This window comes from Squalius cephalus, assembly GCF_949319135.1.
Source record: "Squalius cephalus genome assembly, chromosome: 23".
Lineage (NCBI taxonomy): Eukaryota > Metazoa > Chordata > Actinopteri > Cypriniformes > Leuciscidae > Squalius > Squalius cephalus.
In genome coordinates this window covers 28842087-28914175 of record NC_137144.1, presented here as the reverse complement: position 1 = coordinate 28914175, position 72089 = coordinate 28842087, and the positions used below count along the sequence as shown (strand labels likewise).

The window sequence follows — 72089 nt, the reverse complement described above, 5'->3', positions numbered from 1 at the left end:
ACATTATAACATCACCTCGGGGAGCGTTCGAGCCCTTAGAGGTGATGAGCCACACAGACTCAGTCCAAACTCTAAGTGTACACGCATGCGCAGTACAGACCACAAACTCGTTCATGACTCAGCCACACGATGGCGCCAGAACGCTACAAATAGATTACTGGCGAGAGTGCACACAGTCCCGCTGGGTATTAAAGACAATACAATTCGGGTACAGGCTGCAGTTTGCAAAGTCCCCCCCGCACTTCAAAGGGATAATTCATTCTCAGGTGCGGGGAGAATTAAAGCCCGTTCTTCAGGACGAGATAAACTCCCTGTTGAAGAAAAGGGCGATACGAGTGGTCCCACCCGAGGAAAGCCACAGTGGGTTTTACTCGAGATACTTTCTAGTCCCAAAGAAAGGAACTCGTGCTCTTCGTCCCATATTAGATCTACGTGCGCTGAACAAATACCTAAGGAAGTACAAGTTCAGAATGCTCACTCATGCCACACTCCTAAATCTGGTGCGCCCGGGCGATTGGTTCACATCAATCGACCTGAAAGACGCATACTTTCACATAAACATATACCCACCCCACAGGAAATTCCTGAGGTTTGCTTTCCTGGGAGTAACATACGAGTACCTGGTTCTACCATTTGGTATGTCTCTCAGCCCGAGAGTATTTATAAAATGTACAGAAGCGGCCCTGACCCCGCTCAGGGAAAGGGGCATTCGTCTCGCTACCTACATAGACGATTGGTTGGTGACAGCTCAGTCAAAGCAAGAAGCGAAAAATCACACAACTATGCTTCTGGAACACATTCAGAAACTGGGTTTAAAGTTAAACACCGAAAAGAGTGTCTTGACTCCCGCACAGTCTATAACATATCTGGGGCTGTTACTGGACTCTGTGACATTCAGAGCGCGACTGTCAGAGGACAGGGTGGGAAAATTCACCCTATGCCTGGCCGAGTTTCAGAGGGGGAAAATTGTTTCCTTCCGCACATGCCTCAGATTATTGGGTCTGATGGCCTCAGCCCTAATGGTTATTCCCTTAGGCAAACTATTTATGAGGGAATTTCAGCGCTGGGTAGCATCTCTGAGACTGGACCCACTAAGACACTCCCGAAGGAGAGTGAGAGTGACGTCAGAGGCAGTCTTTGCACTGCGCCAGTGGAGATTCCCAACCTTCTTGGTTCAGGGGGTTCCTATGGGTGTGGTTCGAACCAGAAAAGTCATAACGACGGACGCGTCGTTGTCCGGTTGGGGGGGCATTCACGAGGGCAGGATAGTGAATGGAAGATGGGGTCATCATCTGACCGATCTTCACATAAACTATCTGGAAATGCTGGCCGTGTTTCTAACGTTGAAGCATTTTCTTCCTTTTCTGAAAGGACATCATGTTCTTGTGAGAACGGACAACACCACAGTTGTGGCATATATAAATCGGCAGGGGGGCCTAAGATCACTTCCCTTACACACGCTGGCACGCAAACTGATTTTGTGGAGCCATGCCAATCTTTTATCCCTGAGAGCGACGCACGTACAGGGCGTTATGAACCAGGGTGCGGATCTGCTATCCAGGGGAAATCCACTCTACGGAGAGTGGAAATTGAACAAGGAAGTGGTCGAACAGATTTGGGAATTATACGGCAGAGCGACAGTGGACCTGTTTGCGTCCCACGACAATGCTCAGTGTCCTCTGTTTTTCTCCCTGAAAGATCAGAGCGCGCCTCTGGGGATAGATGCGCTGGCACACGACTGGCCCCGCACTCTTCTGTATGCGTTCCCACCGATAGCATTAATATCCCCAACACTCTACAGAGTGAGGGAGGAGGGACTAAAGCTGATTTTAATAGCTCCGAGGTGGCCAGGGAAATACTGGCTGGCGGAGATCATACGTATGCTATACAAAGACCCGTGGTCTCTCCCGTTACGCAGAGATCTACTGTCACAGGCGGGGGGGGGAATCCTTCATCCCCATCCAGAACGCTTGGCACTATGGGCCTGGCCTGTGAGTGGTTAAATTTGAACACAACCGGTCTGTCTGACAATGTCATCAGAACTATACAGAATGCTAGAGCTTCGTCGACTAGGTCTCTCTACGACTGCAAATGGGGCGTGTTTGAGCGCTGGTGCGCGGCTAAGAATGAGATTCCTTTTCAATGCTCAGTGGCAATAGTTCTATCATTTCTACAGGATTTGATAGACCAGGGAAAAGCGTTTTCAACCGTTAAGGTGTATCTGGCCGCTATTTCTGCTTGTCACATAGGTTTTGATAGTAAAACCATTGGGCAGCATCCTTTAGTGTGCAGGTTCATGAAGGGCGCGCGTCGCGTTTTGCCAGTTTCAAAACCGCTTTCCCCTTCATGGGATTTAGCACTGGTACTTGATGCGCTCTCAATGTCCCCGTTTGAGCCACTGGACAAGATTGATTTTAAAATAATGTCGTTTAAGACGGCGCTGCTGTTAGCTTTGGCTTCAGCGAAACGCGTAAGTGAGATTCATGCGCTTTCGGTGCATTCAGCATGTATGCAGTTCATGCCCGGGGATGCAGGGATAGTTTTGAAGCCTAATCCTGCATTTATGCCCAAGGTAGTTAATTCTGTCACTCCTTTTGAGCTAAAAGCTTTCTATCCACCACCTTTTGCTTCACTGAGACAGCAAAAGCTAAATGAGTTATGCCCTGTGCGTGCTTTACGCATCTACATAGAAAGAACCAGAGGGTTCAGGGAGAGTGATCAGCTGTTCGTATCTTGGATGAAGCCAAGAATGGGGAAGCCGATTACTAAGCAGCGCTTGTCGCACTGGATAGTGGAGGCGATTTCATTGGCGTATTCCAGTAAGGGCCATGCGCCCCCAACTGGTTTACGTGCGCACTCAACACGGGGAATGTCAACTTCGTGGGCTTTCTTTAAAGGAGTCACGATACAGGATATTTGTAAAGCGGCGAGTTGGTCCTCACCGCATACGTTTGCAAGGTTTTATAAACTGGATGTTACAGCTCAAACTTTGGCGCATGGAGTTTTGAGCGTTGGAGTTGAGTCATGAAACTTTCAGCCCTAGAGGTGGTGCTGTGGTTGGCAGGAGACTTCGAGGCAGGCTATCTGGCATTACGGGAGTTAGTATATCCCATAGTGAGACACCGAAACGTATGCTTGAAAGAGAACAATAGGTTACTTGTGTAACCCCGGTTCTCTGATAGCATTAAGTGAGGTGTCTCACCAGATCACCCTCCTTGCTGTGTGAAGCGAGGAAGAGGTGTGCTTGTTTTGAATGTCGTAATGACGCAGTGCTGCTCCTCTTATACTGAGGGGTGGGGTAGCCACGCCCAGACACTGCGTCATGTCTGCCAGCCAATTGGGGCTGGCGTAATGTAATAGGACTTCTGTGGAATCCGCGGAAGGGGCGTATCCCATAGTGAGACACCTCACTTAATGCTATCAGAGAACCGGGGTTACACAAGTAACCTATTGTTAATTTGTGTCGATTGCAAGTGACGTCACAGGCAGAGGAAGTGCTGGTGTCTGAGCGTGCAGGTCTGAGAGTGCAAGTCTGAGAGTGCAAGTGCAAGTCTGCAGCCAGACTCTATTGGAAAGAGCAGCTGGAATAAAGACCAGTTTTTTTTTTTCGTTTTTTTTTCTGTTATTGTTGATGTCTATAGATGTTGTGTCATCATGAATAGTATTTTGGCGCGTCTTCTTTTTTTTCTTTTTTTGATGATGATGAAATTAAAACATTCCAGCATATCAGCAAACAGCAATGCTTCACAAGACAAATATCACACCTTTAGACAACAAGTCATAGAAAATACAAATAATAATAATACAATATATATATATATATATATATATATATATATATATATATATTTATTTTTTTATTGTCTTCGATCCTCTACAGTTGGCGGCCGATGACGTCACCGCTCGCGCGCGCCTCTTCAGTCAGTGAGTTTCAGCGTCGAGTCTCTTCTGAGGTGAGGAGAGAAGTTCACGGTATTTATCACACTTACACAACCATCAAACACACTTTATACAGTTTGATTAAGTGACAGGCTCATTTCTGTATTGTTTTCATCGATCACAGCGATAGTTGTGCGTCTTTTCTGGCGTCTTCCTACTGAAACATTTACGTGCAGGGGTGGGTGGGTTAGTGGGGGGGGGGGGGGGGGGGGGGTTGGGGGTTGGGTGCCCCTTCACTTTAATAAAACAAAATGAATTTGATTATAATTAACATGACAATATGTACAAAATGAAAGTTGCCTAACGTTTATTTTCACGTTTCTGTCAGTCTGAGGTGTCGTTGCCATAACGCGTTGCTATGGGTTACGTCACTTGTGTGTGACTGTCTTGCTTCGGACTTGACTGAAGAGTCACTCCGGATTAGTGTGTGTGTGTTAGGCCTAAATGGCTCGACGTCAATTTTTAAACTTTTTTTTCCAATAATAAAAGGTAGTGTGTCGACATATCACATATTTTAAAATATTACACAATTCATTGAAGCCTGTTTGTTATGAATAGTACACCGACCGATCAAGTAGTATTTCAAGTCACTTGTCACAAGTCTTAACTGTCACTTTTCTTTTAATCAATTTGGCACTTACTTGCTGAATATAATTATTAATTTCTTTAAAAAGAAAGAAAGAAAGAAAATTACTGAACTTTTGAAAGGTATATATTAGTACAACATTTCTATTTTAAGATGCTGTTCTTTAACTAAGAATCATGAAAAAAGTATTAAATGTTATAAAAATCAAATATAATTATTTGTATTTGGAAGAATTATTTATATTATTTTCTTTATTTCTAGATACTTGTATTTTAATGAAGAAGCAGAATAATGTTAGGATTAGCAATGAAAATAATTAACGAATTGGCATCAGATACTGTACGATGAATAGATAGACAGACATAAATGCTTAGAAGTGTTATTTATTATAAAAACAAACTCAGTAATTGAAATTTTTGATTTTGGCAGATCAGCTCCTCCCATTGTAATCACATCATCAGTGAAACCCCTCCCATTGTAATCACATCATCAGTGAAGCTCCTCCCATTGTAAGCACATCATCAGTGAAGCTCCTCCCACTGTAATCACATCATCAGTGAAGCTCCTCCCACTTCAAGTACAAAGAGAACAAAGAAAGGTTGGTGTTTATTCTTCATTCATTCATGAAGCGGAAGAACATTCTTGTTAGAAACATTCGAGCACTTCATCAGATTTAGATAAACAGTTAAACAATGAAATGCAGGACTCCAGACTGAGACCAATTGGCGAGGATCTCCCTCCAGGACACTGGTCACTTCACCACGTGACAGCAGCAAGCAGGCTCCTGATTGGTTAACGCGGCTTGAACAGACACCAAAGTTCAGATTTTTCAACTCTGGCGTCAGACGCGAATTCGCTAAAATAAATTTGTGAAATAAAATCACTTGACGCTCAATTCGCCTCTTTCGCGCAATGAAAAATTGCGTCCATCGCGCCACACTAAATGTGTCTATCGCGGCGCAGGACCTCCAGACGCGCGTCAATGTGTCTTTACATTGCCTTAACATGGAAATCACTCGCTCCAGACGCTCAATTCACATTCGGTGTGAACGCAGCATAAGAAATGCTCTGTTTCTGAAAGGAGGAAAATCATGTCAGAAGTAACAGGGTTGAGTAAAACATGTAGGACACAGTTAAAGCTAATAAAATGTGTTAATTTAAAACTAGTTAAAGCCACGGCCACTCTACACTTTGAGCATGTGAAGTTTCTACAGACACTGCAATGGTCGTGATATGACGTCACACTCTGCGCAGAGCTGGGAAGAGGATCCAAGAACTACTCAAGTAAAAGTACAAGTACTTACAGAAATATTTACTCAAAGTAAAAATAAATGTAAAAACATAATAGTTACTTGAGTAAGAGTAAAAAGTATACTATGAAAAAACTACTCAAATAGCTAGTTACTTCGGATCATATATAGGCCTATGCATGTTCCTATACGTACAACTACTGTATGTTCCAGTAGTTGTGTTCACTAGGGGTGTAACTATACATCGATATAACGATGCATCGATGCCACACCTAAAATATGGATATAAGGCAGCTTTATTTGGGCACTCTCCACATTCTCACGTAACATCACATTTTCGTTTACTCACCATACTGTCTGTCGGTGTGTCTTTATAACGTTAATCTCCTCAGCTGAAATGGACGCCTGACAAGACTGACTGAACCCTAAACACGTTTTGTCACAAAAGCCGGTATTGTCCACTGTCAAGGCATCGCGAGTTCATGTTTTACAGCAGAAACAGACGAGCAGTCGCACCCGTTTTAAAGGAAAACGTAAAAGGAAAATAAAAGCTGAAACCTCACGGACCCTTGCTAAAGCAGCACGTTCAGTGGTGAGGGAAAAGCTCACTGTACTGCGTGAACGTTAATCACAACAATAACGTTTGTCAGGCGTCTATGTCATCTGAGGAGATTAACGTTACAAAGATTAACCAGGTGTTGTATTATTTATCATAGCAATTACTTGATTTTGTTTAACTCTGAAACATGAAATGTGAAGTATCTGCTCTGCTTAAAAACAAACTTTTAATGGATAAAAAAACATACAGGGTGGGCCATTTATATGGATACACCGTAATAACATGGGAATGGTTGGTGATATAATGCCTCGTTTCCACTGAGCAGTACGGTACGGTACGGGACAGTACGGTTCGGGTCTGTTAACCATGATCTGGCTAGCGTTTCCACTGCCAACAGTACCCTTACTTGATAGGCGTGGTGTTTCGATCAACGTCATTTTCGCGCGAATAAGAACATAGTAAACTACAATGGATGACATACAGCAGATCTTGTTCTTGCTTCTCGACATGTTTGTCACAAGAAGACAAGCGCCGACATTAGGCTTTTCTCAGTATCAAGTACACAAAGTTTGTACTTGCCATGTGCGACTCCTACATGGTACAGCGCGTTCTTAAAAGCGTCACTCAGCTCGCTCTGCTACTCCGGTTATATCTGTTAACTTACTCTGTATGTACATTTTAAGCAACAATAAAACGAAATATGTTATAAAACACCACTCTGCCTCTTTTCGTTTTCATTTAAATAAATTAAACATTATAGGGACACAAATGTGGTTCATGCGCAACGCATATTGATTATTCACTGCACGTTATACGTTATTCTATTTATAACAAAACGAAATTTAAAACACAACCCTAACGTTACCTCTTTTCGTTTAAAAAAATAAAATAAAATAAACATATTCCAGGCAATATATGCATTTGTACAAATGTTGCAATAAACATCAGTGATAATCTTGTAATAAAAATGACAAGAAACCATATTTATTGTTGTAAAATTTCAGTTTTATCAATAATAGCCTATATAAAAGTTTAAGTAAAGTACAAGAAGCTATACAATAAGAAATAAAGCAAACAATTCAGTCAAATATCCAAATGCAGCGCGCTAGATAGTCTAACATTACAAGTAAAGTTAAACACAAATAACGTTAACTAAACTTAGCCCTCAGCCAAAACGATTGACAGGGAACTCATTATATATTCACGGGAACAAGGATCGCCCGTTAGGTCTACACAAAACGAATTATATCTTATGTTTAACCACTACCGTCGGAGTCAGCGACGAACGCCGAGGACTAGCCGAGGAAAGGCTCATCCAGCCGGGAAACGTGAGCGCCGAGCGCCCGCTGAACGCATGGATCTCACAACCGGGGAAAAAAATAATCATCTTTATAAATAAACCACAGATTTGAGCTTTAAACAACTACATTCTCGCCTGAAAAACTCTTAAAATTACATTTTGTGATACAGTAACAGTAGTATTATATTAAACTTTATATAAAAAAATGGCGCTTCTTATGTTGTCATTCCTCTTGTAGCACGCGCAAGTGACGATTCTCTGTCAACCAATCAACGTCCTGCAGTGAGTCTAGCTCCACCTTTTAGTACCGTTCCACTGTGCTAGGTACCCCAATATAAAGGGTACCTAAAAAGTGGTACGGTACGGTTCGGCATTTTGGTACCATTCACAACTTTTGATAGTGGAAACGCAAATAAATGCGTACCGTTCCGTACCGTACCGTACTGTACCGCTCAGTGGAAACGAGCCATTAAAGTCCTGTTTGTGGCACATTAGTATGGCCACCATGGTCACCACCCATCTTGAGGAGTTTGCCCCCTCACATATACTAATGTGCCACAAACAGGACTTTAATATCACCAACCATTCCCATGTTATTACGGTGTATCCATATAAATGGCCCACCCTGTACTTTCAATTAACTTTTAATTTTGTAATTTACCTGTATTTTTTAAGTTATTATTATTAATAATCAAAACAACCCAGCTGCAGTTTGATTGATATTACTGAAAATGAACAAGAACGGAGTACTTGCAAATGACCTCTTCTGTTGTAAATGTCCCAATTGGGAGAGAGTGTGCAATTTTCAAAGAGTTGAATTAAACGTTCATGTTATAGGCATTAAAGCACATACAAATTATGCAATTTTGTGAACTGCAGTGTCCCGTTCCGCTGCGTTAACATTTGATGTGAATATACGTCGCGTTGTACAGTATGTTGAGACGGAGGCACCAGAACTGCAACTGATATAACGTTAATGCACTGTTAATCTGTAAAGCAGATCGTGGAGACATTTTGATCGTCCACGATCAAAAATCGTCATATCGCACACCCCTAATGGGATAAAAACCCCACTCATCTCTTGTCTCCTATCCTTCTGCTGTGGATTATAGCCATGTGGTAGGCGCGAGAGAGTTGGGGTATGGCGGCAGGTCGGGCTGGTTCATGTCTGCACACTATGGCCATCTTGCAGACATACCAGGCCAACCTATTGAAGGATTTAGATGAGGGCGAGGGACCCACACCTGAAGATATTGCTGAACTTCGAAGAGCCACAGATTTGTCTCTCCGGGCTACTAAGGAGACGGCCCGTGCTATCGGCCGCTCCATGTCAGTTCTGGTAGCCACGGAGAGGCATCTGTGGCTGAGTTTTCTCCTGGATGCACCACTCTCACCTTCTGGCCTGTTCGGTGACACAGTTACAACTGTCGTTGACAGGTTTCAGGAGGCGAGGAAGCAATCTGCGGCATTTCAGCAGTATCTCCCTCGCCGCTCAAAATCTACCGGTAAATCCTGGAAGGCTGGTCAACGAGCTCCTCATATCGGCAAGAACAGAAGGAGAGCGTTACCTCTAGAGCCCCTCCCTCGGGAGCCTGGCAAAAGAGGAAACGCCCTCACCCGAAGTCCTCTAGCTAGAAGGGCGACCTGAGGGACCTGAGGGCTTCGGGCCACATCAATTTCCAGCGAATGCACACGGTGTCGTTCGTCCCAAAAAATTTGTAAACGAGCATCAATTATGGTCACAAAGTCAGTCTCAGCTAATTCCTGCCGGTCTTCCACTTCAGGTGGTCGAGAACAGTGCTCGAAAAATACCCGAGGCCAGCCTCGATAGGCTGGTTCCCTTAGTAGATTTTGTAGAAGCATGGCAACGTCTTCCCAATATATCTGCATGGGTCCTGTGTATAATAAAAAAAAGGGTACAGATCCAAGTTCGCTGGGGTGGTACAGACTGCAGTGGTTCCAGAGCAGGCTCGGGTAATGGAACAAGAAGTACACTCTCTGCTGATCAAAGAGGCCATAGAACGTGTTCCTCCTCCAGACAGGGAGTCCGGGTTTTACAGCCGGTACAGCCGGTTATGACCGATTTTAGATCTGAGGCACTTGAATCGTTCTCTGAGGTGGTTCAGGTTCAAGATGCTCACTATTCTCATCATTGTGAATCAAATCAGATCCGAGGACTGGTTTGTCACAAAAGATCTAAAAGATGCTTATTTCCATGTCTCCATCCTTCCATGTTACAGGAGATTCCAGAGGTTCACTTTCGGGGGCGAAGCCTACCAATATCGGGTTCTTCCGTTCGACCTAGCACTCTCTCCCCGCACGTTCACCAAGTGTATGGACGCAGCTCTGGCTCCACTGAGGCTTCAGGGTATCCATATACTGAATTATATTGACGACTGGCTCATATTGGTCCAGTCTCGAGAAATAGCAGTTTGGCATCGAGATGTCGTCCTTGGCCACATTCAGAACCTGGGGTTGAGGCTCAACACGAGAAAAAGCGAAGAAAACCACGTTTCTGGGCGTGGTATGGAATTCGGTTACGATGCGGGCACATATATCTCCCGCATGTATCGAGTCCATCCTGGCCATGGTGTCCGGGATAAAGCTAGGCCAGGCCATCACTGTAAAGCAATTTCAAAGACTGCTGGGCCTCATGGCAGCGGCATCCAACATCCAATACCTTTGGGCCTTCTACACATGAGGCCCCTTCAGTGGTAGCTGAAAGCCAAGGGCTTTTCCCTGAGGGGAAATCCGTTCCGTACAATCAGGGTCACATGCAGATGCCTTCGTTCCCTATTAATATGGAAGAAACCTTGGTTCCTGTCCCAAGGGCCAGTGTTAGGAGCGTCATGTCGCCGGAAAACCGTTTCGACAGACGCCTCCCTCACTGGCTGGGGCGCGGTCATGGACGGCCGCTTTGCCAGGGGTCTGTGGCAGGACCATCATCACTCTTGGCATATAAATTGCCTAGAGATGTTGGCTGTGTTCAGGGCTCTGAGGAGCTTCCTCCCAGACATCAAAGGTTATCACGTCCTGATACGTTCAGACAATACATCAGTGGTAGCTTATCTGAACCGACAAGGGGGACTCAGATCACGCCCTCTATCCAGACTGGCGCATCAGATTATTCTATGGTCCCAGGGGAAAATATTATCTATCAGAGCAATATATGTCCCGGGGTTCAGAATCAGGGAGCAGACATCATGTCGAGGCAGGGGCTGAGGCCCGGGGAATGGAGACTTCACCCAGATGTGGTGGAGTTGATTTGGCAGAGGTTTGGACCAATGGAAGTGGATCTATTTGCGTCTCGAGAGACGTCCCACTGTCCACTTTGGTTCTCCACTGGGGTTGGATGCCATGGTACAGGTCTGGCTGAGGCTTCGCCTGTATGCTTTTCCCCCGATCGCTCTGCTCCCGGGGGTCCTGGAGAGGGTCCGTCAGGAGGGCATCAGTCTTCTTCTGGTAGCCCCGTTGTGGCCGGCCAGAGTATGGTTTTCAGACATCATTTCACTCCTGATAGCTCCGCCGTGGCAGATTTCTCTGAGGAGGGATCTGTTGTCTCAGGCGGAGGGCACAATATTCCACCCTCGCCCGGAGCTGTGGAATCTGTGGGTATGGCCCCTGAGGGGGTCCAGTACTTAAATGCTGGTCTATCAGCCGGGGTGGTTGAAACCATACTTAGCTCTAAAAAACCATGCTCTAGGGCTCCGTCCACTAGGAGATTATATGGCCTCAAGTGGAATGTCTTTTCCACTTGGTGTAGAGAACATGTTTCGCCAGCTTGCTTGGAGTTTGCCCCAGGAGGAGTTAAGGCCATCTTGCATCCGAGACCTGGCTATGTGCCCAAGGTGCCTTCTAACGTGGCAAGGTCTATCATCCTGCAGGCATTTCATCCTCCACCACATGTGTCGGCAGAAGAAGAGAGACTTCACATGCATTGTCCTGTCAGAGTATTTACCTTGAGAGGTCCTCTTCTTGGAGGAGGTCGGACCAACTGTTAGTGTGTTTTGGGTCACCTAAGAAGGGGATCCCTGCATCCAAGCAAACAATCAGTAACTGGATTGTACAGGCTATTGTCTCGGCTTACCAGGTGCACAATCTGCCTTCACCTTTGGCCATAAGGGCTCATTCCACTAGAGGCATGGCTTCCTCTAGGGCCCTCTACTCGGGGGTGCCCCTCCAGGAGATTGTGAGGCAGCCGTTTGGGCTACCCCACACACTTTTATCAGATTTTATAGTCTGCACCTTCCTAATACTCTCGCCCTAGCATGTGCCTACCAGTTTCACACAGGGGCAGGCATTTTGATGCGTGGCACAGTGGGTATTCGTTCTCCAAAGAGTCGTTTTTAACGACGCAGTGCGAGTTCCCTCATAAGGGAACGTCTCGGGTTACGTCTGTAACCCTTGCTCCCTGAGAAGGGAACGAGACACTGCGTTGCCTTGCCACACCCCTCCATGCCTAGGAGCTGCTTGCTTCATCACGAGGCTAACGCGTGTGTGTGCCGGTGTCTACTTATACTTCCGGGTATGCCGTCACATGTTACGTCATGACGCAACACCAATCAGGATTGGAATAGTTTCATTCATACTTCAAAGGCGCACGCTCAGGGAGCGTCCCCAAAGAGTCGTTTTTAACGATGCAGACGGTTTAACGGTTACAGACGGAACCCGAGACGTTCTTAAAACTTCCTGTTACAACTCCGAGTGTGAAACCGCTTCAGACAATTCAGTGTGTGAAGGAAACTGAACAAATCATTCGAACTGATTTAGATAGATCTGCCAACTTGTTTGATGAAGTCTTTGAACAGAGAATCAACTCAAAAGAGTGATTCATTTGTGAATTGAGCATCGCTCATGCCCAGAAAAAAGATACAGCTCGCTTGGAATAAACTACGCATTTAACAACATGTATTGCATTAAAATAAAGTAATGAGAGGAACGTCACCCAACGTAACAAAGTGAAAGTAGTTTTTTCATTAGAAATGTGCTCGAGTTAAAGTAAAAGTACCCACATTTAAATCTACTCTACTTACTTTTTTTCAGAAAAATACTCAAGTAAATTTAATGAAGTAAATGTACTTCGTTACTACCCACCACTGACTCTGCGGCAGCTTTACAAACATACATTTAACATATAACAAATAATAATAATTCAAATATAAAAAATAAACAATCCACTCCACTTGAATACTAAACGTGTGTGTTATTTCTCACAGGGTAATTCACTTGAGCTTGTGTTTCTGGTGTCCCACATTCACATGCGCATGAATGGAAGTCTAGTGTGAACGGCCATTAATAATTATAACGTTTTTAGTAAAATAAATATAAATCTCAAAGTTGGTGTCAAAATATGGCAGTATTGTATATTTTAATGTTAATATCATGTTAGATAATTGTGTCATTGATCAAATATATTTAATAGGCCTTGCTAAATAAACATGGGATTTGTGCCTATAATGTTTTAAAAATAATAATTGGAAGATAAATTTACCTCATTCATGGAAAGTTTCAAGAACATATAATCAATTTATAAAAAGGCATCAAATTATCATAATATTTTATAACAGTTGACTACTTTCTACTATTACATCAGGGCTCACTTTCATGTCCTTTCACTTTATATTTCTCTCTTTTAATTATTTTGATCTACTGAAATTTTAATTTCATAATTTTTTTTTCTTTCATGTCAGACCTGATGGAAGAGAGCGAGGAGAGAGAAGAACTGAGTGAAGTGGAGGAGGAACGTCATGTCAAACGCTCAAAGATTAAAAATATATTTTTAAAGAAAAGAGCCAAGAAATCTTTCATCTGCTCTCAGTGTGGAAACAGTTTAACAACCAAACAAAGTCTTGAGGTTCACATGAGGATCCACACCGGAGAGAAGCCGTTCACATGTGATCAGTGTGGAAACAGTTTAACAACCAAACAAAATCTTGAGAATCACATGAGGATCCACACCGGAGAGAAGCCGTTCACATGTGATCAGTGTGGAAACAGTTTCACAACCAAACAAAGTCTTGAGCGTCACATGAGGATCCACACCGGAGAGAAGCCGTTCACATGTGATCAATGCAGCAAAACATTTCTCTGTGCATCAGACCTGAAGAAACACCTGAGAGTTCATACAAAGGAGAAGCCGCATTCATGTTCTGTGTGTGGAAAGAGTTTTTCACTGCTGCCATATTTACATACACATGAGAAAATTCACACTGGTGTAAGAGAGTACATGTGCTTTGAGTGTGAGAAGACTTTCATTTCAGCGAACAAGTTAAAACGGCACCAGAGGATCCACACTGGAGAAAAACCTTACAAGTGTCCACACTGTGACCAGAGATTCAATCGATCATCAACTCTGAAAAGACATGAGAGGATCCACACTGGAGAAAAACCTTACAAGTGTTCACACTGTGACCAGAGATTCAGTCAGTCATCAAATCTGAAAACACATGAGAGGATCCACACTGGAGAAAAACCTTACAAGTGTCCACACTGTGACCAGAGATTCAATCAGTCAGAAAGTCTGAAAAGACATGAGAGGATCCACAGCAAAAGCATTCCCGGTTTGTTAATAATAGTCTCTACTTTATTTACCTTTAATAATAGACTGCACATACGTTTCTAAATCAGCCATTGCAATAATCAAATGTGGACAATGGAAGATTTATGCAAATATTCAATTACAAGCTACCATAAAAAATTAGTTTTAAGGTAAGATTTAAAAATGCTAAGAGATTTGTGACAAGTGCTGAATATATAGACATTCAATAGGCCTAATATTCAATATTCTGTAAAATACTATACTTGCAGTGCATACAGAATACAATGGGCCCTATCTTGCACCCAGCGCAATTGACTTTGTACACGATGCATGTATCATTCCTATTTTGCACCCACGCACAGCGGACTTTTTCCCTCCACAGACGCACGTCGGTAAACTAGGAAATACACTTGCGCTCCTCAGGGCGGTTCAGCGAAAAGAGGAGGCGTGTTCTGGCGCAAACGTTCCCTGGTGCTATTTTGCAGTTTCAGAAAACAATTCCGTCACTGACCAGGAGAAACCTCGTCTAAAGTCAGTGGTGCGTTGCGCATGTTATTCATATGCTATTTTAAGGGCGCATGCTTGGCCATAATCAATGTAGCGTGTGCACAACACACACACACTTTGATTCTCTCATCTACACAGAAGCAGCAGTTTTCATTTTTGCAAATCATACATTATTACAATAGATAGATAGATAGATAGATAGACAATTTATTATAAAAGCATACATCTAGCTTACACATTTACCCAAATTATCATACGCCTGTTTAACCGAAGCTTATCTGGGTGTGTTTCTCCATCCCCAATGTCACTTCTCTCTCTTTTACGGCCGTGACGAGAGCTTTGCTCTCCTCGGCTGTGAACCGCTCCTGGCAAATCCGCCGTAACAATAGCAATCCGCCATGGAAAATCGCGTCTGCTCTTAAAGGGAATGTGAGATGTCGCTCTGATTGGTTTATTTCACGTTACGCCCAAACCACACCTATGAGTAATGAAACTACTTCAGACCAACCCCTTTTAGATTTGCGTCGGGCGCAAGAGTCATTTATCCCGCCGGTATAATAGCAATAGCGCCCAAGATCCGCCCACAAAGTTACTTGCGTTTTGTGCTTGATACTTGCGTTTCAGATCGTTAAAAAAGAGCCCATTGACTGAAACTAGGCTGTAGGGCCTAATAGGGCCCAATATGTTCACCTTATCAGTTGCAATTACTAGGCTTTTTATGTAATTGCAAAAAGAGTTTACTGCATACAATTGTTTGATTTTGAGAAGAGTCAATGGTTTTGTGAGTTTAGTTGAAAATTTTGATTTGTGTTTACAGTTTTTCTGAATTGCTAAAACACTAACTCCCATTCTCTGAACCAGGAATCTGTTTCCACAATCTCTGATCAGTTTCTTCAGTTCTGCACAGTTACTTTCACTGACATATTTTTCTATTGACTTATTTGTCAGGCCATCTCCTCCAGTGAACAGAACGATGCTGAACTGAGCAGCTCTTGGACTACAGATGCTAGGCTGTTCTATTTCTTGTCGTTTGTCGCTGCTATATGCTAGGCTGTTCTGTTTCTTGTCTGTCGTCGCTGTAATATGCTAGGCTGTTCTGTTTCTTGTTGGTTGTCGCTGCTATATGCTAGGCTGTCCTGTTTCTTGCCTGTCGTCGCTGCTATATGCTAGGCTGTTCTGTTTCTTGTCTGTCGTCGCTGCTATATGCTAGGCTGTTCTGTTTCTTGTCGTTTGTCGCTGCTATATGCTAGGCTGTCCTGTTTCTTGTCTGTCGTCGCTGCTATATGCTAGGCTGTCCTGTTTCTTGTCTAGAGTGTTTTGTTTCTTTTATGTTCTTATATAAGTTAAGTTAAGCTAAATAAAGTTAAGCTGCTGCAAGTAGATCCTGCATCCTTCCCTGCTTCAACCTGCTTTGTGACACATATTTTTGGTCATCAAATTCAAAATAACAATAATATTTAGAGATTTGAAGAGATGGAAAAAGTGTGAATGGCTTGAAAGTCCGTGAACGTATGCTCACCATTGGCCGGCGCTGGTCATGTGTGTGATGCGTGTGATGCTGGCCAATAGTGAGCCTACGTTCTGACGTACAACCCAGACGCGCTGCGCTTTTACACTACGTGAACTCACTCAGAAGCCCACACAGAAGAACACGAAGAGTTGAATAAAGTCGGTATTTTTGTGCACAAGAAGTATTCTCGTCACTTGATAAACTTAAAGGGACACTTCACCCATTTGCTTTGCATCGTTAGAAACCCAGTCATATTTTTGAATGCTCGTGCATTTTCCCCTGAGACGGGAGAAATACGGATTTCAGTGTTGCAGCTCCTGCTTATAATGATGTAAAAATACCATTTCTTTGTAGAGGCGTTGAGACTACAAACACTCGGCCCTCATTTTTCCAGGGGCTGGGACCCACTCACGCTACAGACCTATTACAGATCAGTGGGGGGGACTTCACTTGCAGAAACTAAAGGCAATATCCGCCATCTTGTTTGGAAGCTAAGCTAACAGGCACTGTGGAGTCAGATGTGAAGTTACGACGATGGCGGAAGAAGAGGATTTTGAAAGATGAATGCTCTTCTGTCGAATGCGATTCTGATGCTCGACTCAGATGTTCGTGGTTACCATTACGAGCCGCAATATAGCGAAGAGCAGCGGAGGCTGATGGAGGAACACTCTTCAACTGTGAGTGATGGAATTTAAAACTAAAATCCAGAAAATCACATTGTATGATTTTAATTTGCATTTTATTGCATGACATAAGTATTTGATACATCAGAAAAGCAGAACTTAATATTTGGTACAGAAACCCAGATCATACGTTTCTTGTAGTTCTTGACCAGGTTTGCACACACTGCAGGGATTTTGGCCCACTCCTCCATACAGACTTTCTCCAGATCCTTCAGGTTTCGGGGCTGTCGCTGGGCAATACGGACTTTCAGCTCCCTCCAAAGATTTTCTATTGGGTTCAGGTCTGGAGAATGGCTAGGCCACTCCAGGACCTTGAGATGCTTCTTACGGAGCCACTCCTTAGTTGCCCTGGCTGTGTGTTTCGGGTCGTTGTCATGCTGGAAGACCCAGCCACGACCCATCTTCAAAATTCTTACTGAGGGAAGGAGGTTGTTGGCCAAGATCTCGCAATACATGGCCCCATCCATCCTCCCCTCAATACGGTGCAGTCGTCCTGTCCCCTTTGTAGAAAAGCATCCCCAAATAATGATGTTTCCACCTCCATGTGTAACGGGTGTTTGAGACGGTTAACCGATATTAATATGTCTTAGGCTAGTAAAATAACAGAAGTCTAAATTCGTCTACAGGAGCTGGTGGTCAGTAACAACACAGAAACATAAGTTTAAATTTGGTGCAGGTACCATGTATTGCAAAATAATCAAACAAAATATTTACAAATAGAAATAATGAAAGAAAAGAAAAAGAAAAGAATCCCAAAATATTTACAGACTGCAGTTGAACCGGTTTATAGTTAAGTGCACTTGGTAGTTGTTGTTCAAGTATATACTAATATAAATTAGAGCAAATACACACACACAAAAACCAAAAAGAAAAAAAACTGTCCCAGCAATAGATGGTATACAAGACCAGCACGACAACCCACAAGGGTTTTATGGAAGTTCGTAGTGATAAGTCCGTAAGTTATTGTTCATCATGTGAAGGATGTGTATGTGGGGTTGAAGCACTAGTCTATGGAGAAGTGTGTGGGGGACAGGCTGTGGACAACCTTCCTACCAGACCAGTAGGATGGCTATTCAGTGGATGCTACACGGATGGTAGGCTCCCAGCAATAGAAATTCGGCTCGCCATCATTCGTCTCCAGACAGAGAGAAAAAACCTGGCCAGTTCCTCTAAGTAAACATATGGCAATCTGGTGACGGTGACAATCCCCTGCAGCCACTAAGTTATTCTAAAAGTTACAATGATGTGTTTAACTTAAAAGAATAAATCAAGCAAAAGAGTGAATTGTTTGTTGAACACAAACCTGTCCACAGCTGCCGATCAGCTTCCCCACACCTCTGAATGAGGAAGAAGCTGCAGCCTAATTAAACTTGTGCTCTACTGCGCGATTGGCCAAGCACAGTCACATGACTGGGGTGGCATGAGATCACTTCTTAAAGGGGCAGCAGAACTAATAATATATTACCAGATTTCAACCTGGGTTACACATGCTTCACGGTTGGGATGGTGTTCTTGGGGTTGTACTCATCCTTCTTCTTCCTCCAAATACGGCGGGTGGAGTTTAGACCAAAAAGCTCTATTTTTGTCTCATCAGACCACATGACCTTCTCCCATTCCTCCTCTGGATCATCCAGATGGTCATTGGCAAACTTCAGACGGGCCTGGACATACACTGGCTTGAGCAGGGGGACCTTGCGTGTGCTGCAGGATTTTAATCCATGACGGCGTAGTGTGTTACTAATGGTTTTCTTTGAGACTGTGGTCCCAGCTCTTTTCAGGTCATTGACCAGGTCCTGCCGTGTAGTTCTGGGCTGATCCCTCACCTTCCTCATGATCATTGATGCCCCACGAGGTGAGATCTTGCATGGTGCCCCAGACCGAGGGAGATTAATAATAATAATTCATTTTATTTGTGGGCGCCTTTCAGGACACTTAAGGACACCTTAAAATAATAAAATACATGATTAAACAGAGGAAAATAAAACAACACAATAAACTGTAAATACATAAAATCAATACCCACTGACATTACTCAAATCAATCAGGATAGGCTAATCTAAAAAAATGAGTTTTAAGACGTGATTTAAAAGTTGAGAGACTAGACTATTACGTATATCTTGTGGTAAAGTATTCCAAATTGTCGGAGCTATACAACAAAAAGCTCGACTTCCCATCATAGTCAAACGCACAGATGGTACTACAAGAGTCACAGAAGCAGAAGACCTGAGGGATCGAGTAGGTAAATACACATGCAGGAGTTCACTCAGGTATGAAGGTGCTAGATCATGAAGAGCCTTATAAGTAAAAAGTAAAATCTTGAAATGGATACAGTATTTGATCGGAAGCAAGTGAAGATTCTTTAATACCGGAGTTATATGCTCATTCAAAGGTGTTCGTGTAATGATCCGAGCTGCTGAGTTCTGAACCATCTGAAGTTTGTGAATGAGTTTCTGTGAGACACCACTGAGCATAGAGTTGCAATAGTCAATTCGAGAAGTAACTAATGCATGCACCAGAACAAAAGTACTATTAACAGAAAGGGATGGTCGGAGATGCTGGGATGCTGACCGTGTAATATTATTAACATGTGCCTCATAGGACAGAGTACTATCGAGACGACACCCAGACTCTTGAGTGTGTGGACAGGTGTCTTTAAAGGGGACATCATGCTAAATCCACTTTTTTAGCCCTTAAATGCATTTTGTTGTATATTTGGAGTGTTTAGAAGTACAGAAAAGATGAAATTATTCTCTTCAGGTGCTTCGTTGATATCTTTATTTTCTGTTTTGGCCTTATTTTTCAACCTGTTCCGATTTTTCTGTTATCTATGACGTTTTGTGAACTATTATGTCACAGTATTTGCAGCGGAACTGGCAAATAAGGACATTGACTTCCAGCCCAACACTTCGAGCAATCCGCCATTTGTATTTCTCGCTGCAATTTTGTAGTCCAAGCTAAAAGATGCAGAAGTTACGAGAGGGTAAGTTAAAATGTTCGGTTGTTGGATGTAGTAACCCACACGCTTCATTACACCGTCTAATGTAGATGAACTGCTGCGCTTGTGACAGGGCGCATGTTTAACTGAAAGAACGAGCAGAGAGAGAGAGACCCGGTCGCGCGCACGCACTCTCTCTCTCTTCGGAGCCAGGCGAAAATGTAAACAAGACACCGTCTCCAAACTAGACGCTGTCTTGCTCTCTCTCCCTCGCACATATTAATCAAAATAAATCGACACGGTGGTAAAAGGTCGGAAGACCAAAGTTTCATGTGTAAATACAGTAACACACCATTGCGATACATCCATATGAAGACGTTGTTCTGCAGGTTCGTCGTCTTCATTTTCATCTCGCTCCGGCTCCGACTCTGGCTCGAACATGTAAGGCTGGCTGGACAAGTCTTCCGTTGTTGACATTTTGTTAATAACGTGTGAATAAAAAGTTTATGTGCCGCTAGATAATCGTATCTCTGCTATAAAACTACAAAAATGGCCGAACGGGGTGGAGTTGAACCTCTGCCAGACCCAAGCATTGCAGTTCCGCTTTATATAGACTACAAATGTATGATTTATATGTAAAAAGGAACGATTTAAAAGCATGATATGTCTCCTTTAATACAGGTAATGAGTGGAGAACAGGAGGGCTGCTTAAAGGAAAACTAACAGGTATGTGAGAGCTGGAATTCTTACTGGTTGGTAGGTGATCAAATACTTGTCATGCAATAAAATGCAAATTAATTATTTAAAAATCATGCAATGTGATTTTCTGGATTTTTGTTTTAGATTCCGTCTCTCACAGTTCAAGTGTACCTATAATAAAAATTACAGACCTCTACATGCTTTGTAAGTGGGAAAACCTGCAAAATCGGCAGTGTATCAAATACTTGTTCTCCCCACTGTAATTTTGGCCTTCATGCCCTAATCCTAAATCTCTGTTATTTTGCAACAAATCGAATACGAACTGAACCTTTATTTGTTGCAAAGAAACTCTGTTTGTTGCAAAGTTTCCATCATCCAAACCGAGATCCGCGTGTCTAGAGTTCGCTATGGCCATCTTTTTTATTTGTATTTTTATTATAATGATATCGGCCAATACCTCATCTTATTTCATACCATTAACGGCTGGGATTCAGCTTGACTCAAATGTTTATTTTTCCATGAAAAATTATTCAACATTAGGCTTCACTTCATGTAATTCTAGTGAGAAACTTAGCAGACGGTATCTGTACTCTGTTATGTTTTGGCCTAGCCAGTCTGTGATTGTGTGTGTGTGTGTGTGTGTGTGTGTGTATGCTGCTCTCTTTCCCATCTTTTTAAACTAAGAGATAAGGCATGGGGAAAGTACCGCCTGTCAAAGGACTCAGCATACGGGCTGTATATAAACAATTAAGAAATACGTGTACGACTAAAACAAGAAATGCTAAATCGAATTATTATTAATTATTAACTCTCTGTCTAATAACTTCAATAATCCTAAGTCTTAATTCTTTATTCAACAATTCTACTAAAAGCATTGCTACCAAAATCAAAGTTAATAATGATGTTATCAGTGATCCTTCTGCGGTTGCCAATGCTTTCAACCAACACTTTTCCTCTATTTGTAGTTCACAATTTTCCAATTTCTCCTATAGTCTGGCAGATGAGCTTAACAGCTCCTTTTCATTTGCTACAATAAATCCTACTGACGTTCAGCTGGCGATCTCTGACCTAAAGTCAGGTAATGGGACTGATCCTGATGGCCTGGAGATTAAGTTTATTAAGCTCACGTCTCATGTACTGGCATTTCCTTTAGCGGATTTATTTAATTAATCGTTATCCACCTGTGTGGTTCCATTAATGTGGAAGTCTGCCAGAGTTACACCAATACATAAGGGTGGCGATGCACTTGATCTCAACAACTACAGACCTTATTTCTGTCATCAGTAGTATCCACCTTATTCTGCTCAGTCTAAACAATGCGCTGCCATGACGACGACTCCGGTTGCCTACTTCCGGTTCGTAGCGCTTGACCTGTACTAGCAGCGAGAGAATGAGTTCAAGCTCCTCATGTGCTGTTGTTGGTTGTTTTAACAATTCAAAGAAGATTTCAAACTTTTTAGAAACTGAGTGTTTCGAGCATAAGATAAGAAGGAGATAAGAATTTATTTTTTAAAGAGCCGTGAGTCAAAAGAACCTTTCAGTGAGCTGAGTCAAACGAGCCTAAATGTTTACTTTTCACAACACATCGTTTTAAAAATAAAAACAGTACAGTATAATTCTAAGTCTAAGTATAATTCTAAGTCATAACTTAGAATTTTATTATAATTGTATTTCATATAATATACAATAATGTAATTTTTACTTGTCCATAACAACCCGAAAACTTGCCTGCTTGCCTTGCACATCTAATTAATGGGCAAAGTTTTCCGACTTTTTTTCTTATGCTTCAGTTTTAACGCACTCTAAACGTTTACTTTATTGAATGTATCTGATACGGAACCAGACATTATCTCCTTCTTATCTTATGCTCGAAACACTCAAAGTTTGAAATCTTCTTTGAATTGTTAAAACAACCAACAACAGCACATGAGGAGCTTGAACTCATTCTCTCGCTGCTAGTACAGGTCAAGCGCTACGAACCGGAAGTAGGCAACCGGAGTCGTCGTTATGGCAGTGCGCATTGTTTAGAGCAGAATAAGGTGGATAGCAAAAGTGTTTGAAAAACTAATATTTAAACAATTATTCAAATCTATTAATGATTTCTCTTTTTTGTCACCAAATCAATCTGGTTTCAGACCAAACTTCTCTACAACTGCTCTTCTAAAATTTACAAATGATGTTTCATCTTCCCTAGACAATAACATGTCGACTGGTGCAATATTTATAGATCTCACTAAGGCCTTTGATATGGTCGATCACTAATATGCTTCTTGACAAATTATTTGCGATAGGCCTTTCTAAACACATGTGACAGATTGGCACTGCACATTTTGCACTTAACTGTATTTCATGATCAAACTGATTCCAGGCCTCTGTGCCTTTCAAATCCAATTTCACCTTATTTCGCCGGTCTGGAAGGCGTGCAGTCTAACGCTGACCAATCAGATCTCAGGTACCGCCCCAAATGCTGCAATAACCAATCAGAAAAATAGACAAATATTTTTTTAAAGTCAGTGCGATCATCGTTTTCATGATCGATCGTCGCTGTCATGAACGAGTACTCGTGGCCATCCCTAGTTATTTTATTGTTGCAAAAAAAAAAAAAAAAGAGCATTCCTAGAACATTATTATTTATTTCCCAAAACAATAACCAAACAGGAACCAAATACTAACGTTAGTGGAACGTTCTGTGTTTGCTGGGAAGCCCCTGAAGCAAACGTAATGCTTGGCTTTCAGAACTGAAAATTATTAAATTATTCCTGATGCAAATAAAATTGGACAATAACAATAAGCTGTTGATAAAATGACAATTAGTTTAATTAAGACTGAAAACGAACAGAGACAGATCTCAAACAATAAACAAGTTAAAATTAATTTCAGTTTTATGTCTCTGTTGAAAGTGTTACGGCCTCTTCTTCAGCTCCCTGAACATGGAAGCTTTTTTCCGGTGTAATTTTTCCGGGGCGCTTCTTCAGAATGAGCGATTTCAGAACGGAGGCTCCAGTGAAACTCTTCCCGCATTGATCACATTTCAAAGTTTCTTTCCGGTGTGAACTCTCATGTGAACCTTGAGACTTTTCTTGAGGGCAGGGTGTTTTTCCTTTCTTGTTCACATCTATCAGGTCTAAAAGAAACATTAAATCAAGTGAGATTTCAAATGAGAGACAAACATAAAATGAAAAGTGAAGCTCAAAGTCAAGATCACTGATGAGTTCAATAGACATTTTAATCCCATCAAATCTGGTGGACAAAGTTGCTGTGCACAATTATGATCTATTTTAATGTCATGAAGATGATGTGTGTTATAAATCACTAGTTTGGTCATGAAACAATGTAAATCAGGTGAGCATCAGCATGTTCTTCATCATGATGAATGAATGAGGAATCAAGAATAAACACCAACCTCTTTGTTCTTCAGTATGTTCTTCATGATGTTTCATTCTGCAGGATCACTGGCAGGTTCTCTCTGTCCTCTCCTTCCTGATGCTTTCTGGCAGTTCTGCTAAAAACAAACAAGTTTCATTTCTAACAGACATGATGCAAGAGGAATAATCAATATTTCAGACTCTGAACTAGGCTAATCACATGTTAAAAACATAGTGACATTGATCATGTGACTTAAAGGGAACCTGTTATGCAAAATTCACTTTTACATGGTGTTTGATGGACACTGCAGTTTTAGCGTAGACCCGCGGCCTGAGTGAGCTAAACACAGTCCGCCAGTGTTTCGACGCCGGAGCAGCTGTAGACACCAATGTCTCCTAAGCGATTGAGGTGTTGTGTTGTTGGATGTGAGAATGAACATGGCAGTCTTCATTTACTCTCGTTATTACTTGAGGATGGATCTGTACCAACTGTCTGTGATCCAGCTTACAGTCTCCAGAGTTACAGGCCTAACGTTACTGATCACGACAGTAATGGAAGGGAGAGCGTGCACTTTATTACAGTCAGAGACAGAGTTGTTTTACGGATAACCAGTTTATTAAGCACCCCCTGAAAAGGTGTAAGGGTCAAATGGAATTAATAATTCATTCATAGGGAGTTCGCAATATAGTTTCAAGCAATATATGCACTTATAAGTCATGACCTGAACGAACCATCACTCATTCATTTAACCCGTCTATAGCTTCTTAGGCGGGTTATTCAATTTTATATCAAGGCACCAGTTCAGCTAAGAGTCTGGAGGCTACTTGCGTTTGTTGTGTTCCTTTGCTTGAAAGGGGTTTTCCTTTGTCTGTGTTCGGGTTCATTGATTGGCTGGCGGTCTCGTCTGGATTGATGTCTTGATGACGAAGACATCTGGATTGATGTCTTGAGCGGTCAATCACGTGGTGTGTTGGCGGATGGATGGAAAGTCTTTGAATGAATGAATGAATGAATGAATGAGGCATTTATATAGTGATTTCATATATACTACTGTACACCCAAAGCGCTTCACAATCATATCAGGGGATCTCTCCTCAATACCACCAGTGTGAGCATTCAGTGGGATGACCACACCAGCTATAGTGGAGAGAGAGAGTGATAGAGCCAATTCAGTGGATTGGGATTATTAGGAGGCCATGATTGGCAGGGGCCAATGGGTGGAATTAGGCCAGGACACGGGGGTTACAGTGGGATTCAGTGGGCAACCAGTCTTGGGCTACAGGGTGATATGGCAGCTAGCGTTGAAGTTGGAAGAGGGATTTGCATTCAAATCATTGACCGAAACCTTACAGCTAAACGTACTAAGAACCGAGACTCTCAATGGAAAAGAAAAGAAAACTAAGTAAGAGAAAGAAAATTGAGACGAGTAGTTAGATTGAATGAAGCGGTTTAACCCATGTTCTTCTGATCTTGAGTTGAGTTCTTTCGTCTGCTCGTCTACATGGTTACTCGTCTGTCTGGTTACTCCGTCATGGCTACTCCATGACAGTGTATCTTCTAATGCATTCTGGAATCTTCTCTAGCGAAACTCTAAGGCTTTGTTCGGGTCCTAAGATTTTAAACTCAAATGTTTGTCCAGCCTTCTGGATGAGTTCTGACCAATTAGTCTTTATTTGAGATGTGGCTATTTCTTCCCCTCTCATCGTAAATCATGCGTTATCTGTGATCTCTTTACTCTCCAGCTCTATCAGAAAGTACAGAGAGAACAGTTTAGATATGATTCCTATTATAAGAATACAAAACATTTTACACAGATTTCAGTTCAAAAAAGGCGGCAAAACCACCGTGGCAAAAATAGACCAGTCGCATTTCAAAGTCATTTGCGAAATGACCGCCAGGTGGCGCAAAGGGATAATGTGCAAAACAGCAAAAATTGCCGCATTTTGAAATGTAAGTGGGGTTAATGTCAATTAACAGTAAGGATGAAATACCACAACTATGGTATACAGAATAGATTTTTTTTTAGGACAGAAAAATAGAATCAAAAGTTAAAAATAGAGACGAGAACAATATAGCCAATATTTCATATTGTAGGCCTTGACGTCGGTGGGCAACAGAAGCCTATTCTCCGGAGGAGCAGCGCGATAACAAAAAAACAAAAACAAATTAATAACAAAAATAACAAACAAAAATAAATTAGGTGCAATGAAGCTGATTATTTTTACTATTCTATTGAGGAATGAGACGAATGAAGAGCGCTTCTCGCTTATGTGAGCGAACACACACTGGAGAAACGAACGTTTGGGCATTTCTCAGTGAGTAAATTCATGGCCGAGTGGTAGAACTTACGTTTCGACCATTTAGATGACGGGTTCAAATCCCGAAAAAAACATGGACTAGCCCTACTGTAATTTTTATATTAGCCTATTAATGCATTTTATAGCCTATTATTAGGGCTGTCACTTTACGTTTGAAAATCGATTGCACAATCGATTGGACCAGCCAACATAAGTTTCGAAAACGAAAATAGGGAATCGATTTTAACGGCCTTCTCTGGAGCGTGTCCAGCTCGTCACGATACGCCCGCAGCGAATGCAGGTTCTGACAAACACACATAACAGCAAATTATACTTCTGCATAATGTGTCTCTTTTTACTAAAAAAAATTTATTCTGCCGGTATTCAGACAGTCTCATGCATACAGATACAGATTCGGGCTACGGGGTACAGTCGCCTTCGTAGGGAAAATTTGTTTGACATTTCTAATCGTAAACACAGCCATGTTGAAGCCTGCAGTAATGTTTTTCCTTGATGTTATGGCAGTCCACTCTGCTTATTGTTTTTCGAGAATGTTGCACTCCTGTTTGTCATTGTGCATGAAACTTCACGCCAATAAATCATCAGAAATATTGCTGACTTGTGCGAGTCTCAAGCGCCCTCTTTACGTTCGTCCTAATGCCTGTTAGTTGTCCGTGGATTTGCCTATATTTGGTGTTGAAAATGGAAACGTCTTTAGACATGGAAAATCGTTTTCACAATGGATTCAATGAACACTTATGTCTCATGACATAGACCCCCACTTAAGGAGCGGATTCCAGGCTCTCCTCAGGCAGCCAGGCCAGACCAGACAGTTCAGGCGGACCAGACAGTTCAGGCGGCCTGGGTGGCATGGCCTCCATGGTCCTATCAAGGTACCCACTGCCCCCCCAAAAAAAATTCTCGGGGCAGCGATGGGGTTATGCTCTGGAACAAACACCAGCTCAGGCGGCGTGGCGGCGGCCATCTCTGCTGAGAGCTCAGGTCCAGGCGTGGCAGCGACCGTCTTGTCCGAGAGCTCAGGTGACGTGGCGGTGGCCATCTTGTCCAGAGACACTGGCTCGGCAGTGGCCATCTTGTGGCCATCTTGTCCGGAGACACTGGCTCGGCAGGCGTGATGTGAAGCTCAGGCTTGTCAGGACTGACGTGAAGAAGCTCAGGCTCGGCAGGGCTGACGTGAAGAGTCTCTGGCTCGGCAGACGTGACGTGAACAATCTCTGGCTCGGCAGACGTGACGTGAACAATCTCTGGCTCGGCAGACGTGGCGGCAGCCATCCTGGGAAGAAGAATCAGTCGTGGCCGCCTACTTGGCAGGAGATTCCCCTTTTAATGCTGCTAGATGCATAATTGGCCTGTCGTTCTGTCACAAATGCAGGTTGAAGCAAGGAAGGATGCAGGATCTACTTGCAGCAGCTTTTATTTAAAGACTCAGGCTAGGGAACAGGATTTGGGAACAGAACAACCAAAGATAACAAGACAACGACAGACAAGGAACAGACTAAAACACAGGGCTTAAATACACAGAGAACAGATCAGGGAAACGAGACAGAGCTGGGACAAATTAAAGGGTTAGTTCACCCAAAAATGAAAATTCTGTCAGTAATTACTCACCCTCATGTTGTCCCAACCCTGTAAGACTTTCGTTCATCTTCGGAACACAAATTAAGATATTTTTGATGAAATCTGAGTGCTGGATCACTCTTCCACAGGCTTATGGACACTATAACTTGCTGGCCCAGAAAATGTATTAAAGACATTGTTAATATAGTCCAAGTGACTCCAGTGGCTCAATCTTAAGTTTATAAAGCGACGAGAATACTTTTTGTGCGCAAAAACAAACAAAAATAACGACTTTATTCCACTTTTCATTTCCTTCTCTCTGGGCCTCGAGTCTTTTCACGTAGTGTAATAGCGTAGCGCGTCTGTGTTGCACGTCACCACGTAGGCTCACTATTGGGCGACGCTGGTCATGTGTGTGATACGTGGTGATGTGCAACACAGACGCGCTACGCTATTACACTTCGTGAAAAGACTCGAGGCCCAGAGAGAAGGAAATGAAAAGTGGAATAAAGTCGTTATTTTTGTTTGTTTTTGCGCACAAAAAGTATTCTCGTCGCTTTATAAACTTAAGATTGAGCCACTGGAGTCACTTGGACTATATTAACAATGTCTTTAATACATTTTCTGGGCCAGCAAGTTATAGTGTCCATAAGCCTGTGGAGGAGTGATCCAGCACTCAGATTTCATCAAAAATATCTTAATTTGTGTTCCGAAGATGAACGAAAGTCTTACGCGGTTGGAACAACATGAGGGTGAGTAATTACTGACAGAATTTTCATTTTTGGATGAACTAACCCTTTAACTAAATGACTAATTAACAAGAAAAACTATAAAAGACTACAAAACATGGCACAGAACAGAAAACAACAAAAGTGCACACAAGACAAGGGGAACACAAGACAGGAACCATGACATAGCCCCCCCACTTAAGGAGCGAATTCCAGACGCTCCCCAGGAAAACAGTCCGGGAGGGTGGTGGAGCAGAGGTGGGACCGGGGGCGGGATGGAGGGCCAGGCCGGGGAGCGGAAGAGGGCCTGGAGACTGTGGCAGGCGGCTGTGCAGGTGGCCAGAGCGGACCAGACAGTTCAGGCGGCCTGGGTGGCGTGGTCTCCATGGTCCTATCAAGGGACCCACTGCCCCACCAAACATTTTTCTCGGGGACATCTGTGGGGTTATGCTCAGAAATAGACACTGGCTCAGGCGCCGTGGCAGCGGCCATCTCTGCTGAGCGTTCAGGTCCAGGCCTGGCGGCGACCGTCTTGTCCGAGGGCTCAGGTGACGTGGCGGCGGCTATCTTGTCCAGAGACACTGGCTCGGCGGCGGCCATCTTGTCTGGAGACACTGGCTCGGCAGGCGTGATGTGAAGCTCAGGCTCGGCAGGACTGACGTGAAGAAGCTCAGGCTCGGCAGGGCTGACGTGAACAGTCTCTGGCTCGGCAGACGTGACGTGAAGAGTCTCTGGCTCGGCAGACGTGACGTGAACAGTCTCTGGCTCGGCAGAAGTGGCGGCAGCCATCCTGGGAAGAAGAATCAGGCGTGGCCGCCTACTTGGCTGGAGATTCCCCTTTAATGCTGCTAGATGCATAATTGGCCTGTCGTTCTGTCACAAATGCAGGTTGAAGCAGGGAAGGATGCAGGATCTACTTGCAGCAGCTTTTATTTAAACTCAAAACTAGACAAATACAGACTCAGGCTAGGGAACAGGATTCGGGAACAGAATAACCAAACATAACACGACAACGACAGACAAGGAAGAGACTAAAACACAGGGCTTAAATACACAGAGAACAGATCAGGGAAACGAGACACGGCTGGGACAAATGAACTCAATGACTAATTAACAAGAAAAACTATAAAGGACTACAAAACATGGCACAGAACAGGAAACAACAAAAGTTCACACAAGACAAGCGGAACACAAGACAGGAACCATGACAGTTGCATTGACCACAGAGCTACCGTCTGAATGCTGTTAAGATAGTGTCTTATGCTCTTTCAAAGCCTCGTTGATGTAGCCTAATATTTTTCTAGTGCAATGTTTTATGTTGAAATGTTTTCATTATTAATTCAATTTATTTTATTTAACTTCAGTAATTTCAGTATTGTGATTATGAATTCATTTAACTACAATGTTTCACTTGAATTCATCTGCTACCATCTCTCAATCGCTCTCAATCAGTTCCAGCAGATTACGGAATAGAGAGAATAAACTGACACTTTTCAAAGTCTGTGATTGTAGCGCCTCACATACTTTGAAAAAAGGCAGCAAATACACACCCATAATTTTACCGTTCCCGCGGTGGTAAAAGTATTATTCTGGTTGAGTTCCAGCTGGTGGAGAGGAGAGATTTGGCTATAGGATGATGTGTGGCTAACTTACACAGAAGAGTCTTTGTTACTCAGCACATGAAAATAAACTACTTACCGTGATGTCAGACTGGGTTGATATGGTTTCTCCACTGTATGGATCATCATGTGTCGCTTCAGGGTAGTTTTAATAGAGAAACTTGTTCCGCACTGATCACACGTGTGCGGTTTTTCTCCAGTGTGGATCCGTTCATGTAGTTTCAGATTTGCAGACAAATTGAATCTCTTGTCACAGTGTGAACACTTGTAAGGTTTTTCTCCAGTGTGGATCCTCTCATGTGTTTTCAGATTTGATGATAGACTGAATCTCTTGTCACAGTGTGGACACTTGTAAGGTTTTTCTCCAGTGTGGATCCTCTCATGTGTTTTCAGATTTGCTGACTGACTGAATCTCTGGTCACAGTGTGAACACTTGTAAGGTTTTTCTCCAGTGTGGATCCTCTCATGTGTTTTCAGAAGTTCTGATCGACTGAATCTCTTGTCACAGTGTGAACACTTGTAAGGTTTTTCTCCAGTGTGGATCCTCTCATGATTTTTCAGATGTTCTGATCGACTGAATCTCTTGTCACAGTGTGAACACTTGTAAGGTTTTTCTCCAGTGTGGATCCTCTCATGTGTTTTCAGATTTGCAGACAGATTGAATTTCTTGTCACAGTGTGAACACTTGTAAGGTTTTTCTCCAGTGTGGATCCTCTCATGTTTTTTCAGATGTTCTGACTGACTGAATCTCTTGTCACAGTGTGAACACTCATAAGGTTTTTCTCCAGTGTGAATTCTCTGGTGCAGTTTTAAACTGTTTGCTGAAATGAAAGTCTTCTCACACTCAAAGCACATGTACTCTCTTACACCAGTATGTATTTTCTGATGTGTATGTAAATATGGCAGCAGTGAAAAACTCTTTCCACACACAGAACATGAATGTGGCTTCTCCTTTGTATGAACTGTCAGGTGTTTCTTCAGGTCTGATGAACTAAGAAATGTTTTGCCGCATTTATCACATATGAACGGCTTGTCTCCGGTGTGGATCCTCATGTGACGCTCAAGATTTTGTTTGTATGGGAAACTCTTCCCACACTGATCACATGTGAATGGCTTCTCTCCGGTGTGGATCCTCATGTGACGCTCAAGACTTCGTTTGGTTGTGATACTCTTTCCACACTGAGTGCAGGTGAAAGATTTATTGGCTCTTCTTTTATTTAAAAATGTCTTTTTAGTCTTTGAGCGACTCAAAGGTTTTTCTCCAGGTTGGACATGATGTTCCTCCTCCACTTCACTCAGTTCTTCAGTTTTCTCGCTCTCTTCCATCAGGTCTGACATGAAAGAAAAAAATATTAAATTTAATTTTCAATACATCAAAATAATTCAAAGAGAGAAATATAACTTGCGCCTGGTTTGCACGCGCCCCTCAATGAGTGTAAGAAACTTGTGAGCCCACTAACTTTCTTCAAGGGAGCTCGCTCATCCTCACAGTTCCCTCTTAGCTCAGGAAACTGTAGATGCTTTAACTGCAGAAAGGGCCCGTTACAAGCATGCGCCCCCTGCAAACTAACGCTGCTTTATCAAAGAACCAATCAACACAATCCCCCCCTGTGGCTCAGAGGTGGATTCTAAGGCTTTCGCGCCAGAAACCCGTGTTCAAATCCCGGCTCTGGCAGCAGGTGAAAATTATGCTGCTCTTCACTACGCTCGCGGCCAGCTTCCTTACGTACAGAAAGGTTCGAGTATTAATGAGCGTTCAAAAACAGGTGAGCCCACGCCGGCCCCGCGTGACTCACATTCTACAGAGAGAGACTTGCACTCCTCTATCAATCCAAACAAACAGAGCAAACTATAGCTGCAGTCAGGGGCCCGCTATAAAGACAAACGCTGTTCTCACAGCAGCACAAACAGCGAGAAATAAATGTTTCCCCTTCAAGCCTCCCGCTCACAGGTGGCTGGAAATGTTCTCGAATCAGCCACCAGGCCCGTTACAAGGCACGCGCCACTGATACTGCACACTATTTCTGCAGTCGGCGCGCCCGCTGCGAAGCGTGTGCCACCACAGATAGTCACTACTTCCACAGCAGCTCTGATAGAGCGAGACATGAGTGTTTACAAATCAGTCGGAGCCCGTCATAGACACGCTCCACTGAAAATAATAAAGCACAAAATGAGCATGTTTTACAAACACATCACCCGGGTAATCGTTCCCCCTTCACTAGGCGGCCCTCCCTCAGTTGTCACTCTATCTCTATGTCGGGCTTGACACAGCCCAGTAGGGAAAATATGCACAAAACACAACACAAGGGTGTTAGGTCCCCCTATGCTAGGCGGCCCTCCCTCAGTTGTCACTCTATCTCTGTGTCGGGCTCGTCACAACCCAGAGGGGAAAACGTGCACAAGACACAAAACAAGGATATTAGGTCAAAGGATATAAGACCAAATTATTTACGCAAAGATTCATGCTTCTCAGCCATTTGGAATGCCTGGGGCTCAAAGTCAATTTTTCCAAGAGCAAACTGTTGCCCAGCCAGAACGTAATCTTTCTGGGCGTGGTTATTGACTCTACAACAATGAGAGCGCGCTCTCTCTATCCATCAGCTGATAGTCTCCTTCAGGGCAGGTCCACGCACACCCCTCAGGAAGTTCCAGAGGCTTCTCGGTCTTATGGCCACTACATTGTCAGTTCTCCAGCTAGGATTACTGCATATGCGCCCCCCTTCAGCATTGGCTAAAGCACCGTGTGCCAGCCCATGAGTGGCGGTCAGCACGCCTGCACATTACGGTGAACCAGTGCTGCATCAGAGCTCTGGCTCTCTGGAAAGCCAAAACTGGTACCAGTCGGGCGTGCTTATGGGTGTGGCCTCCAGGATGAGAGTTATTTTCACAGACGCCTCCAACCAGGGTTGGGGAGCGCTGTACGAGGGCAAATCTGCCTCCGGCCTTTGGTCGAGCCCGAAGAAGAGTTTACACATCAACTACCTGGAAATGAGAGCAGTTTGGTTGGCCTATACGCATTTCTGCCAGACCTCAGGGGACACCACATCCTAGTCCTAGTAGTGTCCTATATAAATCGACAGGGTGGCCTCAGATCAGGCAACCTGTACGTCAAGGCCAGAAGTTTCCTCATTTGGTCGCATGCAAACCTGCGCTCTCTGAGAGCCGCTCATGTCCCGGGAGTCCAAAATCTGGGTGCGGACATGCTATTGAGAAACAACACTCCCCCAGCCGAGTGGTCTCTCAACCCACAGACGGTTCGTCTGATATGGAGTGTATTCGGCAGGGCGGAGGTCGACCTCTTTGCCTCAGAAAACAACACTCATTGTGCAACGTTCTTTTCAAAGATCATCACTGGCCCAGACTCCCTCTATATGCGTTCCCACCAGTTTCTATGATCCCTCAGGTCATCAGACGGATCAAGGAAAGCGGATGACCAGTCCTTTTAGTAGCCCCCCTCTGGAGAACCCAAGCGTGGTTTCCAGAGCTGGTGCAGATGACGGAAATTGTTCCCTGGCCAATGCCAATGAGGAAGGAACTCCTCACACAGGCGAACGGGACAATTTGGCACCCTTGCCCCGACTTATGGGCCCTCCATGTGTGGCTCTTCAACGGGTATCCTGGGACCTCCCAGAAAATGTCTTGAATAACATCACTGAGGCTAGAGCACCGTCTACCAGGCGCCTCTATGCCCTGAAGTGGTCAGTATTCACTGGCTGGTGCTCAGCCAGAAACATCAAGCCCCAGTCATGCGAAGTGTCAGCGATACTCTCCTTTTTACAAGAACTCCAGGATGCGGGTCGCTCCCCATCCACGCTCAAAGTGTATGTGGCAGCCATAGCAGCTTATCACGCTCCTGTGGCTGGCCAGTCACTGGGGAGAAACAATTTCATTGTTCGTTTCCTTAAGGGTGCCGGGAGGATGAACCCCCCAGGTCCCCTACTATACCAGCATTGGACCTCTCCACAATCCTCGGGGCCCTGAAGGGTCCGCCGTTTGAACTGCTGCAATCGGTTGATCTTAAACCACTGTCGCTGAAAACTGCTCTGCTGCTAGCCCTGGCATCAGTCAAGCGGGTGGGAGATTTGCAGGCGATTTCTGTGAGCCCTTCCTGCCTGAAATTTGGGTTAGGTTACTCCAGTGTCACCCTTTAAGCCAAGGCATGGTTATGTACCTAAGGTGCTCTCAACTCTGTTCAGAGCTCAGGTTATCATTATCAGCACTTCCACCCTAAGAAAACGAAGGGGAAAATAATTTGCTCTGTCCTGTCAGAGCTCTTAAAGTCTATTTGGAGCGTTCTTCGCCGTTTAGGTAGTCAGATCAGCTCTTTGTTTGCTTCGGCGGTTGCACCAAGGGGTTACTGATCACGAAGCAGAGACTATCCAGAAGGATAGTGGATGCAATTTCCCTGGCATACGCCTCTATGGGCCAGGTTTGTCCCATAGGCGCTAGAGCTCACTCTAGGAGAGGCATGACCTCTTTGTGAGCTTGGTCCAGTGGTGTGCCAATTCAGGAAATTTGTGCGGTGGCTGGCTGGTCCACACCATCCACATTTGTCAGATTTTATGACATGGATTTTATGATACTTGCCTGCAGTCCCGGGTCAATGCTGACTAGCCCCTATCCATGAATCCCGACTCAGGGCCGGTTATGTCACCTAAGTTGAAGGAAAATACTTTATTATGGCTTGTTTCTGTGGGCCTCGGGGTGCTACACTAGGTTCCAATTAGGCGGCCAGTTGCTGATAGTGTGGTGTTTAACATTGCGTCCCCACTGTGTATTAGCTACGCAATATGAAGTGACCGTTCTCGAAAGGGAACGTACTCGGTTACTGACGTAACCTCAGTTCCCGGAGAGTAGGGAACGAGTATTACGTAGCCTGCCGCACTATTGCAATCTGTCAGGGTTTGTCGCTTCAGTAAATTTAAATCTGCTATATGGCCAGTGTGGGCAATATTTATGGGCTTAGTCCACACCCATTTGGGCTCGCTCTGACGTAGTTGGCGCCAAGTCACCTGTTTGACGCCTGGCCATAGGATGTGCAGTTGCCGCAGCACAGCCAATGGGCGAGCTAGACACTCTACTGTGTTCGCCGTGCAGCTGCACAGCGTTTTAAATTATTAGCTTCAATATATCTCGAGGAAAGGGGTTTCCGTATTAGCTACGCAATACTCGTTCCATACTCTCAGGGAACCGAGGTTACATCATGACAGTTGCAGTGTCTGTAGAAACTCAACATGCTCAAAGTGTAGAGTGGCCACGGCTTTTACTAGTTTTAAATTAATAATTGTTATTAGCATTATCTGTGTCCTACGTTTCACTCAACCTTGTTACTTCTGACATGATTTTCCTCATTTCAAAAACAGAGCATTTCTTAAAACTGTGACACCCAGGAAGTGACATCATCTGGGCTCTTTCTACTGCATGAAGGGAGGACAGTTTTAACACAAACTGTACAGTGTTGATCATGTGGTAGATTTTTCCTTAAACCTAACTACGTACTTGGGTCTCGTCTACAAATCAACGTCCCCTAACGTTAACTGCCGATGTTTAGTCTATCTGGGTCTCGTCTACAAATCGACATCCCCTAATGTCTGCAGTCGACATTTAGTCTATACTCCAGCAAGTCTACAGTCGACTTCAGCTGAGTCTAAATACCTGTTCACCTAACTAGCTTGCTTCATGCGCAGGAATAATTGACAAACAGCCTTCAGCAAATGTCCTCTAAATGCTTTAATCACAGCCGGGAGAGTACTCGAGCAATTCTCAGAGAATCTCCCAAGAAGAAGCAAGGCCGGAGGATCTCAGACAATTTCCATTGAGAATCCTACCAGAAAACACAGATACAACAGTTTTTATAGAATAGAGAGGTATGGCAAAATGATATGAATTTGATTGGATCTTCATATGTAAACCTTGCAATATGAAGCAAAAAAAGCAAACTTTGTTTTAATGATTACTTCATTGTTAATCACAAGGTTCTAACAACTAGTCATCTGTCTAGTTTCATTTCCCCTTTTTGTTATTTTTACACTCACACAACCAAAGCCAGGAGTTTTTTTTTTGCCAAAAGGCACCCATACATTCAGCCAAAGTACAGAACGTTTCAGTAGCCTACAATGTGTTTCAGAGTGTTAGTTTTGTTAGGCCTGAAAAGGGAAGTAAGGTTAGATGTTAGTTAATATTAGTTTGATATACAGTTTACTATTTTATTCATTAAAAAATATATCACAATCACATTCATCAACCCTGTAACCAAAGTTACTGTAAGAAGAATCTCTAAAACATGACAAGCTTATTATGATTATTCTTTCTTTTTTAAATGTACACTGTTGAAAATGACTAAAATTCTGGTAACGTTGTTGCAAATTAGGAACCAGATATAAAATATTAAGATATAAAGTATTTAGCTTGATCTGATGTTGACAATCAATATACAAATGTCTCAAACCTCCCTTTTGTTGAAAAAACAAAACAAAACAGAACATTCTGTACCATTTCATTGTTTAACTGTTTATCTAAATGTGATGAAGTGCTTGAATGTTTCTAACAAGAATGTTCTTCAGCTTCATGAATGAATGAAGAATAAACACCAACCTCTTTGTTCTTCAGTATCTTCAGTGTGTTTCATTCTGCAGGGTTCTGGATCACTCATGTTCTCTCTGTCCTCTTTAATACACTCAGTTTTTGCAGATTTCAGCTCTTCCTGATGCTTTGATGCTCGTCTTCAATTGTGGCTGATGGGAATTTACAGCATTTATTGGAGAATTAATCCCTCCCTCTGTGGGAGGAGCTTCACTGATGATGTGATTACAGTGGGAGGAGCTTCACTGATTGTGTATTCCAATGTGGAAGAAGCTGATCTGCCAAAATCAAACATTTCAATTACTGAGTTTGTTTTTATAATAAATGAAACTTCTAAGCATTTATGTCTGTCCATTTATTCATCATACAGTATCTGATGCCAATTCATTAGTTATTTTTTATTGCTAATCCTAACATTATTCTGCTTCTTCATTAAAATACAGTCATCTAGAAATATAGAAACAAATATAAATAATTTAAATTCTTCCAAGTATAATAATGGTAAGAAAAACGGTTAAAATCATAAACACAGAAACAAACATACATAGTACAGTAGCCAACAAATACCCTCAGTCTGCTGACACCAATGAAAGGAGCTTTAAGTGTCAATTTACAGGAGATCTGAAGACAAGATCATTAAAAGAAATTTTTTTTATATGCGCAGGAACTGAAAATGATCATAAAACTTTTAAAAATAAAGAGCACCACAAGCACTATTGTTCCAAGAGTAAAATGCTATTCATATATTAGTAGTGATTTAATGTCTCACATGGCTCATTTTAAGCTCAATGTAAAGCATTTAGCAGAATCTGTTCCAGTATGACACTTGAGATCGATTCACATTAATTTCCTTCACAGAACTTTGACTTTTGATTTGACGAAACAACAACACAAACGAACACAAAATCGCTCAGGTCTGAATGACCTCAACATATTCTCCTCATCAGGGACGTGCAGAGAGTTCCTCAGGGGCAGGGGCTCGAATGTAAAAAAGGGATATATATATATAAGTATAAGTATATAAGTATAATAAAAGTAGCCTAATTTAGCCAAATTTATTTGATTTTAAAATACAGAAAAAAACTGTAATATTGTGAAATGTTACTACAATTTGAAATAATTGTTTTACTTATAACATTTGTTACTTTTTTCAGGACTCTTAGTTAAAAAAAGAACAGAATCTTAAAATAGAAATATTTTGTACAAATATACACTACCGTTCAAAAGTTTGGGGTCAGAAATTTTCTTTCTTTCTTTCTAAATAAATAAATACATTAATTAATACTTTTATTCAGCAAGGATGTGCTAAATTGATTTAAAAAATGACAGTAAAGACTTATGAAAGAATTTATATTTTTATTTAATGTTGTTCTATTTAACTTTTTGAATCCTGAAAAAAATATCACATAAAAAACTTTCCAACATTGATAATAAATCATCATATTAGAATGATTTCTGAAGAATCATGTGACACTAAAGACTGGAGTAATGGCTGTTGACAATCCAGCTTTGCATCACAGAAATAAATTATTATTTTTTTAAGTATATTAAAATAGAAAATTATTATTTTTAATTGTAATAATTTTTTTCTGTATTTTTGATCAAATAAATGCAGGCTTGATGTGCATAAGAGACTTCTTAAAAAAAAAAAAAAAAAAAAAAAAACATTAAAATAGTAGTGTCCAAAATTTTTACCAGTAGTACTGTGCTATTATGCTATTGCTGCATAATTATCTATGCTAGCATAATTATGTTTACTGCATAGAAAACTGTGTATCAATATACATACATATGTCTTGAATACTTCTTGATTGGTCGGTGTATTAGACATGACAAAAATGCTTCAATGAATTATGTAATATTTTAAAATATGTGATATGTTGATTTTTAATTTAATCGACACATTTGATAGATTTTTTAATTAGTAAAACAGTAAACTGTCTTTTAAACTAATCATAACTAACATCTAACATTCTAACACTTGAACAAAATTTACTGTTCGAAACCAAGGGAAAACTTGTGACTTTGTGTGTGTGTGTGTGTATAAATAAATAGAGGAAATGAAACTAGACAGATGACTAGGTTTGAAACCTTGTGATTTCAAGAGTAATAACAACAACAGAGTTTGGTTACCTAGTAACAATAGGGCTGGTCTATTAAGAATCAAAATATGTGATGTTTCATGTCATTTTTGTCATTCTCATATTCTAAAAAAAACTGTTGTTTTAGTGTTCGCTGGTGGACTTTTCCCTCCACAGACACACGTCGGTAAATTAGGGAATGCACTTAAGCTCCCGGGGGCGATTCAGCGAAAAGAGGAGGCGTGTCCCGGCGCAAACGTTCCCTGGTGCTATTTTGCAGTTTCAGAAAACACTTCCTCCACTGACCAGGAGAAACCTCGTCTAAAGTCAGTGGCGCGTTATTCAGATGCTATTTTAAGGGCGCATGCTTGGCCATAATGTAGCGTGTGCACAACACACACACACTTTGATTCTCTCATCTACACACAGACGCAGCAGTTTTCATTTTTGCAAACCATACATTATTACAATAGATAGATCGATAGTTTATTATAAAAGCATAAATCTAGCTTACACATTTACCCAAATTATCATACGCCTGTTTAACCGAAGCTAATCTGGGTGTGTTTCTCCATCCCCAATGTCACTTCTCTGTGTTTTACGGCCGGGACGAGAACGTTGCTCTCCTCGGCTGTGAACCGCTCCTGGCAAATCCGCCGTTATAATAGCAATCCGCCATGGAACAAGCGCGCCTGCTCTTAAAGGGAATGTGAGATGTCGCTCTGATTGGTTTATTTCACGTTACGCCCAAACCACACCTATGAGTAATGAAGCGACTTCAGACCAACACATTTTAGATTTGCGTCGAGATCCGCCCACAAATTTACTTGCGTTTTGCGCTTGATACTTGCGTTTCACATCGTTAAAATAGGGCCCATAGTGTCATAGCGAACACACACACACACACACACACACACACACACACACACACACATACATATCAGAGAGCGATGTTTTCCTCATTAAGATGTGCTTTCTGAATTATGTTATTTATTTGCTAACTTCTCAGTCGCAGGCTTCCCTGTTAATAAGAGCTGAATCTACATTCAAATACAGATTTTCTTTGTTAACATCACAATCTCCTTCACATATGTGAGCTAATGCACACAGAAGACTGAAGTGTTGGACTTACGCTGGTCTTCAGGAATGAGTTTTCTCTTTAACTCCTGCACTGTGGTGTTCCTGAACTCCTCTTCTGAATTCGCCACAGAAACTCTTCTTCTCTCCAGTCCGTGTCTAATATCTGTAAAGTAGATCTGGAAACTCATGTTGAATGTGCTCGAACTTTAACTATATTCCCTCAGGATCTAGTAGTAACTGCACTGATGCTCACAGTGATGATAGTTTCACTTCCTCTGTATAAACTCTCCTCATGTTCAGTCACTGTCCACTGTGTCAGAGTCCTTCCTCTATAATTCTTAAATGCTTCCTGTAGTCAAAGTCTTTTCACATCGAAATCCAGCCACATATTTCTTCAGACTGTTCTGGCTTGTAAACCGTGTTTGATCTGATTCTGTGCCATGGACAAACACAACTTCCTTACTTGAGTGAAAGTACAGATACTGGTCAAATATCATTCCATTACAGGGTAAAGTTAGTCAAGACTGACTTATACTTAAGTAAAAGTACAGAAGTACTCGTTTTTAAAATGACTTAAGTATCAAAAGTAATATAGTGGAGTGAAAAGTATGATATTGTCTTTCAAATGTAGTTAAGTTAAAGTAAAAAGTTTCCAGATAAAAACAATACTTGAGTAAAGTACAGTGCACGGTTGCACAAAGCACCTTAAGTGTAATTTTCCCTTAAGTTCGCCCTTATGTTTCCCTTAAACCTAAGGGTGTTGCAGAAAAAAGTGAAATGTCATAAACACTTAGAATTTCCCTTAAATGCTGTTTTTTCACTTAAGTAATCCCTTAAAAAGCGTTAAGTGTTGCATAAAACCCCTTAACGGTCATTTCCCTAAGTATAACTTAAGGTTTGGAAATCGTAACCTTAAGAGTAACGCGGACAAAAATAAGACGACATGGCTGAATTTATGGAAAGATCATTATGTGCCAAGAAGAATTTTTAGGGATAGGGAGAACCATGGGCGTCGGAAGCAAAAAAAAAGTGGGTGGGTCCTCCCCCAGAAAAATTTACTAATGCCATTTCATGTATTCTGATGCCTTTTAATTAAACAAGTAAACTAAACTCGCCTCCATGTCGTGCATTAAATGCACAGCTATCCGTGGATTAACCTGCTGATACCATAGTCATTTGCCAGCATTGACAACTTAAAGCTGTTATTGATGTTTGCAACGCAATATTTGACTGGAAGGGAACAACGGGCGGTTTTTTCGTCAGTTGCGGCTCGTTGAGAAATATAATGTAGCGATTCAGCGGAAATGGAGTTTAATTCATTAGGGCATTCCTCAAGTGGAATAGATTTGACTGACGGCGCTCTGAAAAGCGAACAGACATATGCGCTGAATATAAAAGTGAGTGGGTCCAATATCATTGGTCTTAAAAAGTGGGTGGGTCTTGTCCCACCCATATACAATGGTTCCGACGCCCATGGGGAGAACCCTTTGGACCATCTTAGTATTGAAAAAATGTTGCAAGAATACCGATTTGATTGACGCGCAATATTTGACATCGCTAACAAACTAGACGGCGACCTTGACCATGTCACACATCGCAACCACTCTTTACCTGCGGTGTTACAACTGCTTATAGCACTGCGTTTCTTTGCAACTGGGAGTTTTCAGACGGTAGTGGGAGATGTTTAGCCTTACTACGTCAGACTTCGTACTTCCGCTCAATTTCAGTTCGCTTCTGTACTCAGTCTGAGATTGCGACCTATCTCCCTGTTTTCCTCCGGCCTGAAAACAGCCGGCCAATCAACGAACAGAGGGCGGGCTGAGAGCCGTGACGTAGACGCTGATTGTACCGTGGATGCGTAGATTTACTTCACATAATCTGCAAAAGTCGTTCACAGCCATGTTCACTCCGGTATTTCGCTCGATGGTTTTGTTTTCGCATCATACATGTGTTTACAGTGGAAGTTAATCTGCCTCTGTCTACGAAGCAAAGCGAAGTAGCAGAGTTTGATATTACCAGGCTAGGAGATGTTTTCCACGTGCATAAATCGCCTGTCAGCAGAGTGGTACACCGGGTTGCGGGGGCTCTTTCCCGTCATTTAAATGCAACGGTCAATTTTTGCAACCTTTTACCATATTCGTCAAGAAGAATGCATTTTTCCTTCTCTGTCCAATTAGGCTTTCTTTTTTTGTTTTCTTTATCCATTCCGATATCCTAGCCTACTTTATTTGATGAAACTGACAAATTGCTAGTGTTAGTGTTTTGCGTATCTATGGCAACAACAGACTTTTATAACGTGAATCCAGGATCGCTGTCGTGAAACACTTAAATGTTTCCCTTACCTAAGAGAACGTTTAAGAGATTATATGCAACACCCTTAAGTTATTCTCTTAGGTAAGGGGAAATCGCCCCTTAAGTATCATACTTAAGGGAAAAACTTAAGGTGCTTTATGCAACCGGGCACAGATACTCAAAAAGTGTACTGAAGTAAAGTACTCAAGTAAATCTACTTCGTTACTGTCCACCTCTGCTCTGTGATATTCCTCTCCTGATTCAGACACGATGAACTCTAACTGGAGAAAGCAAAAGGACTCATTCATTGAGTGTTTGTTGTTGCTGGAGATTTCCACCAAGCCAATCTTAAGTCAGTTCTCCCCAAGCTTTCCCCAAATGTGAAATGTCCCACAATATCTTAGACCAGGAGTATACGAACATCATAGGGGCATATAAGCACCATCTGGGACTCTCTGATCACCGGCTATATTTCTGTTTCCAGTCTATAGACCAATAATACAGACAAGAACACCAATAATCAAAACTATGACGGTGTGGCCAACAGCAGCTCACGCTCAGCTACAAGACTGCCTCCAAGCTAACCAGCATGCACTGCTTCAGGTCAAATGCCGATCAGTCGCATCAAGTCCAACGCACCTATTGATATGAATCATATAAACAAAAATCTAAAAAGTTGCATCTGTAAAAAAAAAAAGAAAATAAAATAAAAAGATGTAAACTTAAAAAAGTAGCATAAGCCTTAAAAATGTACATTTAGTCGACTGACAACTCGGATATTTGAGTTGACTAAACTTAACATTTTAAGGCAGCGTGAAGTTGAAACAACATTTTTTTACAGTATACTTTAAAAAATTATGATATCGAGTAATCATAACGGAGATAATGTTAAAGCAAATTGAAATGGATGAAATGACTTGTATAGCCATTGAAAGGACAAGGAGAAAATCCTCACATATTATTTAATAACTGTAAAAGTCCATAGATCATATAAAATAATAAAATAAAATTCCCCATAGATTGAGTCCAGGTCAATTCTTCATCGTCATCTTCAAAGCGACGTATTTCTGTGAGAGAAGAAGAAGAAGTAGTTTTATTTATATAGCGCCTTTCCATTAGCCTAGACATCTAGACGCACCCTAGCGGCAGCAAAATGTATTTTGCAGCCAGGGTAGTCTAGCAACTCTCCATAGACTTTCGAGCTGCAAAAACCTAAATTGGGTCAGGCCAATCACGTCGCGTATAGAGTAGGTGGGGCGGGCTTAACATAATGACGACAGAGTTGCGACGGTTCCTGCCACTTGAAAACAAAGAATGGCGGCTGCTGCTGGAGAACAGTCTTTCCAATCGGCTTTGGCCGCGACTCTGGAGGACTTGGAGTTAAGTTTTTCTTTGATAAAAGAGCAAAGAACAGCACTTAAGTTCTTAAAAAAATTCTTAAAAAAAGGAAGATGTGTTCGTCGTTTTGCTGGCCAGATATGGCAAAAGTTGAATCTATCAACTAGCTCTGCTGTTGGGAAAACGCTCTGGTTGGTTGAAGCGCTGTCCTATTGCGTGCAGAGGGAATTTGAAAGACAGCCGTTTATCCCGCCTCTCAGATTAAACCACGTCTATGGTGAGTTTCCAGACCTAACATCTTGATGTAGGTCTGGCTTGCCAGGCTACCTTTCCATAGCTCAAGGTCGCTTTACATTGTACATTACAATACATTTAAACACCCACACATACAGTACAGTCACATAGGATACATATAGTCACATTATGCAAAATGCATGTTATATAGATATGTTTTTAACTGGGTCTTGAAAGTAGCCACAGATGAGGTATTCCACAACTGAGGAGCATTAACACTAAATTCCACCTACAGTAGACAACCGGAAACGAGGGATGGACAATAAACCAAGTCCAGCTGATCTAAGGGACCGGGCAGGGTGGTAAGGGTAGAGTAGGTCAGACGGATATTGGGGAGCAAGACCATTTAATGCTTTGAACGTTAGAAGCAATACCTTAAAGTGGATACGTGATGCCACGGGTAACCGATGAAGGTTATGAAGCAGAGGAGTAATGTGAGCAGAACACCTGGTGGAGGAGAGAACTCTTGCTGCAGAGTTTTGAACATACTGTAATCTTGCAATCAGTTTTTTTGGAAGACCAAGAAATAAGGCATTGCAATAGTCCAGGCGTGATGTGATTAATGCATGAATTAAGGTTTCAGCATCAGCTAGAGTGAGAGAAGATCGTAGACGAGCAATATTACAAAGATGGAAAAAAGAGTTTTTAACAAGAGAAGAAATATGAGAGCCAAAAGATAGAGTTGGATCGAATAAGACACCAAGGTTATGAATCGATGACGAAGGCTTAACGTGAATTCCATCAATATCAAAGGATAGGTCCATCCTTTTGACTGAGGCAGTAGAGCCGATCACTAATATCTCGGTTTTCTTATCATTTAATTTGAGGAACTTCAGGGACATCCAATGGTTGATGTCCCTGATACATGCAGTGAGTGAGTCAGGCAGAGATGGCCTATCAGAGCTGGAGGTAAGATAGATTTGAATATCATCATAGGTGTGATTGGCAAACGACAAAAAAGCAGGAAAATATACAGCGCACCTACCATGACACCCCCCCCCCCCCACACACACACACACACAAACACACACACACACACACAGTGGCATCATTTATATACATTTAATGAAATACAGTGCAAACGTCCAATATATTGTATTTTATAACGACCTATAATGGTAGCCTAATGCCATGTTGGTAGATTGCCACCTGTAGAATTTCCTTTTGTTGAAAGCCAAGATAAAAGTAAAAAGCTATTATTTTGTGTAGATCCATGTCCGAGGCAGTTCGACTTAACAAGCGCATTTCTTTACACACGCACACACAAACACACGCGCGCGCAATGGATTTGAAACACTCGCTCTGCGCCAGTGGACGCGCACCGTTATGAATGCCTGTGCAGCAATGTGAAACAACGGCAAGCACACACGCAACTTCTACGGAAGACTGTATTCTCGTACGGTTTCGACTTTATTCTCGAAATGTTTTGACTTTAATCTCAAAATACTAGATTCATTTATTTTCTTTTTTTTTCTTTACGGATTTTTTTCTTTCTTTTTTCGTTGCGGTTCAAGGCTTCCGTATGCTATTCTGATCATGCTATGACATTTTCTCGTTGTGCAGCTGGCTCTAGAGGCAGTATTTTCTAACCATGTCGGGGGAGTTTAATGCGTATGCGTTTTAGAATAATGTCACTTGCCAGGTCATGTAAGGGGTAGACTACAGAATTTATTATACTTGTTAAAACAAAAATAGGAAACTCCACTTTGTCTCAATTTACATTTATTTTGTCCCGTTGTCGGCTTCAGCTAAGAAAAGAAATAGTTCGCCCCACACGTCCAAAATTCTTAGCACACTTTAGATAACCTCCCGCAGCGAGTGCATGCTCTGTGGTGGAGCTCTGCTTTGAAGGAAGTTCCATCGTGACAAATGAATGGACTACTAGCGGAGTGACATGAATGAGAGGCACAAAAAACGCTGACAGTGGTGAGCGGTCATTATGTTTACCAATACCCGAACCGTACTTTGCGCGACCCGCAAAAAAAAGAAAAGAAAAAAAAAGCAGATTTGCATGATTTACGAGAGCATAATTTTCAGGTCGGAAAAGACGGATTTTATCATAGCAGTGAAATTTAAGTCCATGCCTACATTTTTCCTGCCTCTGTGTATTAATGCTCATGGGTAGCCGTAATGGGTTCATTCAGACCTTAACATTAAGTATTTTACTGTTATGTGTCAACAAGATTCAACAAGACATTTTCACCTGGCTATACCCAGTGTTTAAACATGTTGTGGTATTTATGCAAATTAGCACATACGTAATTAGATTATGCACCGTTTGTCCATGTTAACAAATAATAAAAAAAAACTTGTAATACATTTTTTGTTTGTCTTGATGTAAGTAATCAACTCAGTAATTTTCATGGTGATATCTAAAGGTTAAAAATTGTACCCTATTCACATAAGAAAAAGAATGAATAGGCGTATGAATAGGATATATTTGGGTCTTTTTCGAAACTTTCCCCTAATGGGATTCTTCGGGACTTTTTTTTTCCTTACTCAGGACATATTGAGGATACAAAATTAGTTGAGTTTGCTTCTGTTGCAATTTGTTCAACCTTTTTTCATAAAATGACTGGACTACAGGTAGGGCTGCTCGATTATGGCAAAAACCATAATCACGATTATTTTGGTCAATACTGAAATCACAATTGTTTAACACGATTATTGGTGGGTGATATGATCAAAGTCTTATTTCATGATATGAGTCATTTTAAATGTCTGTGAAATTTCACAATTATTAATACTTCAGCAAAAACTAATACTAGGTTAATATTAGAAAAAGACTCCTCAAAACAGTTACAAAAGACAATTAAACAGTTAGCAATAAAATAAGAACAAAGAAACTAATTACAAACAAAACCAACAACAAAAAAATACAACAGAACAAAAATACAAATTAAACAAACAGTGCTTTAGGTTTTTCAGTAAGGTATTCAGATATGTAATAGCCTACAGCAGAAATTGAATCATGTAATCAAATGTAAAATAGCACTGTATACATTAAATATAGACTAGGGCCTAATCCTTATTTAAAACAACAAAAGTTATTCATTCAAGAGCAGTGAGGGTTGTGTTTTAATGTTTGCTGCTGTCACTTTAAGAGCTGCACAGTTTCAATTTACTGTTATGCACGCATTTCAAACACGCTTTCTTAAATGTTTACATTCACTTAAGGTATAACCGACTGTGTTTACGAGGATACAAACCAAAACGGCATTTCGACATATTAGTGTAGGCTATTTGACCGTTTAGGCGCGTATCTGAAGCCCACAGTGTAGCCTACTTCGCTTATGTATACTTGAGGCCACCGGGAACACCGTTTCTTTCGCGCCTTAATGCGCTTTTAATAACACTGTTTAATATCAAGCATGTCCCGCAGTTTAGAAACAGTAGGCTGTATTTTACATCACTCACTTATTTGGCTGATTTGGATGTTAAGTTTGGCTTAGGGAGGAGCGAAAGCGCACCGATGTGAAGGTAGTGGCGGAATGCGGCAGCTGCACAATAATCGTTTTATCTCGGTTATCTTCTTTTCATAATCACTGTAAGACGAAATCAAAATCCGATTAATCGCACAACCCTAACTACAGGTGGAGTTAAGAGGTTAAAGTTGAAAAGGTCATTAGGAACCTGCCGGGTTTCCGTCAAAAGTAGCATGTCCAGGTTTGTGTCAGTGCTTATGTCATTCAGCACTGATGCTTTATCAGTTAGAGAGCGAGTGTTCAACAGCGCACTAGGGCTGGTCCGAATACCATTTTTTGAGCTTCGAAGCTTCGGTAGTAATGAACATCGAATATTCGAAGCTTCGGAGAGAGGGGGCTGAACATATTCTTCTCTCTAATAAAGGCAGTATTCTCTATATATGTGTCTGTCTGTCCGTTTGCATTATTTCGAGAACCGTTAATCCAATCGACTTCACAAGGGAGTGCAGTGTCGCATTTGGTGCAATAGCCTATAGATGGACATGCGAGACGCGACACGTTCAGAATTAATAAACTTTTAGTAAACTACAGAACAGCGCGAGCGGGAAGCGGTGCACCTCACGCGGGCAGGGCTTATATGCTCCGAGAACGGACACTGCACTAGTGCTATTGAACACACACACACACACACACACACACACACAGGTCTGTTAACTTAAAGGGGTCATATAATGGTACATGCACTTTTACAAGTTGATTGTACTGAAATGTGTGTTGGCAGTGCCTGTACACAACCATCATAAAATGATAAAAATCCATCCAGTGTTTTTTTTTTTTAATCTCCTTATATGTTTGACCCTCTCTGAAATCAAGCCGTTCGATTTTGTGACGTCACACGGTCGGACGCCCCTCCCACGATTGTGATTGACAGCAGCGTTTCAACACAGACCCGCCCTCGCGCCCTTGTGAGCGAGCTGTCTGTCATCATAGTGCATTGATATGCTGGAGAAGAATGGCGTCGTCTAAGCGATTGTGGCGTTCTATTCTTGGGTTTAATAAGGAACACAGCATCATTTTGATGTTTTGATGGAATATTCCCAAAGCTTTGACGCGGGGATTCCCTCTCGGGGATTCCCCACGATCAACGTCCATGCTTTCATGTTTGCACGAATCATTTCACACACCAGACTGCTTTACAAAACGAGGATCAGTATAAAACTGGTTTTGCTAAGAAGCTGCTCCTGAAAAAAGGATCGGTACCAACTATTCGTGTTCGTGCTGAACCTCCAGAAGAAGAAGTGAGTGTAACGTTTTATTAACCTTTATATTAATATTTATATTACTCTTTGCAAATTGCTTGCTGCACGCTTCACGATGAATGCGGCTGTTTACACTCAGGATACATTACGGCATGTTTTCTATGTACGACGTTCTCAATATAATTCATAATCCCACGTTTATAATGAACAATGCGTTATGGTTATTGTGTTATTGTGTTACGGTGTAAGCACAGAACAGAGGGGCGGGGTCAGCAAAGCTCATTATCATTTAAAGACACATGCACTTAAACGGCGTGCTGAAAACAGAGCTGTTTTTGACCAGGTAAAATTTGTGTTTTCTTACAATACTAATGAGAATTTTTTATTAAAGTATATTACAAACTTTTAATTTATACCCTAAAGAATCATATTAGCTTGTACAAAAATGGCATTATATGACCCCTTTAAGCAATAATTTTAAGGTAGTCTCATATTTTTCGGACTAACAAATTACTGACACAGTAAAGGGTAGATTTAAATAAAGAAAAACGAAATTTAAATAAAGAAACACAATTTAAATAAAGAAAAAAATAAATTTAAATACAGAAAAACTAAATTAACAAAGAAACAAAATTTAAATAAAGAAAAAATGAAATTTAAATAAAGAAAAATGAAAAAATGAAACGAAATTAAGTTACATTAAAAACGAGATTAATTTAGATTGATAATAACGGGTAAAAAGGCTAATACATTTTGTTTCTATTATTCTGTTTTCCACAATGTCAGAGCAACGCAGCTTAACCCAAAACACAAGCTCAGGCATGCACTTCTGTCCACACACACACTGCTGTTCTCATGCACTTCTGTCCACACACACTCCGCTGTGTTCTCATGCACTTCTGTCCACACACACTCCGCTGTTCTCATGCACTTCTGTCCACACACACTCTGCTGTTCTCATGCACTTCTGTCCACACACACTCTGCTGTTCTCATGCACTTCTGTCCACACACACTCTGCTGTTCTCATGCACTTCTGTCCACACACACTCTGCTGTTCTCATGCACTTCTGTCCACACACACTCCGCTGTGTTCTCATGCACTTCTGTCCACACACACTCCGCTGTGTTCTCATGCACTTCTGTCCACACACACTCCGCTGTGTTCTCATGCACTTCTGTCCACACACACTCTGCTGTTCTCATGCACTTCTGTCCACACACACTCTGCTGTTCTGCTCTAGCCAGAGATACTCCCGTTGCAGGAACACTTTAGTAGGCCAAGAAGAAGCAAATATATTTATTATGTATAACGAGGTTGGGTTCCTTCAACTGTCCATCCTATTAAAAATGACTAGGCTAGGCTATATAAGATAACTGTAAAAAAAGAGTATTGTATTTCACCAGATTTTATAATGTTAAACATATTCAATTGTGAATGAGAACTGTTTCGAGGGGGATGCCAAGTGTAAAAAAAAAAAAAAAAAAATACATATTATTCGAATGTCAAATTTTCAAATCGAATACCAACCCACCGAACAAATATTCAAATATTCGGGTCTAGCAGGCTCAGAGGTCAGGATCAAAACGCAATGATCTTAGATTTCCAAGGTTAATGGATTTTCCAGCTGTGTTGTATCCGACGCACGGGTGTTGGTACAGACAACCGGAATATTATTTGAAGACGATTGGAAGACGAGTATTATTCAACTCCAAGTTGTTCACACAATTTATAAGTGTCCGGAGCCAATCGGAACGATCCTTTAAATCAGGGTTTCTCAAACTCGGTCCTGGAGGGCCACTGTCCTGCACAGTTTAGCTCCAACCCTGATCAAACACACCTAGCTGTGAGTTTGTAGTGATCCTGAAGACATTGATTAGCTTGCTCAGGTGTGTTTGATCAGGGTTGGAGCTAAACTGTGCAGGACAGTGGCCCTCCAGGACCGAGTTTGAGAAACCCTGATTTAAATGTTCTGAGATGGGCTGCAGAAAATTGTAAAGCCATCTCGGGGAAACTAATTTGATTAACGTCATTCAAAAACAGCAAAAAAACAAAAAAGACCAAAAAACAAAACCTGCAAGTGGATACGTGACGACATGACCAGTGATCTCCAATGCGACAATTTATCGGTTTAACTACGTCAGCCAGAACCATATCACACCCAGGTCACCGTGATTTTGCCAAGTTAGACATGTTCCTGGATCAACATATTTTGTTGACATTCCTGTCCCAAAATTTAGCCCTTACCCTATCCCTACCCCTAAACTTAACCCTACCTATTACTTTTCCCTAAAATCAGAGGGAAATGAGAGGTGAATAACACTGATGTTGAAGCACCTCACCCTGGGTCTAAGCCTAAACTTGACATAAACTGTAAACTTGTCCCTCAAACAAAAAAGTTGTTCCAGGATCAACAAATATGTTGATCCAGGAACATGTGGTACTTGGTGAAATCACGTTCACCATCAGACCCACAATCCACAGAAGGGAAGGCTACCCAACCATACCAAGGCGTGATACCACAAAATGATGAAGAGAGGGGAGACTCACAGTATCAGGTGTCGCGAGGGATATGAGGATAGGAATGGAGAGGGCTCGTAGCCGATCAGTGTGACAGGATCACGGAAACAGCCAGGTCAGTTATCCAAACACTTTTAAGCGTGTAAATAGTCCAGTGAATAATCCAAGAAGTGTTTCGGGGGTGTAAGATAGTCCAGTGAATAATCTGAGAAGGTCGATTCCAAGAAAAAACATATCCCAAAAACAGACGTAACAACAGCAGACAAACAGGTCCCAGCGTGAAGCGGCAGCACAGATAACAGGCGAGATAACGTGAAACAAAGCAGAAGTTTACAGGTTTGTTTGCCCGCCTTTAATAATGTGAAGGATCAATAAGTAAAGGTATTTTACACTCATCATGATAAAGTTTCAATTTATATTGACACAAAATAAAGCACAAAACGGCCTGGTGTGTGTAAACGCTGTGATTTAATTTTTTTTTACAAAACCACTGATAGAGAAAACAAGCATTTGTGGACTTTAGACGCAAAAGAGAAACTGACCTGTCGACACTGGACCAAGAGAAGAGAATTCCACGGATGAAGAGGAATCCACGGATGCAGTGAAGTCCACGGATGTCACTGTATAGGAGCCTGAAATGAAAAGGTCAGTTAGTGTAAGACTATAAACGCTTTTAATAATGTTGAATACTAGTGTAAATAATGCATACCTCCACGGCGCGCTGCGTAAATAGGATCCCCATGTTTAATGCCGTAGAAACCCAGTGTGCGATTCTTCTTCAGTGTGTTGACATTATAGTTGACAAGTACTGTGTTTTCAACTGTGAAAGAAACATAACAACATGAGGAACAGCAAACACACATGATATCACACACACATTTATTTATTTATGTACACATTTCTGCTATCGAGATCCTTCGCTGATATAGGTGTTGGACAAAGAAAAGAAGAGAGGAATATACAGTCAAACCAAACTTTATTCAGACATCTTCAACATTTCTCACATTATCAGTTTATTCGCTATAGTTTAGAAAACGGTAATAAAATATGAGGAGAACTCAGTTGATATTTGACTGGTTTTGTCCGTCCTTCTGTTAGACTGTCTCACACATGAATTATGTTGAATATCTGTTGGATTGTACGAAAGCGTGATAGCGGAGAGAAAATCTACTAAAAAGCTTTCAATTCCTCGGTTAAAGCTACACTGTGTAACTTTTTAAGTTGATTCTTAGCAAAAAAACACTTTGTTCTATCAAAAGTATATGTGCTCATTCATGTGTAATTACTTCCACTAACAAATAAAGTATTATCGTAAGCGCAAACTCTACCATTTATAATACATACGAGCGAGTCGCTCGAACAGCGGCAGCCATGTTGCGCCTCCATCTTGAAACACATTCGCCAAAGAGGGACATACCTGTAATTTCAAGCTTCGCCTTTCGCGCTTTACACTCAGTGACACCGTGATGAATGCGAGGGGGAGATTACTCGCGACTGCGGCAGATTTGAAAGATTGCTGATGGAGGATCACGCCTATTCTCGAGGACATGTAGCAGAGTAGCCAAGGAAGCGAAAGAGAGAATTAAAACGTCAACGCGACAGGCAAATCAGCAAGACCAAAGTCAACACTGGAGTAACTTCTCCCAGATGGAAAGAGCTCATGAGGAGCAAAGATTTTAAAACGGATGCCGAAGTTGCCTGATTTCTTCTCGACAGGTAATTCAGCCTATTTGTGTAAATTAGAAGTTTTATAGTTGCTTGTCTAACTATAGCATAGTTGTGCATAACGCCAGAACGACCTCTAGTATAACTTGTGTTACTTTTCCTCACGTCAATGGTGAAAAAGTATTGTTTACCTGGATCACAGGTGATAGTTTTAAAGGCGCAATTGGACGAAGTCGAACTGGAAGCCATGTTAATCTTGGAGTAATACGGCCACCGTAGGAGTTAAAACGCCCTCGGAATTGAAAGGAACAGAAACTAATATTCACTGGGTAGTCATATACAATTTCACCGCTAGATGGGGGAAAATATCACACAGTGTAGCTTTAACAAATAAATAAATAAATAAATAAATAAATATATAAATAAATCCACAAAATTCTAAATAGATAAATATATAATCAAATAAATATGGAAATAAATAAAGAGATTAACGCATAAATCCACCTATTCCTGCATATTAAATATATACAATTTTTTTTAACGGAAATGTTAAATTGAAAGTTGTCTTTTTTCCTTTTAACCGTTTCTTCTTCTTTTTTTTTTTTTTTTAATGTAGCTCCGTTTTTTTTTTAACTTTTGATGGTGTCAATCAAGCATCAGAAGGCGGTCTCTGTGCCTTTGGCTGACACTGTTGAGGACAGTAGCTACACAATCTGCGGATTATTTTGTACATACAATTTCTGTTTCTGATGTATATCACATTATTATTATTATGTTGATTTTATTATTTATGTGTTTTCCTTAGTCTCATTTAAATGTCTGTTCTCATGTCATATACATTTTAGGGTTGGTGATGTCACTAACCCTGGAGGAATGTCGTGTAGTTCCTACCAGCCGATTAATCTCACTTCTTAAATCTCTTCGTTATATAAATAATACAAAATCTCTAAGATCAGATGTATAAAATATTATGAAGAAATATTTAAAGAAAATACATGCACTTAAAAGCTTTGCTTGTATGTGTATGTTATTGTGTCAATACAATTGTAGGGTATGCATTTTTGTCATATCTCTTTGCCATGTCATACTTTGATTTTCATTGTTTTTGTATAATTGTTTTTTTGTTGTTGTTTTTTTTTATGTATATGTATCGAATTCCTTGACAATGTTCTTATATTATTGAGCATTAATAAAATAAATAAATAAAAAAGTTCCTACCAGCCGTTTGTTGTAGTCCTTAAAAAGCGATTTCTGTAAAAGTAAATATCTCCCTTTGCTTTAAACTTTGAGCGTCGTAACTTTGCAGATGTTGTTTATGCTCAAACATCAACATTACACACTAACTAAAGTTAGAAAAGTCAAATCATAATCAAGCACCCCTTTAAATCTCAGGCTTCTCCGTTAATAAGAGCTGAATCTACATTTAAATACAGATTTTCTTTATTAACATCACAATCTACTTCACATATGTCAGCTAATGCACACAGAAGACTGAAGTGTTGGACTTACGCTGGTCTTCAGGAATGAGTTTTCTCTTTAACTCCTGCACTGTGGTGTTCCTGAACTCCTCTTCTGAATTCGCCACAGAAACTCTTGTTCCCACGTCTCCGTGTCTCTTATTTGTAAAGTGGATCTGGAAACTCATGTTGAATGTGCTCGAACTTTAACTATATTCCCTCAGGATCTAGTAGTAACTGCACTGATGCTCACAGTGATGATAGTTTAGCAACGGCCGTCGCCAAGACCGTAAAGATCTCTTAGCAACCGTAACCAGGGCGGCGCACGCGGCATTCGGTCATTTATTGAGATTTAAAAAAAAGTAATTTAAAAAAGCAAGAGAAAGATTGACAATTAAATGACAATCTATCGCCAGAAAAGGAGTTTTTACTATTGCATGATGTAAATATAAGTCTAAAAACTTTATGTTGGTTTAATGTTGATTATGGAGGAAGACGAATGCTTAAATTAATTTCGTGTAAGAAAACGTGACCTACCAATTCTGGTTGATGTTCTCGGGATGGCTATTCATGCCCTGTGCTGTCCACTACTAATGATAATGTATGTAGGCTACTGATGTGCATATAGGAGACATGTTTAGTTTTAAGCTGCATTATAGTTTTACTGTTTCAGATTTCCGAGACAGATGTATGAAGATGCAGACAACCAGTATTGTGATCTTACCACTTCTACTGTAATTATTTCAGAACAGTCATGATGCAAGCCATCCATTTTAACAGCTGTTTCAACAAGAGGTTGAAAGTGATGCATTGTTACTGTATTCATTTGTCTCCTGTGGACTATATGAACACGCTCTAGGAATAAAGCTTATGCATGCATTATTATGTTCTTGTCAGAATTAAAAGATTCAAAGTCATAGTTACATTTGATGTACACGTTTTATTCATTTGAAAGTTTCCGAATCCTTTGGGAATAAAATATATATATAAAATGACCTGATCATGATTAATGTTCCTGTTACATATGAAGATCATGAACTGACAATCTTAAGTATGAAGCAGAACATTCAGTACAGAGAAATACGTCTCTTCCAGAGCTGTGAGATCCAGTCAGAGTCTTCTTTGCTTTTAAAGTATATAAATATAAGTGCAATACATCAAGTGAAAAGTTAACAAATGAATTGTTCAATCCAGTCATCAGTAGACCTCTCTGTTAGGACATATCAGATTTTGTCCTGATATTTAAAATAGTAAAAACCTTTAGTACAAGAGGTGCAGACGGAGGACGAGGGAGATTAAGTGATGGTATCTGAATAGAGTTTACTGAGTAATCTCAGTTGCATAATCTTAATTGCCTCTCTATGATAAGTATACCTTTGTCTGATCAGCATAAAATCAGATTCGCCTGTTTTACTAGGCAAAGTGAAATTAATGCTTCACAACATTGTCCTGTGACACTAAAAACCTTGAGATGGTAATACAGCACAAAACATAAGGAAATGAATGTTGAATATATTGGTAACACTTTACAATAAGGTTCATTAGTTAATGTATTAACTAACCATGAGCAATACATCTGTTGCTGTGTTTGTTAATCTTTGTGAACGTTAGTTAAAAATATAGCCGTTCATTGTTAGTTCACAGTGCATTAACTAATGTTAACAAGATTTTTATGAAGTAATGTTGAAATTAACATTAACAAAACTGTATACGTTAATGTAAAGTGTTACCAATTAAGACATTAATACAAAAAAATTAAGTATAAAAGAGAATAAAGAAACATCAGGAATTAAGATGTGTGTGACTGCTATCCAGATGTCATGCCAAAGGTGAGTAATCCTGAAAAATGCAGGGAAACAAGCGTTTAATAATTTACCAACATACACAAATGGCAAATTAACACTGGGTGCTCATTAAAATAGGTCTATTCACTATTTAAAGAACAATCTGGATGAGGCCAGTGCTGAGAGAGCTAGGGTGGGTATTGATCGTTTTGCTCTCATTAGCGTGATTGTTGAAGCTGAGAGAGCTGTCTGTACCTGCGGCTAAAATACAACAGAACAAGTATCATTCTTCTTCATTTCTGACACGATATGGGACATCTGATTACCACAGCACTTGCTTACATCAGTTAATAGTTCATAAACTATTGCTTCAACTGATCTCGAACTCTTTAACTTCAGTAAACACAGAAATGAACTGATCAACTGCACACACCTCTGCTCAGCTGATGACATGCAGGTAGGCCCGCCCTCATGATGCTGATTGGTCGATTGATAAGCTTTAATCTGATTGGTTAAAGAGTACGACTCATCTGTGTAGGAGGAGTTTGCTGCCAGGAAAGTCTCAAAAACACACACACACACACAGGGACGGACTGGGGCTAAAAAACAGCCCTGGACTTTCTCCCAAATAGGCCCATCATCCGGCCATTCGCCTAGCCGTGTGCGACAGACACTAGCCAGGATGTCCTGATACTATGCCACAATACTGTAGCCTATCAGACAAGGTATTCACAGCAAGTAACATCGCAAAACCAATGATGATTATTGGGGTTGTGTTTATTAATGAAGCCTCAGCCTTCAAATAAAAACAAAAAATGTACAATGCCATAAAATACAAATAATGAAATATCACTGGCTACAGAAACCCCAAATTACACAAACTTGTAATTATAAAACATATAGTTACTATACCAGGGGTCTCCAACCTTTTTGTGTGCGAGGGCTACCTCAAGGGATACAATAATCTAGAAGTTATTTTTATTTGTTATACTCCAATATTTATTATACATAACATGGTGAAGCTTTTTTACTTTTCACCATCATATGGGAAATAATAAAATATCTTGATATTCTGGTTCAGACTTACAAGCGTTTAAAAAAAAAAACAATTCCTGAAAAATTATGAAAATATTTATTGATTTTTTTGTTGATTTTCTTATTGTATGTGTTATCAAATACAGTAGCCCAAACATTTAGTATACATATAAATGAAAAATAAAAATACAAATAAACTGCCATAACTTCTAAACAAAACATTACTGCATTAGGCCTACATTTAATACATTTATACATGACTATATTAATATAACAGCATTTTAAATATGAATACAGGCACATTTCTGCCCAAAAAAAGTTTGTTTTACTACAGTTAATTCATAAGTTGTGGAGTGAAATGTCTTCTAGCTGGTTTGTTCTCGGAACAATGTTTCGCCTGTTTTTTTTTTGTTTTTTTGTTTTTTGCGTCAATAGGCTATGTTGAGAATATCAGCGTTGTTTCATCTGGCTTTTTACAAGCTTAAATCACATAGTCATTTGTGGGTTTATAATAGAGATAGAGAATTCTGCGCTGAATTGAAATGCTTTTCAGTGGATCGCGCAGCTCTGTGTAATAGCCTAATGTTCGCGTGATCGAGATCAGCTTTGTCCGCGATCGCTGTTTTTTGGGCCGAGCTAATAATGCGCTGCTCAGATCAAACAAGTTTTGTTCCGCTTTTTGAGCGTTTGCCATTTGATGTTTCTCATACGCAACGCAAATGACAGCGTATAATCAAAGAGAGTTGGGTAATTGTGTAGAGGCAAAAGTTCAAATTGAAACGTTTAGTTGAAAAGGTCGCAAAATTATACCATTTATTCGAAGTCTGGAACCCCGACGGCAAGTTGGGGCTATTTATAGAATGTGTTTAGCGGGCAACTCACAGGCACCACGTTGGAGACCACTGCTATTCAAATATAATGCAAGCAAATTTAAAAGTGCAGCCTTATAAAACTAACTTTCCGTCAGTGGCTATAGGCCGACTCTTCTTCCTCAGTTGTTGTTTTTTACACATAGCATATAAGTGATCATATTAGTGCCCCTGCTGTTGGCTGTTCATATTGCTTTAATATACTTTTTTTTTTTTTTGTGCCGACGGCCCTCTGTTTGACGGCCGTTCTGGACTTTTCCAGAACGCACAGATTGTCAGTCCGTCCCTGCACACACACACACACACACACACACACACATACACACACATCCAAGGCGATTCACACGTTAAAGGGGCTATATGTAGTTTTCAGCGGTGTTGATGTTTCAGATTGCAATCAATACAAAGCAGAGGTTTCTCCATGATTCAAAAGCCCTTCCGATGTTGATCCATGTTTTTGTTCGAAGTTGATCCGATTCACGTCTGGCCTGACGAGCTTCAGCAGATTTTTTATCATTATGTGGAGTTTGTGTTGGAGTCTGTGTTGTGCTGGGAGCAGGTCGTTTCTCAGTGTTAGCAGACTCATGTCATAAGTTGCAGTGTCGTCGCTGTTGAGTGCAGAGTCAGTAGAGGAGGCGAGAGGCTCGGGAGCGCGCAGGTCTCCGTCACGTCACTGGATTTAGCGGTAAATCCGACCCGGAGCCTTCACATAGAAATAGAAATACTTGCTTTCAGAGGTAATAGCAAAACCCGCCAAGTGGATCATTTTAATGTGATGATTACATTAAAATTATCATTTTAACTCCTGCACTGTGGTGTTCCTGAACTCCTCTTCTGAATTCGCCACAGAAACTCTTCTTCTCTCCAGTCCGTGTCTAATATCTCTAAAGTAGATCTGGAAACTCATGTTGAATGTGCTCGAACTTTAACTATATTCCCTCAGGATCTAGTAGTAACTGCACTGATGCTCACAGTGATGATAGTTTCACTTTCTCAGTTTAAACTCTCCTCATGTTCAGTCACTGTCCACTGTGTCAGAGTCCTTCCTCTTTAATTCTTAAATGCTTCTTCTAGTCAAAGTCTTTTCACATCGAAATCCAGCCACATATTTCTTCAGACTGTTCTGGCTTGTAAACCGGGTTTGATCTGATTCTGTGCCATGGACAAACACAACTTACTTGAGTGAAAGTACAGATACCACTGGTCAAATATCATTCCATTACAGGGTAAAGTTAGTCAAGACTGACTTATACTTCAGTAAAAGTACAGAAGTACTCGTTTTTAAAATGACTTAAGTATCAAAAGTAATATAGTGGAGTGAAAAGTGTGATATTGTCTTTCAAATGTAGTGAAGTTAAAGTGAAAAGTTTCCAGAAAAAAACAATACTTGAGTAAAGTACAGATACTCAAAAAGTGTACTGAAGTAAAGTACTCAAGTAAATCTGCTTCGTTACTGTCCACCTCTGCTCTGTGATATTCCTCTCCTGATTCAGACACGATGAACTCTAACTGGAGAAAGCAACAGGACTCATTCATTGAGTGTTTGTTGTTGCTGGAGATTTCCACCAAGCCAATCTTAAGTCAGTTCTCCCCAAGCTTTCCCGAAATGTGAAATGTCCAACAATATCTTAGACCAGGAGTATACGAACATCATAGGGGCATATAAGCACCATCTGGGACTCTCTGATCACCGGCTATATTTCTGTTTCCAGTCTATAGACCAATAATACAGACAAGAACACCAATAATCAAAACTGTGACGGTGTGGCCAACAGCAGCTCACGCTCAGCTACAAGACTGCCTCCAAGCTAACCAGCATGCACTGCTTCAAGTCAAATGCCGATCAGTCGCATCAAGTCCAACGCACCTATTGATATGAATCATATAAAACAAAAATCTAAAAAGTTGCATCTGTAAAAAAAAAAAGAAAAGAAAAGAAAAGAAAAAGATTAAACTTAAAAAAGTAGCATAAGCCTTAAAAATGTACATTTAGTCGACAGACAACTCGGATATTTGAGTTGACTAAACTTAACATTTTAAGCCAGCCCCGAACGCTTTAAGTTGAAACAACATTTTTTTACAGTATGCTTTAAAAAATTATGATATAGAGTAATCATAACTGAGATAATGTTAAAGCAAATTGAAATGGATGAAATGACTTATGTTTAGCCATTGAAAGGACAAGGAGAAAATCCTCACATATTATTTAATAACTGTAAAAGTCCATAGATCATATAAAATAATAAAATAAAATTCTCCATAGATTGAGTCCAGGTCAATTCTTCATCGTCATCTTCAATGCGACGTATTTCTGTGAGAGAAGAAGAAGAAGAAGAAGAAGAAGAAGAAGTTTTATTTATATCGCGCCTTTCCATAGCTCAAGGTCGCTTTACATTGTACATTACAATACATTTAAACACCCACACATACATTACAGTCACATAGGATACATATAGTCACATTATCCAAAATGCATGTTATATAGATATGTTTTTAACTGGGTCTTGAAAGTAGCCACAGATGAGGTATTCCACAACTGAGGAGCATTAACACTAAATTCCACCTACAGTAGACAACCGGAAACGAGGGATGGACAATAAACCAAGTCCAGCTGATCTAAGGCAGGGTGGTAAGGGTATTGGGGAGCAAGACCATTTAATGCTTTGAACGTTAGAAGCAATACCTTAAAGTGGATACGTGATGCCACGGGTAACCGATGAAGGTTATGAAGCAGAGGAGTAATGTGAGCAGAACGCCTAGTGGAGGAGAGAACTCTTGCTGCAGAGTTTTGAACATACTGTAATCTTGCAATCAGTTTTTTTGGAAGACCAAGAAATAAGGCATTGCAATAGTCCAGGCGTGATGTGATTAATGCATGAATTAAGGTTTCAGCATCAGCTAGAGTGAGAGAAGATCGTAGGTGAGCAATATTACAAAGATGGAAAAAAGAGTTTTTAAACAAGAGAAGAAATATGAGAGCCAAAAGATAGAGTTGGATCAAATAAGACACCAAGGTTACGAATCGATGACGAAGGCTTAACGTGAATTCCATCCATATCAAAGGACAGGTCCATCCTTTTGACTGAGACAGTAGAGCCGATCACTAATATCTCGGTTTTCTTATCATTTAATTTGAGGAACTTCAGGGACATCCAATGGTTGATGTCCCTGATACATGCAGTGAGTGAGTCAGGCAGAGATGGCCTATCAGAGCTGGAGGTAAGATTTGAATATCATAGCAGTGGAATTTAAGTCCATGCCTGGGTATGATGTCGCCGAGTGGATATATGTAGATGAACAATAGCGGGCCAAGAACCGAACCTTGAGGAACACCGTGTGTAAGTGAAGCAGTGGCAGATCTAAACCCTTGTATAGTGATATAATACTTTCTGTAGCTGATGTAGGAAATGAGCCAGGAAAGAGCAGAGCCAGTGATGCCAATATCAGAAAGCCTAGAGATCATTATTTCATGGCAGACTGTGTCAAAAGCAGCGCTTAAATCGAGGAGCATCAGGATATTTATCAGCTCTGAATCCACGGACAAAAGAATGTCGTTAACCACTCGAAGAAGGGCAGTTTCAGTGCTATGTGATGGGCGAATCCAGACTGAACATCCAAATGTGATCGCAATTGTGAAGCAACAACCCTTTCAAGGAATTTGCTTACAAAAGTTAAGTTGGATATTGGTCTGTAATTGTCCATATTTAGGTGGTCTAGGCCTGTTTTTTTTTAAGAATGGGGGTCACCACAGCCATTTTTAATTCTGCTGGAACAACGCCGGACGCCAAACTACAGTTTATCATATGTGTTATGAAGGGTGCAACCTCGGGCACACACAACTTAAGCAAAACAGTAGGTGTAGGATCAAGCCGGCAGGATGTGGAATTTGGTAATGGATGCAGTGATTGACTTCAATTTATCAGAGAAGAATTGAGAAAAGCTATTAACAAGCCCTACAGAGCCCGAAATAACATGTTGTGGTGGATTAGTGAGTTTGTTAACCATTGCAAAGAGTGATTTGGGCCTGCACTTGGAATTCCTAATGGTAGAGGTGAAATAGGAGGATCTTGCGTCGTTAAGGGATGTACGGTACTTAAGCAAGTGTTCTTTTAAAGCCAAAGAGTGCACGAGAAGTCCAGTTTTCCTGTATAGTCTTTCTAGGCGGTGAGCCTCAGTGTTCATCGTTCGTAGTTCAGGAGTGAATCAGGGTGAGGCACGAGCAGATGGACTATTTAAGTATTTTAAGTATTTGAGACAAAGCGTTATTGTATATACAGCAGATATCTGACGGACAGTTAGATAGTAGACATTCTGACAAGGTTGAAGCCCTTATTGAAGCAGAGAAAGAAGAGGGATTCACAGAGTTAATTTTTACGATAAGTCAGCATTTTCTTCAGTGGTGATATAGATATTGGAAAACTACAACTGAAGCTTATGAGTTTATGATCTGAGAAAGCAAAATCAGAAGCATTAACAAAGATATTATTTAAGCCAGATGTGCATATGAGATCCAGTATATGACCCCTGGAGTGAGTAGCAGAAGTTGAGTTAGGTTGAAACAGTCTAGCACAGATATCAATTCATTGCATTGTGCAGTGTTTTCATGTATATTAAAATCACCAAGCAGAATAACAGATGAATAACTACCACAGACAACAGTGAGTAACGCACTAATCTCAGAGAAAAAGTCAGATCGACATTTTGGAGGTCGGTAAATTAAGATTACAGCCAGTGGCGTTTGGCCAGTCATTTTCAGCGCTAGGTATTCAAATGCTGAAACATCATGAAACTCGATCTCGGAAATTTTAATAGTCTCACGGCAAACTACAGCCAGCCCTCCACCGCTACGATGGAGACACGGTTGAGAGAAATAGATGAGCCCAGATGTAGTTAAGAGGTTCAGGTTGAAAAGGTCATTAGGAACCTGCCAGGTTTCCGTCAAAAGTAGCATGTCCAGGTTTGTGTCAGTGCTTATGTCATTCAGCACTGATGCTTCATCAGTTAGAGAGCGTGTGTTCAACAGCGCACATCGCAGGTCTGAAGATGCGCGTCTGCAGGCTCCGAGGTCAGGATCAAAACGCAATGAACTTAGATTTCCAAGGTTAAAGGATCAATTTTCCAGCTGTGTTGTATCCGACGCACGGGTGTTGGTACAGACAACCGGAATATTATTAGAAGACGAGTAGTGATAATTCCCAAGTTTCTTCCGCGACCGGTTTAGGTAGAGCGGTTGGTGTAAAACTCCAGGGGCCGGTTTCACAAAGCTGTTTTAGACCGGTCTATAGTGTTAGAAAAGTCTAAAATATGCTCATAGACTAGTCTAATGCAAGTTAGACTGTTTCACAAAAATAAAGACTGACTTAATTTAGACCAAAAAAAATTAGACACCTGACCCCCAGGCTAACTTAGGTCTAAGACTCTTTTACCTTGGCAACCAGCAGTAACAATCAGTTACATTACTAACAGCCGAAAGAAAAGGGGAAATGGCTCATAATTTAAACATTTCTTCTTGTTACTACATTCTCCGCTAAATTTCCCAAGTAAAATGTCCTTGTAACTGTTACACTCCGCCAGCAAACACATATTTTCTGCTGGGGTAAACTGCACTGAGCGGTTGAATGCGCTTACTCGATCCGCCATGTTTTTTGTTTTGAAAAGTATCTTGTTTTACCCAGAATGCATTGCAAGTGTAGTCCTACTTAAGATAGTCAGACTCTTCAGTGCTTTGTGCAACGATCTGATTTTGATGTCTATCTGAAGTCTGACTATCAACTATATCTAAACCATAGTCAAAGTCTATCTTTATGAAACCGGCCACAAGTTGTTCACACCATTTATAAGTGTCCGGTGCCAATCGGAACGATCCTTTAAATGTTCTGAGATGGGCTGCAGAAAATTGTAAAGCCATCTCTGGGAAACTAATTTCATTAACGTCATTCAAAAACGGCAAAAACCAAAAAAGACCAAAAAACAAAACCTGCAAGTGGATACGTGATGACATGACCAGTGATGTCCAACGCGACAATTTATTGGTTTAACTGTGTTAGCCATCAGACCCAGGGAAGGGAAGGCTACCCAACCATACCAAGGAGTGATACCACAAAATGATGAAGAGAGGGGAGACTCACAGTATCAGGTGTCGCGGGGGATATGAGGATAGGAATGGAGAGGGCTCGTAGCCGATCAGTGTGACAGGATCACGGAAACAGCCAGGTCAGTTATCCAAACACTTTTAAAGGGGGGGTGAAATGCTCATTTTCACTCAATCTCCTGTTAATCTTGAGTACCTATAGAGTAGTATTGCATCCTTCATATCTCCAAAAAGTCTTTAGTTTTATTATACACTGCTCAAAAAAATAAAGGGAACACTTAAACAACACAATGTAACTCCAAGTCAATCACACTTCTGTGAAATCAAACTGTCCACTTAGGAAGCAACACTGACTGACAATCAATTTCACATGCTGTTGTGCAAATGGAATAGACAATAGGTGGAAGTTATAAGCAATTAGCAAGACACCCCCAATAAAGGAGTGGTTCTGCAGGTGGTGACCACAGACCACTTCTCAGTTCCTATGCTTCCTGGCTGATGTTTTGGTCACTTTTGAATGCTGGCGGTGCTTTCACTCTAGTGGTAGCATGAGACGGAGTCTACAACCCACACAAGTGGCTCAGGTAGTGCAGCTCATCCAGAATGGCACATCAATGCGAGCTGTGGCAAGAAGGTTTGCTGTGTCTGTCAGCGTAGTGTCCAGAGCATGGAGGCGCTACCAGGAGACAGGCCAGTACATCAGGAGACGTGGAGGAGGCCGTAGGAGGGCAACAACCCAGCAGCAGGACCGCTACCTCTGCCTTTCTGCAAGGAGGAGCAGGAGGAATACTGCCAGAGCCCTGCAAAATGACCTCCAGCAGGCCACAAATGTGCATGTGTCTGCTCAAACGGTCAGAAACAGACTCCATGAGGGTGGTATGAGGGCCCGACGTCCACAGGTGGGGGTTGTGCTTACAGCCCAACACCGTGCAGGACGCTTGGCATTTGCCATAGAACACCAAGATTGGCAAATTCGCCACTGGCGCCCTGTGTGCTTCACAGATGAAAGCAGGTTCACACTGAGCACATGTGACAGACATGACAGAGTCTAGAGACGCCATGGAGAACGTTCTGCTGCCTGCAACATCTGTGAAGAGCACAGGGCGCCAGTGGCGAATTTGCCAATCTTGGTGTTCTATGGTAAATGCCAAATGCTGATGTGTGTAAACGCTGTGATTTTTTTTAATGTTTTTTTTTTTTTTTTACAAAACCACTGATAGAGAAAACAAGCATTTGTGGACTTTAGATGCAAAAGAGAAACTGACCTGTCGACACTTGACCAATAGAAAAGATTTCGACGGATAAAGAGGAATCCACAGATCCAGAGAAATCCATGGATGCCACTGTATAGGAGCCTGAAATGAAAAGGTCATCAGTCAGTGTAAGACTATAAAATAAATGCTTTTAATAATGTCAAATACTAGTGTAAATAATGCATACCTCCACGGCGCACTGCGAAAATACGATCACCATGTTTAATGCCGTAGAAACCCAGTGTGTGATTCTTCTTCAGTGTGTTGTAATTATAGTTGACAAGAACTGTGCTTTGAACTGTGAAAGAAACGTAACAACATGAGGAACAGCAAACACACATGATATCACACACACATTTATTTATTTATGCATTTATTTATGTACACATTTCTGCTATCGAGATCCTTCGCTGATATCGGTGTTGGACAAAGAAAAGAAGAGAGGAATATACAGTCAAACCAAACTTTATTCAGATGCCTTCAACATTTCTCACATTCTCACAGTTTATTCGCTGTAGTTTAGAAAACGGTAATAAAATATGAGCAGAACTCAGCTGATATTTGACTGGTTTTGTCCGTCCTTCTGTTAGACTGTCTCACACATGAATTATGTTGAATATCTGTCAGCTGTTAAATTTAACTACACAATTAGATAATACCAGTTTAGCTCAACCAGTGACCAAGCAATGCTTCATTGTGTTCAGTCTGTGTGTAAAAAGAGCAATTAAAGCTGCAGTCGGCAAGATTTTTTTGATCATATTCACTGAAACCGACACTATGCTCTGACAGAACAACATAAATCAGCCGCTTTTAGGGAAAAAAGGAGCCGTTTTATTGGTTGGCGCTTATTTCTTTTAATATCAGTCAAATGCATTGAGCCATGTTAGAGTTTCAGAGCGTCGAGGACACGAGTTTCGTGACATCATCGCATACAATAGAAGTCCCATTTTATTGGCCAATTAATAGACAACCCCCCCCCCCCCCCCCCCCACCGACGTTACAATATCACATGCACACTCCTGAAGTTCGCAGGTGCGTTGGATTGTACGAAAGCGTGATGGCGGAGAGAAAATCTACCAAAAAGCTTCCAATTCCTCGGTTAAAGCTACACTGTGTAACTTTTTAAGTTGATTCTTAGCAAAAAACACTTTGTTCTATCAAAAGTATATGTGCTCATTCATGTGTAATTACTTCCACCAACTAATAAAGTATTCTCGTAAGCGCAAAATCTGCCATTTATAATCGGACGGGCAAATCTTGAATGGCGGCCATCTTGAAAACATATTCGCCAAAGAGGGACATACCTGGAAATTCAAGCTTCACCTTTCGCGTTTTACACTCAGTGACACAGAGACGAATGCGAGGGGGAGAAAGATTGCTGAAGATGGAGGATCTCTCCTGTTCTCGAGGACATGTAGCAGAGTAGCCAAGGAAGCGAAAGAGAGAATTAAAACGTCAACGCGACAGGCAAATCAGCAAGACCAAAGTCAACACTGGAGTAACTTCTCCCAGATGGAAAGAGCTCATGAGGAGCAAAGATTTTAAAACGGATGCCGAAGTTGCCTGCGTTCTTCTCGACAGGTAATTCAGCCTATTTGTGTATTCAAAGTTTTATAGGCTAGTTGCTTGTCTAACTATAGCATTGGTTGTGCATAACGCCAGAACGACCTCTAGTATAACTTGCGTTACTTTTCCTCACGTCAATGGTGAAAATGTATTGTTTACCTTGTAACATAAATCTGTGCTGCGACGGATCACAGGTGATGAATAGTTTTAAAGGCGCAATTGGACGAAGTCGAACGGGAAGCCATGTTAATCTTGGAGTAATACGGCCACCGTAGGAGTTAAAACGCCCTCGAAACTGAAAGGAACAGAAACTAATATTCACTGGGTAGTCATATACTATTTCACCACTAGATGGGGGAAAATATCACACAGTGTAGCTTTAACAAATAAATAAATATATAAATAAATCCACAAAATTCTAAATCGATTAAATATATAAATCAAATAAATATGGAAATAAATAAAGAGATAGACGCATAAATCCACCTAGGCTATTCCTGCATATTAAATATATAAAAAAAAAATTTACGGAAATGTTAAACTGAAAGTTGTCTTTTTTCCTTTTAACCGTTTATTCTTTTTTTTAATGTAGCTCCGTATTTACTTTTACTTTTGATGGTGTCAATCAAGCATCAGAAGGCGGTCTCTGTGCCTTTGGCTGACACTGTTGAGGACAGTAGCTACACAATCTGCGGATTATTTTGTACATACAATTTCTGTTTCTGATGTATATCACATTATTATTATTATGTTTTATTTATTTATGTGTTTTCCTTAGTCTCCTTTAAATGTCTGTTCTCATGTCATATACATTTTAGGGTTGGTGATGTCACTAACCCTGGAGGAATGTCGTGTAGTTCCTACCAGCCGATTAATCTCACTTCTTAAATCTCTTCGTTATATAAATAATACAAAATCCCTAAGATCAGATGTATAAAATATTATGAAGAAATATTTAAAGAAAATGCATGCACTTAAAAGCTTTGCTTATGCTGTTGTGTCAATACAATTGTAGGGTATGCATTTTTGTCATATCTCTTTGCCATGTCATACTTTGATTTTCATTGTTTTTGTATAATTGTTTTTTTTTGTGTGTGTGTGTGTGTGTTTTTTTTATGTATATTATTTGTATGGAATTCCTTGACAATGTTCTTATGTTATTGAGCATTAATAAAATAAATAAATAAAGTTCCTACCAGCCGTTTGTTGTAATCCTTAAAAAGCAAATATCTCCCTTTGCTTTAAACTTTGAGCGTCGTAACTTTGCAGATGTTGTTTATGCTCAAACATCAACATTACACACTAACTAAAGTTAGAAAAGTCAAATCATAATCAAGCTCCCCTTTAAATCTCAGGCTTCTCCGTTAATAAGAGCTGAATCTACATTCAAATACAGATTTTCTTTGTTAACATCACAATCTCCTTCACATATGTTAGCTAATGCACACAGAAGACTGAAGTGTTGGACTTACGTTGGTCTTCAGGAACGAGTTTTCTCTTTAACTCCTGCACTGTGGTGTTCCTGAACTCCTCTTCTGAATTCGCCACAGAAACTCTTGTTTCCACGTTTCCGTGTCTCTTATTTGTAAAGTGGATCTGGAAACTCATGTTGAATGTGCTCGAACTTTAACTATATTACCTCGGGATCTAGTAGTAACTGCACTGATGCTCACAGTGATGATAGTTTAGCAACGGCCGTCGCCAAGACCGTAAAGATCTCTTAGCAACCGTAACCAGGGCGGCGCACGCGGCATTCGGTCATTTATTGAAATTTAAAAAAAAAGTCATTTGAAAAAGCAAGAGAAAGATTGCTTTTGGCATTAAATGACCGTCAGAAGTCAGAAGACCGTGCATGACGTAAAAAAGTCTAAAAACCTAGATTTACCGTGTAATACTCGCCTTTTAATCTTGATTATGGAGGAAGACGAATGCTTTATTAATTTCGTGTAAGAAAACGTGACCTACCAATTCAGGTTGATGTTCTCGGGATTCCCGATGAGATTGAGATATTGACGGTACAGTACAGTGATATGATGCAAAGGTTTGGTCACGACAAGTCCCAGTCCTGTGCATGACCAAAACTCCGTGCTGGACTATAATCTGCACATCATCACAGGATAACTCAGTGGATGAAAACATACTGAACCCTGTAGCATTGAGGACTTATGCTGACTGCATCCTCCTAATGGGAGCCGCTCTGGATAACTGAGGTAATGATATGATACCATTCCCAGACCAGGAGTAACACAGAGGATCCTGTATATTCACCAACACATCCACAGTCTACAATACCAGGCAGTGACCATTCCTGATGGTTTGATTGCCCATCTACGGCCCTATACGTCTAAATAATTTACCATCTATGGAAACATTGTCATTCCCTTTAAAATGTATTGAAATAAAAATAATATATATATTTTTTTTTATTATTTAAAAATATATTTGAACTGAGGGAAAGAAGCGTGACTCTGGAATGCTGGGATGCTGGGACCCAGTGTGTGTGTGTGTGTGGGGACCCAGTGTGTGTGTGTGTGGGGACCCAGTGTGTGTGTGTGTGTGTGTGTGTGTGGGGACCCAGTGTGTGTGTGTGGGGACCCAGTGTGTGTGTACGGGGACCCAGTGTGTGTGTACGGGGACCCAGTGTGTGTGTACGGGGACCCAGTGTGTGTACGGGGACCCAGTGTGTGTGTGTGGGGGGACCCAGTGTGTGTGTGTGGGGACCCAGTGTGTGTGTGTGTGGGGACCCAGTGTGTGTGTACGGGGACCCAGTGTGTGTGTGGGGGGACCCAGTGTGTGTGTGTGAGGACCCAGTGTGTGTGTACGGGGACCCAATGTGTGTGTGGGGGGACCCAGTGTGTGTGTGTGGGGACCCAGTGTGTGTGTACGGGGACCCAGTGTGTGTGTGTGGGGGGACCCAGTGTGTGTACGGGGACCCAGTGTGTGTGTGTGGGGACCCAGTGTGTGTGTGTGTGTGGGGACCCAGTGTGTGTGTACGGGGACCCAGTGTGTGTGTGTGGGGGGACCCAGTGTGTGTGTGTGGGGGGACCCAGTGTGTGTGTGTGGGGACCCAGTGTGTGTGTACGGGGACCCAGTGTGTGTGTACGGGGACCCAGTGTGTGTACGGGGACCCAGTGTGTGTGTGTGGGGACCCAGTGTGTGTGTACGGGGACCCAGTGTGTGTGTGGGGGGACCCAGTGTGTGTGTAAGGGGACCCAGTGTGTGTGTGTGGGGGGACCCAGTGTGTGTGTACGGGGACCCAGTGTGTGTGTGTGGGGGGACCCAGTGTGTGTACGGGGACCCAGTGTGTGTGTGTGGGGACCCAGTGTGTGTGTGTGTGGGGACCCAGTGTGTGTGTACGGGGACCCAGTGTGTGTGTGGGGGGACCCAGTGTGTGTGTACGGGGACCCAGTGTGTGTGTACGGGGACCCAGTGTGTGTGTACGGGGACCCAGTGTGTGTACGGGGACCCAGTGTGTGTGTGTGGGGGGACCCAGTGTGTGTGTACGGGGACCCAGTGTGTGTGTGTGGGGACCCAGTGTGTGTGTACGGGGACCCAGTGTGTGTGTACGGGGACCCAGTGTGTGTACGGGGACCCAGTGTGTGTGTGTGGGGGGACCCAGTGTGTGTACGGGGACCCAGTGTGTGTGTGTGGGGACCCAGTGTGTGTGTGTGTGGGGACCCAGTGTGTGTGTACGGGGACCCAATGTGTGTGTGGGGGGACCCAGTGTGTGTGTGTGAGGACCCAGTGTGTGTGTACGGGGACCCAATGTGTGTGTGGGGGGACCCAGTGTGTGTGTGTGGGGACCCAGTGTGTGTGTGTGGGGGGACCCAGTGTGTGTACGGGGACCCAGTGTGTGTGTGTGGGGACCCAGTGTGTGTGTGTGTGTGGGGACCCAGTGTGTGTGTGTGGGGGGACCCAGTGTGTGTGTGTGGGGGGACCCAGTGTGTGTGTGTGGGGACCCAGTGTGTGTGTACGGGGACCTAGTGTGTGTGTACGGGGACCCAGTGTGTGTACGGGGACCCAGTGTGTGTGTACGGGGACCCAGTGTGTGTACGGGGACCCAGTGTGTGTGTGTGGGGACCCAGTGTGTGTGTACGGGGACCCAGTGTGTGTGTGGGGGGACCCAGTGTGTGTGTACGGGGACCCAGTGTGTGTGTGGGGGGACCCAGTGTGTGTGTACGGGGACCCAGTGTGTGTGTACGGGGACCCAGTGTGTGTGTGGGGGGGGACCCAGTGTGTGTACGGGGACCCAGTGTGTGTGTGTGGGGACCCAGTGTGTGTGTGTGTGTGTGGGGACCCAGTGTGTGTGTACGGGGACCCAGTGTGTGTGTGTGGGGGGACCCAGTGTGTGTGTGTGGGGGGACCCAGTGTGTGTGTGTGGGGACCCAGTATGTGTGTACGGGGACCCAGTGTGTGTACGGGGACCCAGTGTGTGTGTACGGGGACCCAGTGTGTGTACGGGGACCCAGTGTGTGTGTGTGGGGACCCAGTGTGTGTGTACGGGGACCCAGTGTGTGTGTGGGGGGACCCAGTGTGTGTGTACGGGGACCCAGTGTGTGTGTGTGGGGACCCAGTGTGTGTGTACGGGGACCCAGTGTGTGTGTGGGGGGACCCAGTGTGTGTGTACGGGGACCCAGTGTGTGTGTGGGGGGACCCAGTGTGTGTACGGGGACCCAGTGTGTGTGTGTGGGGACCCAGTGTGTGTGTGTGTGTGGGGACCCAGTGTGTGTGTACGGGGACCCAGTGTGTGTGTGTGTGGGGACCCAGTGTGTGTGTGTGGGGGGACCCAGTGTGTGTGTGTGGGGACCCAGTGTGTGTGTACGGGGACCCAGTGTGTGTACGGGGACCCAGTGTGTGTGTACGGGGACCCAGTGTGTGTACGGGGACCCAGTGTGTGTGTGTGGGGACCCAGTGTGTGTGTACGGGGACCCAGTGTGTGTGTGGGGGGACCCAGTGTGTGTGTACGGGGACCCAGTGTGTGTGTGGGGGGACCCAGTGTGTGTGTGTGGGGGGACCCAGTGTGTGTACGGGGACCCAGTGTGTGTGTATACATTCAAGAAACATGAAGTAACAATAGCTAAATTTTGACAAGTAAGTATAATTAAGGGTCTTGATAGATAACCCTAATAATAACTAATGCATTAATCTATTTCTAATCTGTTAAAGCCAGTGGCGGCTGGTGAAACATATCTTAGGTGGGGCTGTGTCATACTCAGTCGGTTTCAATAGTCTGGTACCCATGGGAGTCTTTAGCGTAGTGGAATGCTCTTCCTCAAGACATCCGTCAAACATCCACCCTTCTCTCCTTCAAAAACATTTTTTATCTGAATATTACTCTTCAGCTCACAGTCTGTAAATTCTGCATTGTTATTGATATGCTATTTGTTTGAATCCCTCTTTGTCT

General features: G+C 41.8%; 1 protein-coding gene across 5 annotated transcripts; it reads right to left on the bottom strand.

Annotated features, from left to right (window-relative positions):
* Positions 1 to 23125: 23125 nt before the first annotated feature.
* On the bottom strand, positions 23126 to 54428 carry LOC307151133 (uncharacterized protein). Of its 5 annotated transcripts, XM_079858978.1 has the most exons (6): positions 54140 to 54428; positions 51675 to 51785; positions 51508 to 51597; positions 30174 to 31425; positions 23910 to 24005; positions 23297 to 23630 (listed from the first exon to the last, which is right to left on the bottom strand). In XM_079858978.1, exons 1-5 carry the CDS (start codon positions 54273 to 54275, stop codon positions 23933 to 23935), a joined length of 1662 nt encoding a protein of 553 aa, XP_079715104.1. In that variant the 5' UTR covers positions 54276 to 54428; the 3' UTR covers positions 23297 to 23630; positions 23910 to 23932. The 5 variants fall into 5 exon arrangements, with proteins under 5 accessions (XP_079715106.1, XP_079715107.1, XP_079715104.1 ...); XM_079858980.1 differs by lacking the exons at positions 51508 to 51597; positions 51675 to 51785; positions 54140 to 54428 and adding exons at positions 36689 to 36954; positions 39890 to 42994 and having other exon boundaries at positions 23126 to 23630; positions 23910 to 24008; XM_079858981.1 differs by lacking the exons at positions 51508 to 51597; positions 51675 to 51785; positions 54140 to 54428 and adding exons at positions 36689 to 36949; positions 39890 to 40114 and having other exon boundaries at positions 23126 to 23630; positions 23910 to 24008.
* Positions 54429 to 72089: the final 17661 nt, after the last annotated feature.

Bases quoted from the DNA above. Each gene is read 5' to 3' on its own strand.
- LOC307151133 (XM_079858978.1), bottom strand. From the start codon at position 54,275: ATGAGTTTCCAGATCCACTTTACAAATAAGAGACACGGAGACGTGGGA. The intron at 51,786-54,139 runs GTAAGTCCAACA...TTTCTTTCACAG, and splicing joins ACTCATTCCTGAAGACCAGC to TTGAAAACACAGTACTTGTC. The intron at 24,006-30,173 runs GTAAGTAGTTTA...TGTTTTTAGCAG, and splicing joins CAACCCAGTCTGACATCACG to AACTGCCAGAAAGCATCAGG.